Source organism: Lactuca saligna, chromosome 5 (assembly GCF_052625555.1).
Source record: "Lactuca saligna cultivar CGN05327 chromosome 5, ASM5262555v1, whole genome shotgun sequence".
Lineage (NCBI taxonomy): Eukaryota > Viridiplantae > Streptophyta > Magnoliopsida > Asterales > Asteraceae > Lactuca > Lactuca saligna.
The window spans coordinates 188,469,582-188,541,670 of NC_136421.1; the positions used below are offsets into that span (position 1 = coordinate 188,469,582).

The following is a 72,089-nucleotide window of genomic DNA, read 5'->3' on the forward strand; positions in this document are numbered from 1 at the left end:
TGCATTATTTAGGGCCTAAGTAATGACAGAATTTATCAAAAAATTGGTTCAAGAATCTATCACTAAATGATGTTCCACGGAAAGTTGTTACAAACATGTCGGTAGGAAATTTATGGGAAAAGTAAAAAAAAAAAAAGTCAAGAAAATTGCCTAAATGTCTTTTGTAACGGAACTAAGCTAAACATAACCTTTTTATTAGGCAAACTTACATGAAAACTAAAAAGCATTTAACATTTTCACAAAATAAAAAAAAAATAATAAAAAAAAAACTTAGGCAAATTTGACACCAAATTAAAAGCATTCAACATTTCCACAAAATAAAAACAAAAAAACTTACGTGCTTCATAAGCTAGGTCCCATCGGTCCATGAACTTTCAGACGAAATCCGAATGTTTGATCAAGCATTGTAATTTGCTTTTAAGTTTCACAGTTTCTTGCCAATGTGATATCCAAAAAAATTGAAGAAAGTGAGTCTCCATCTGTTGTTAAGCACCATAATTGCGACAATTCCCATAAACCCGGTTGTGAAACCGCATGTTGCACCATAAATCAATATCTTCTCATCACCATCATCGTCTTCATCTTCCTCAGCATTTCTTCCAGTTTCTGGGACTTCATCATGGTTGCAATTGATTGGCAAAGGACTACCACAAAGCTCATTATTGCCAGCATATATGGATGGATCAGTGAGCGTCTGGAGCTGACTTCCTGTTGGAATTCTTCCGAATAAGTTATTGTGTGACAAATTCAGATGGCTAAGAAATGTCAATGCCGACAGACTTTGTGGGATCACCCCTGAAAGTTGGTTTATAGAAAGATCAAGAGACTCCAACGAATTCATATCACCAATTCTATCTGGAATACGACCTGTGAGGTGATTGTTAGACAAGTTAAGACCAAGCAACCCAGAAAGAAGTATCAACTCCTTTGGTATTTCCCCCACCAGTTTATTGCTCGAAAGGTCCATGTTGACAACGTACCTCAATGTGTTTGTATACTCCAGTGTAACTCCTTTCATTACCTGGCTTAAACTGCGCTCGAATGTGCCTGGAGAAAGAATTGTAATGTAGTCTCCTCCGGTGATCATTCCACTTATGTTCTGGAAACAGCAAGGGATGATTCCTGTTAATTTGTTTTCTCCAAGATCCATGATTTGGAGAGTTGATATTTTACACAACTCTACAGGAATTGGACCTGTGAAGCTGTTTTTATGTAGCCTGAGGACAACAAGAACCTTTCTATTGTCACCAATCCATTTTTGTATACCTCCAAAGAATCTGTTTTCACCCAAATCCAACAAAGCTAAATTTGTGCAATTTGCTAGAGTTTTCGGAAGTTCACCTTGGAAACTATTGTTGTTTAGAGCTAACCATTGTAGCGAAGAGCCAAGATTTCCAAGAGAGTTTGGAATGACACCTGAGAGCCGGTTGGAACTTAATATCACAACCTTCAGCTTTTTTAGATTTCCAAAACAATCTAAAAAAGTCCCCAATAGCATATTTCTAGAAAGATCGAGAATAGCTAAATTTGTAACATTACACAGTGACTCTGGAATCAGTCCATTAAAGAGGTTGTTCTTAAGAAGCAACGTATTTGACACACTAACATAACCTTGTGTTAAAGACTCGATTGTTTGGTTAGATGGAAGGTTTGTCAATGGACCATTGAGAAAGTTATGGGAGAGATCCAGAATGGTCATGATTGGGAGCTCGCTAAGCCAATCTGGAAGAGGTCCATAAATGCTAGTATTGGAAAGGACTAGGGTGTCAAGACTTGTTTGTGTTCGAATCCAACGTGGAAATTCTGATTCAATTTTGCATGATCGAAGTTGAAGTGTTCTTAATTGGAAAGGAGGCCTCCAATCGGGCGAAATCTTGAAGCTCAATCTGTAGTTTGAGCTTGCATCAAAGTATTTTAACATAGATGTATTTGGGAAATGGGCTTCAGTGACTACACCAGATAAAGAATTGTTCGATATGTCAAGCAAACTAAGTTTGGAAAGTTTTCGAAAGCTAGGAAATGGCCCTTGTAAAAAGTTATCGCGTATATCTAGATACTCTAGTTTTGAGAGGTTTCCAAGCGATAATGGAAGCCCACACAACTGATTGTAGGGGAAACCCAAATTTTCTACATTAGACAGTCGTCCTATGGAGAATGGAATTGTCCCGTTCAACAGGTTTGAAGATAAATCAAGGTTTTTTAACAACATCAGGTTTCCAATAGAATTAGGAATCGAACCTGATAATTTGTTCCAAGATAGATCTAATTCCTGTAAACTTGTTAAATTTCCTAGAGCTTCCGGGATGTTTCCTGTTAACTGGTTAAATGCAAGATTAACCTCTCTCAAGGCCGATAGCCTTACTAGTGATTTTGGAATCTCTCCACCAAACTCGTTGTCAGTTAGAATCAGCGTCTCCAGAGAAAATCGGGCACATTCGGATCCATTCGTTGATGGCCCCATGAATCCCCCTTTCATAGAATTGAATGAAAGATCCAAACTCTTTAACCGACAGAGCCTCCAGACCCTGGTATCTTGAATAGCCTTAAAATTATTCAGTGCAAGGTTGAGATCGACAACGTTTCTCATGTCTGGGATTGAAGAATTGAGTTCATTGAATGAAAGATCAAGAACTTGTAAAGACGTCATATTTTGTAAAAACAGAGGGAATTCACTATGGAACAAATTGGAACTAAGATCAAGTTTTTGAATGGTGGAAAGGGTAAGATTTGAGTCAAGATGTGTTTGATAGAACTGAGAATTAGAAAGATCACAACCTGATAAGCGTAACTCTAGTAAAGAAGGAATCATATACAACAATACTTTGTTGAAATTTGGAGCTTTAACAATGCTCACTCTGCTCAGATCAAGATACGTGAGTGACAAAAGATCTGAAAACCATGTGAAATCATCCACGACTAGCAGATCCATGTCACCGAGATCAAGCACGCGCAAATTCGACAGATTTCCAATAAAATGAGGAACCAAACCAGAAAATCCCGCAGAATAAAGTATCAGATATCTGAGTTGAGTTAGCGATCCTATGAACTCAGGAATCGGACTGCCACCAAAATACGTCCCACTCAAATCCATGTAACTCAGTTGACTCAACTCAGCTAAACACGAATTCAACTCATTTCCCTTTAACTTCATGTGAGGTCTCGTAAGAAATGACCGATCACCTTCGATGTCAAGCCTTGTGATATGTCCGGTTGCATTATCACAGCCGACCCCTTGCCAGTGGCAGCACTTGTTTCCATGCCAAGATGATAGTCGACCAAAAGGGTCTGATACAATGCTGCCTTTGAAGCGGAGAAGAGCTTTTCTCTCATGTTCAAAGCAACCTGAAGTGAGGTTTGTGTTTGCAAAAGTGAAGAAGAGAAAGAATCGAACAACCCATAACTTCTTCATCATTATTGTTTCTTCACGAAGATACCATTGACAAGGTCATTATGTGTAGATATATGTCTTTTCCATGCACACAGCATGTAATATTCAAAATTTGCTTTTTGGCTAAAGCTTCCACTAAACCTTATCGCGTTAATGAAAAACACATTATCTTTAAAAAAAAGTATACTTTATATCAAGCATACATGATATGTTAGAAATATCTTTTTTTTTTTTTTTTTTTTTTTTTTTTTTTTTTTTTTGTGTGTGTGTGAAATAATTTTAAGAGATCGACTCAAAAACAGTAGCCCTGTCTTAATATTAGTAGTTAGTATTAATAATGTAACCTAATAAATCAAAATCATTTTTGCCCTGTGTCAGGTTTTCTATGCATTGCGATAGGTCATTTTATGTGAATTTTAAATTAAAATAAATTCATGTGTCAATTTATGGTTTTGTTAATTTTCACCAATTCAATTAATTCCACACATTACTGATTTATATATATATATGTAATTTTTATATTATATTAGATTAAATTAAATGTGACACCAAATGCAAAAGAATAGATATCTTCTTTCTTTTTTCTAAGTCCTAAAATTAAGGTAGGTTATAGCTCATTTTACATATCTTGAATGGGTACATAGTATATTTATATTATACTATTATATCGAATTTTGCCATTCTATTTATATCGTTCATTTAATAAACTTTGACGATGACAAGTTACGTTTTAAAAGGAAAAAACTGATTCATTTTACTATAAACATGTTCTAGATTTCATTTTGCAAAATTTTAGGTCTAGGGTTTAATTTAATTTGTTATAGCCTTGTATTAAACTTTCAAGCAATTTTCAAATGGAAAATATAATTTTAAATTTCAAAGAGTCGTTTATGTTTAGCAAAAAATATTGTACATTCTGAACTATATTTCTTGACTTCCTATGTTTTTACGTTTTGGAATTGAAGTAACGATTTATTGTTAATATTAAGTGTGAAACTCATGTGTTTTACGGGTTTATTAAACAAACTTAATATCAACTTGTAAACATTAAATGATTATTAAAGTAATACTTTTACATATATACAAATACTTTATTGAATAAGTACGTAATTGAACTCAAAGTACTAAAAATTAGTATTGACATATTTTAAATCAGTGTTATAAATCACAAATTTCTAAATACTTCTTTGAATACAATATTAGATGTCTTATTGGTAAGGTTACTGTCATTGTCTAAAATTAATATATTTTTATTCGTCTTTGTTTTTAAGTATTAACAATTCAACGTACAACTGCACATAAGTAAACATTTGTTGTCTTAAAATGAATAAATAAGCACAGGGATATCATTGACAATAGTAAGTACGGAATAGTACCATTTAACAAATATACTTATTGGTTATTTTGCAAAAAATACACATAATAAATCAAGGAATAAACTGAACATAAATGTGTAACATAAAATTAGGGATCTAAGTTCAAATAAATGGCATGATAGATACAAAAATAGCATTTGAGATGGTGAATATATCATTAGATCTTCTGTTATCCAAATAACTTTTTCTAATTTTTCTTTTTTCTTTATCATCCTTAGATAATTGACTTATAATATTAACACTATAAATAGATTGAAAACTTAAATGCTCATATCCACATGATATATTTGACTTGACATTTTCTCTATCACCGTGAACATATATAAAATTGTTTGAATATCTTAAATTTTGTTGCCTATAACCTACATCTGTTGTAAAAGAGTAATAATAATGAATAATAAACTACATTGGTAACATGCCATGAAAATTTGATACGATATAAAACAATATTTTTTAATCGAAAATTTACAACAATAAATTTAATTTAACATGTAGTTAAACAATGGGAGAATTTCATACATGAACTTCTTAAACATTAAAATATCATATTTACCCAACTTAATTTCTAAATATCATATTTACCCTTCCTAAAATTTCTAAATATCATATTTACCATTCATAAAATTTCAAAATATCATATATATCCTTTTTAAACATCATAATATCATATATACCCTTTTTAAATATCAAAATATCGTATGTGTACTTTTTAAACATCAAAATATCAATGGTAATATCTAAAATATCCTTCATCTACAACATAATCAACAAAAAAAACTAAACAATCAAAATATACATTCCATAAAGAGGGTTGAAGATGAATATTTTTGTTTGTTAAGAGGACGACATTCCAACAATTTAGAAGTTCATATTTCATTATCATAGAATTAAGGATAATATCGTTAAATTTTTTAATTATTATAGTAATTTTAAGTTATAAAAAATGATTATAAAATATTAAAAACATTATAAAAAAGGATTTCGGTAAATATGATATTTTGAGGGTTTATGAAGGGTAAATATGATATTAAGAAATTAAGCTGGGCAAATATGATATTTTGAGGTTTAAAAGGGGCATATATGAAATTCTCCCTTAAACGGTTACCAATTGCCATGGTAGACATAATGTTCGATTTTTATTATCCACAAGTAATTTTCTTAGTTTTCGTTTGTTTTTAGGGTCGCTAGAATCCATATCATGTTGAAATCTATAAATTAATAATAAATACTGTAATCTAACTATAATGTAAAAGTAATAATTTTTTTTAAAGAATTAATTTACTAAAATATGGATATTACAAAGTAAAATTTAAGGTTTTGTATTTTATTAGGTATTAAAATTTTGAATTTGAAGCTTGAAAACGTAAAATGACGATTCAATGTAATTTATTTATAAATTTTAATTTAAAAAGTATTTAATATTTAGACATTCATATTTAACTTTTGTTTTAATCGATCAATGTATCTTTTATATTTAACTTTTGTTTTAATCAACTCATATAATACATGTGTTTCACACCTAGTTAGTAATAATTAATAATTAACAACTAACAAGACTTATCAACAAATCCTAATAGACATACTAAGTATTAACTATCTCTGATTAGAAAATTTATATAATTAAAAAAATTAAAGATAACCCAAAAAAAATCATACATGTTGTTTATGGCATAGTTATGTGTTTTTTATAAATGTGAACGAGCTAGTTTTGTCTTTTGCATGAATGCGAATGGAATTCATAAGCGCATGTAAGATTTTTTTAGGTTTCTCTTTAGTTTGGTTTGAAAATTCATGTATATAATTTTTCTTTGGTAAAAGTTAATATTGTTGGTATACTACAATATCCTATGGTGCACACACAACCCTAAATACATTGGATCTATGTTTTCACTAATTATATATACAATGATGTTTCTAAAGTATTAAGCCTATAACTAGCATACAAATAAGATATGTATAATAAGACAAGTTTTAGACATACCTCTTGATGTTGTTGATGTTGCTAAGAAGACTTTGGCCCCTTAAGAACTTAGTACCTGCACCTCAAATGGAATCACAACTCACCTAGGACAAATGATGATACTTGAGAGAGAATCCTAGCCTCACCAAACCTCCATATCCTCCAACAATATATTGGTGGTGATTTTGGATATGATGTAACATATTTATATGTGGAATTATAAAGGTCATGGGTATAACCCAAATCCATACCCATGGGTGTTATGATCTATAGTTCATGTGGCCCAACTCTTTATGTGTATATATGTAAACGTGGTCGAACATGGATCATAAGCATAACACATATAAATATAACTAGTTACCGTAATTAGTCCCCATATATTTAATTAGTCCCTTTTGATCACTAAATTAATTAAAAACTAATTATTGATCAATACTAATTGAATCATATGATTTCATATTAATATATTAGAACTTATAATATATTAATAAATCATATATAACCTTCTCTCAAGAGTCCATCCTAACAAATTGTCCTGGTGTTATGCAACCCAAATGGACCATGCTACTCTCGGCTCGAGTACATACCAATATTAGTTATGGGCATAGACATCTCATCCACTAGTCTCCCAGTTGGAAAAGTCTAAAATAATTATTGCAAATATCACGCCAAGATCCCGACTAGTAATCGTATCTCTTAATAGGCACTATCGAACTCTGACCTAGATAATGACGTGTCAATTAGATAAGGGATCATATATTCCTACATTCTAGATATCATATGGATGGAGACATGGATTATAATCATTCTCTTTGTCTATTTGTTGTTTCCCGATTTCCGATTTACGATAAATGACTAATTGAACCAATCAAATCAGTCCAGGCCCAGCGGAGCACTTATATTTGTCATCACTAAATCATTGAGGGGCCCACAGATATCGCTTTCATCCCTCCAAGGGTAAAAGGAACAGAAAAACATCGACCTAAATGTTCTCTTGTACTTTCTCATCAAATTACACACAATGATATGTTTTATCAAAACCAAGTTATTGGTTATGTTTACATATGTCAATGTGCAACCGACGTGCAACTACAACTCAAATGTCTCCATTTGAAGAATATAAGATTTTATCGTCTCATTATCACTCGTGATAAAATCCATGAAGTGATTCAAATGAGCGTGGTTTAATCTAATACTCGAATCTCATTCCAGGAGCACTCATGAAAGTTGCACCAACTTTTGCTATGTATAAACACTTTAGACATCTACAAGCCCAATTCATGACAGTCTTAATTCATACCTATTTCCAACGTAAAATTAACTGTGGAGAGTTTGAATAACCTAGTTATTCGGGAAGTCAAAACATGCAAAGTGAAACACAAGAATAATCGAATCCAATATGGTCTCAAAACTTATGAATATAAATAAAACACCTTTTATTTATCACCATATTGATTACACCTTATTCATTGTATAATGTTTCGAATAATCAACTTAATACTTGAACTGAAACAATAGTCTTGCCATGCTCCAAGCATGCACACTATGTTTATCCAAACAATAGTTATGCCATACTCCAAGAATACACACTATGTTTGTCTATGATCCTTACTTTGTGAAAGAGACCAATTGAACATGATTCCAATGATTCTTATTTCACAATCCCAAATCCTTATCGCAAATGTAAGAATACAATATTCTTTGCCATTTATTGAACTCTGTTAGATTCTTAAACTTATATGCATTGATCCTCTTGTAATGATTATGCACAAAAGTCACAAAGACTTGGTAAAAGACATTTACAAAGTATTCCAATGGAGAGCAATTCCATGTAAACGAAGTCTCAAATTCAAAGTACATTCCTTTGAACATCCTTCTTGCATTAAGTTTTCTAATCTTACACAGATTTAATGAATAACTTCCACCTATGAAACATTTCCATATTCCTATTCTGACTATCACTTCTGAATAAGAGTTACCTCTTTTTAGAATATGTCAATATGGTCCTTTCAAAAAATTTACACCATACTTCCAATTGTCTACGAGCAACCAACCTTTGGTAAACCTCAGATTGTCCTCGACAATTGCTTCACTACAAGAAAAAGACCCTTTTACGACGCGCAAACCACGACACTCATTGTTTTATGTTACGTAAAAGAGAGTGATATTAAAAAAGTGTCATATCTTCAAAAAATTTAAGGATTTAGATCACGCATTATTGCGTGCCCTTAAATTAGTGTCATAAGAAAAAGAAAAAAAAAACACGGAGGGTGTTATATGTTAAATGCGCGTCCTTTGTAAGTGTCGCTTTATAATTTTAACAAACGCATGTTTAGTGGATACGAGCAAAAATGAAATCCCCAAAATTTTGAAAACCCGCCTTGTTCTTTTCTACCTTCTACCTCAAGAAATTTCAAGCCCTATTTTCCCTCTGAGACAGAGATGAAAAGAGAAGAAACATGAAGAATGCCCCTATCATTTTTACAAATTATGATGCTTCTCAAAGCATTTGATAAGAACACCACTCAAATGATTCTAAAAGCTTTTGATAAGCACCCTGCGGGCTTTGCATACCAGAACATCGCATAATCTTCTGTTTATCCGCATGTGTTTCTTCCAACAGGTGTATTTTTCATTCTCTAAACCTCACTCCACATCTCGATTTGTATGACTTAAATTCCTAATTTGAATTCCTAGATTTTGCAGATGCTCGCACACCTTTTTCCAGTCATCCTTCTACCTAGGTGTTGTTTCTTTCATCGTTCCTTCCGATTGGTCTTCTTCTTCATCACCATCTACTGAAAGACTAATTGATTTTGGTGATTATGGCTTCTATGATTCTCTCATCTTCGACTCTCTAATCTCCGATTTCACTCTAAAAACATCGATTGAACTCCTCGTATGATTTCAAGGGTCGTGTGATTTCTAGGGCTCGAAGCAACCTCCTCTATCTTATATTGAAAATCATTTCCCCCTCCCATCACTGACCCTTTTGGAGCGATTTATAGGGTTTGAATCAACATTTACCCTTGTCGATAATCCCAATAATTCACTCATCGCCTTTTGTTATCTTTCGATAATTCTCTTGATGTTCCAGATGAAGCAGCTTGGCTTAATACATATGAAAGATTATCACCGTGCTGGAAATCCATTCATCTATCCTTCTCAGGTAAATCATTTGTCCTTCCTTCTCAGGTATTGACTGTAGGTTTTGTTTAATTTGTTTTCAGTTAACTCATATTGTCATGTTAATCCATATGAAAGCAATGTTCAGGTTATGCATCTGATGTTGAACTATATAATTAAACACATAGAGTGATCATTTATGAAGCTGTTATAAAGAAAATCAGCTTTGAGGACTAGGAATCTCATATTGGACTAAATGATTAATCTCAGATTGAATTAATTGAGCTGTTGGAAACAAATTTAATGCTCGAGGACCTCATGTACATTCATCAACATCTTTCTAGGAGAAAACAAGTGCACATTTAGATGCAGACATTGTAGGGTCCTACACCTTCTGGCACTGCAGGTTTTATAAATTTATGATATTGTAATGATTACTAAGGTCAAATAGGTGATTTTGGTGCCTGAAAAGATACTTGTGTTACTTTCAGGAATGCTCAGATGACCTACTGAGGTGCTTGGGCAAGTACATGTAGCTACAAGGATGCGGCCTACAGAAGCTTTATGGGGTTTAGGAGATGTTATTGGACAATTCTTAAAATGGATTCCGTGAATACCCTATCTATTAATGGAGCCACACGTCCGGTTGGTGATGTGAATGCTTTAGTTGATGAGCTTTTAGTGCTTATTGAACTTCTTGTGGGGGTTACTTTTCCTTCAATGGATGTGGATGAGGGCATGTTTGAGCAGGTATCATTAGATAAAGAGAAGATTGTTGGGCATCTGGATAATCTAAGGACCTCATCTTGTGGAAATGAGGAGACATTTGGAGTTTCCAACAAAAGGGGAACAATGGAGGATAATTCTTCACTGGTTGTTGTTCAAGTACACCAGGATAGTAATGTCTTAAGCCATGGATCAGGGGGAAAATCACCTCATCTCTCTGAGCAATTATCTGCTCGAACTAGTTATGATTATTCTTTATATGCATATGGGGATCATGGGCACTCACCTCCAAAACCTAAACCAAAACCCATGCGAAATGTTTCACCTGAGCTATTGCATTTAATGGATTTTGTTATCATGGGGAAGGCAGAAAGAATGTAGAGCTTGAAGAACATTGTAAGTGGTGTAGAAAGCTTTGGGGATGGGGAAGAGGCAGAAATCATCGCGTTATTAGTGGTTAATTCACTTCTTGCCACAATGGGTGGCATTGAATCTTTTGCGGAAGATGAGGATAATAACCCACCTAGTGTCATGTTGATCTCCAGAGCTGCTGTGGTATCAGGCGAGCTTATTCCTTGGCTTCCATGGTTATTAGATACTGCCGGTTTCATGTCCCCATGAACACATATGGTTCGTGAATTGCTTGCTATTTTGCAAGCTTGTACAAAAAAACAAAGTTATGTGTTGTTCATCAGGTTTGCTAGGTGTCCTTTTGCAGTCAGCTGAGAAGAGTTTTGTTGATGATTCAAGTAAGCAATTGAAATGGGATGGAACTCTATTATGTTCCTATATCCAATACTTAGTTGGATATTCCCTTAGGTGTAACAGATATGAACAAGCAGTTTTCCATAATTACAAGAACAATCAACACTCCATGGGCAAGTCGATTGATGCTTTGTATGGAGAGGGCTTTGGGCAGCAAAGAGTCAAGGGGTCCAATGTCTTCATTTGAGTTTGATGGTGAAATATTTGGTTGACTTGGTCTATGTGAGAGTACTTGGTCTTTCCCTAATGGGTATGCGTGACTTGGATTTATATCGAATCATTTGCAAACACTTTAAACACAACTACTGTTGTTGTAGCCATTGCTGCTGCAACAATAGCTAAATCAGGGAAATCATCAGCTATGTCTGTAGCTGTTGCAACCAGTGCACTAACAGGTGAAGGCATGGCACACATGCCTCAAATTTTCAGTTTCTTATACGCTGATAATCAAGGAATGGAAGAGTATTTTCACGCTTAGTTTTTGGTGGTTGAAAGTGGTAGTGGGAAGGGTAGGAAGGACTCTTTTTATTTTAGTTTCTATGACTAACAACATCGCTTTGAACACTCACATATTTTGTTGGTTCTTTTGAGTTCACATCCACATGCACCAAAGACTTTTAGTGTCGCGCATTACAGGTACCGCTGTTTCCATTTATACCCTTGCCCCTTGAAATTCTATTTTGTATATTTACTTCTCCTTTTGATTTCAGGATCTTCTGATTTTGGGTTGCAGTTATGCTATTTCCATTTATACCCTTGTCCCTGGGGAGTATCCTTATATTCTTATACTCAGTTCTCATCTTCTATATTTATAATTTTATTAACTTTTCTATCTTTCTGTAGTTATATTCTAGTAGTGGTACCTGTAGAAGATTTTCAAGATTCTCAAGAAACTATCTTTGACATGCCACCTGTCTTTAAAACTTCTCATCAGTCTGTTGATCAATCTACTTCTCCACCTTCGTATACTGAGACAAGTTCTTACGAACATGAAGAAGAACAACCACCTTCATATCTTGATTTAATTTAATTTAATTAGATTAATTAGTGTGGATGGGAAATACATTTTAACTTTGGAGAAGATGATCTACATTTCCAGTAGGTAAATCCGTAGAATGATGATGTTTAATTAAATTAATTTAATTTAATTAATCAGGTCTGGCTGCATCTCTCTCCCTTTTGTGAGCATTTTTGGGAGATAAGATATGTTTAGACATATTTAACTCTTTTTATAAACTTTTGTAAACATATTTAACTCTTCTTTTCAGCCAGTTCTTTTCTTTATACATGAGATGATAACTGAATATCTCAAAGTAAGTTGTTAACTTTTTAATCATTATGTAAACATATTAGACTTTTTATAAACTTTTGTATTGTGTATTTTGTAGCGTCTATGTGGGCCCGATCCTACATTTGTTCTGGAATTTTCAATACATCTTCTTGAAAGTTGTCCAAGTCAAACCATTAACCTGTTTTTGGCCGGAAACATCCCTGCAGATTTGGTCAACTCTGACTTAAAACAACATGCTTTCGAAATGCAGGCTATGTATTTGTATGTATTTTCTCTCTCTCTCTCTCTCTCTCTCTCTCTGTGTGTGTGTGTGTGTGTGTGCATATATATATATATATATATATATATATATATATATATATATATATATATATATGTCTTTGTCTCTCATCTTTTTAGTTCAATAAATGAAAAATGCAGTGTGTTATTATTTATTCTAACTGAGGTTTATTATATATCTCCCAAAATACAATGTAGTCATATGGCTTCTAGGTTGTCATATTTGATGGTAATCATAATTGATATTTTGCTTTGTTCATAGCTATAGTCACTGTTTTTGGTTTTCCTTGAGCTTTCCACTATGCACAGAAAAATTGCAAAGTTTCTCATATTCAGATGGTAATCTTTATCATTTGGTATTATTAAGGACTAAGGAGCATCAAATCATCTGAAGATCATCATATACACTGCAATGTGGTGTAACGCATGCTGGAGGGAGTTGGAAGGACGAGCTATTTCTACCACATGTGGCCATCTCTTGTATATATATATATATATATATATATATATATATATATATATATATATATATATATATATATATATATATATATATTGAGTTAGTGACTTAATGAGATGCACTATACATACAAGAACTTCCACTGCAGTGCACAAAATTCAGAACATGTAAAGAAGAGGTAAACTTCTACTTTTAGTTTTGGTTTTTTTATACAGACTTTGTCATGCTTAGTTACATTTGGTAGAGTGTTAGCCACATAATTTAGAGTCATGTGGGAAGATGCTTTAACAAATTATAAATCGCAGCAAACGTTAAGGTTCAATTACATACTCCATCATATCAGGTGTTGTAAATATTAACTGTTTGTATGATGAGGCTAATTTATCTGGTTATATGCATGGGTGTTTAGGTTATGATCATACGCATATATCCCTTCTTTTATTTGTTACAAAAATTGAGATCATATATAATCCCTTTTTATCCATTCATATATATATATATATATATATATATATATATATATATATATATATATATATATATATATGTCCTATTGGGAATCAAAAAAACCGAATATTAATAAACACAACATGAATCTAATTAACAATTATATTTGTTGAGCAGGAAAAGAAGTTAAACGAAGATAAGGAAGAAACATGTGCAGGTTCTCTCTAGCAACATCCTTCCATGCCCTGCAACCTTTCAAAGTTCCTGCATTCAGGTTATTCTCTTAGAAAGGAAATTATCAAAGGAAAATTAAGTCATGGGTTTTTTTTAATGTTGTACATGTTTTGTTTTCTATCATAAATGTTATGTAATATTAGTAATGTGTTACATTTACTTACTATTGGATTGATTATTTGTATTTGACATATTAGTACATTGAATTATCTTTATGGTTTATGGTATTTTATTTTGTATTATGTGACGTTTAACGGATTGTATTTTTTGTAAATGATATTTTATTTTCTATTATGAGACATTAAATAAAAATTTAATTTGAAAATTAATAAATCTATAAATAATATTGTTTTGAAACATATAAAATTATGATACGCATAAATGTGTGTCATCTTCATTTATGACTTGGCCTTTCTTGACGGCGGTTTTAATAATACGCAATCCAAGTCGCAAATGCGCGTCGTAATGTTACGACACGCAAATGCGTGTCGTCTTCCTTTATGACAGGGCCTTCATTGATACGCATTGTGTGTCGTAAATGCACGTCGTAAATCGTGTGTCGTAACTACGCGTCGTAAATGCGCGTCGTCTATAGACGACGCGCAAAAACGTGTTGTCTCTCGTTATGACAGGCGCGTCGTAAATCGCGTGTCAAAACTGTGCGTCGTAAATGTGCGTCGTCTATAGATGACGCGCAAAAACGTGTCGTCTCTCGTTATGACAGGGCCTTTCGTGGCACGCATTTGCGCGTCTTCAGAGCATTTTACGACACGCATTGCGCGTCGTAAAAGGATGTTTTTCTAGTAGTGCTTAATCATTTTAGTCATATCCAATTCTAGAACTTTTCCCTTCCTAATGCGCTAGGCATTTGGAAAATTTAGAAAGGATAAATATTATAGCACATATAATCGATCATATACCCGAAGCATATGGGACACGATTGATGATGTCTCACATAAAGACATGATCCAAGACCAGTCTTTTGATAAAATATATTTTTTTGTTTTCAATGTTTTGATTAATCGACTATGCATAGGGATGTCGTAATAAAAATCGAATTTTGAGAACGCATTATATATAGAATTTCCTTATGTTGAACCATTCCAATGTAAAATTCAAATATATAACCTTGACTAACGATGATTAAAATCTCCATCTAAGCTTTTAGAATTGAAATGATGTATAATTTCCTCTCCCTTAATTATAGCAAAACAAGTTTTCACAATTGAAACTTTTGTTTTCAAAAATTAACTTTGCTAACTTGCAACACTTATCATAGTTGATTATGCTCCCACTAGAATAATAATTACTAACATAACTATTATGCTCCTACTAGCTTTAACATGTACTTAGAAATCAGCTGGACTTCTAGAAATCAATACTTTATTTATTTTCTTACTAAAGTTCAGATTTCTGATACGAGTTGCTTTGATAAGACTTTATCAAGGCTTCTCAAAATCATACACCTTTCCTTAGATAGCTCACATATGTGTCTAAACAATTTTTAGAACTATGAAAATGGATGTCATAATCGTAGTCTCAATTGTTTAGACCTTTGCTATTTCTCACAAATCCATGTTTGTGTGTCGGTTAACCATACATGCTGCACTAATGACTTTGAGAATGCAAATATCACACTTGCTATCAACTTAAACTCTATTTAGCGAAAGAGTTTTGTGACAACCCGAAGTTGTTCCATCGCCGTAACCCGTTCCGCCCGTAAAACCCGTCTTTAGCAATTCGTTCCGATTTCGTTTTTGGGCTAAGTTATTTAAATTTATATGTTTATTATAATCTCATGAGTGTCCAAATCCCTTAGGAACTCATGAAAGTGGCCCTATTCATTAATTTGAAAATTTGTAGATTCGATTGCGCCAGGCTACGACAATTTAATCGAGTGCGACCAAAAGCCCCGTTTAACGTTGGTATTGGGTAGAATTCCACCGTGTCCCAAACCCGAACCACATATAAAGTGAAATGAGCCTCATTTGAAGCCTTTTTCACTCTCTCCCTAACCTCTCTCCTCAAATCCAACTTTTTGATCCAAAATCACTCATTTCAAGCTTCAAATCATCAAGGTAACTACCCTAACTCATAGATTAGCATCCTTAGCCTTCAATTTCGTGTTCAAATCATGGAATAGGACCATAAACATGTGTTTACAACCCTGGAACATCGTTAGGCCGTGAACACATGCAAATGGGGTTTTTGAGCCTTAAAACCCTTCCAAACCACCATTGGAGCTTAGATATGGCTTAAGGACTTATTGGGTTGGACTTAGAACACCTTAAACTCAAATTTTGGGGAGTAAACATGAGTTTACTGCCCAAGAACATTCTTGGGCCATAAACTCCATATCATGGGTAGTAAACTCAATTTAAAGTGTTAAAATGTCATTTAAACACACTAATAGCCTTGGATTAAAGTCTAGAAACAACCACAATTGAATTAGAAGACTTAAACTTGATGAAAACAAATCCCTTAGGAGTTCACGACCGTAAACCCCCCAAGGATGGGTTCCTGGGCCGTAAGCTCCTAAAACATGGTCAAATGATGCCCTAAATTCCATCCAAGGCTTGTAAAATTAGTTTGAATCACATGTGATTGATCTAAGGCCAACAAATCATTAAGAAAAGTAAGGTATAGGATATTACGGCTGTAAACTCCTAGTTTAGGGCCGTAAACTCCCTTTGATGTTTCCTTTGGTGGTTTTATTCCTTTTTATGCCTTAGATTAAATCCTAGCAACATTTCCCAAGTGATATTTGACCCTTAAGCACCTTAAAACCCATCATCCATGAGTTCACGGCCGTGAACTCATGTGGACATGGTCTTAGGGCCGTAAACTCCCTAAGGAGTTTACTCTTGAAGAGAAAACTCATTATCTATGCCCTATACGTCCGTAGATGCTACCTGGGTCACTCCAGACACTTGATTTGAAGCGTTTTCGCATCTTAAAGTGTATAATCATATCTAATTAGTGATTTAAGTCTAATTAGATACATTTGTGTATCATTTATTATTACATAGGAACCTCGGACGTTTTCAAGCCTCGATCCGACATTTAGCATCCTAGTCGACACACTCCTTGTTCGGTGAGGTCATACCCCTACGTCTTTTTTCGTGTTTTCAATGTTTTTAGGGGGGGGGGGATACAAGAAAAATTATAAATGTTTTCAAAACATAAAACTGATGTATTTCTACAAATATCTGGCTAACTTTTAGATATCTTTACCCCTTATGTATTATGTGGAGCATAAGGGATGTTTATTTGAATATAAATACAGGGATTTCAATTACAGTAAAGGAAACAATCAAATCAATCAAATTATTATGGGAATAATTTGGGATCTTTAGTTCTTGTTTTATGAGCACAGATTTATGTAAATTTAATAGATAACTATGTCTGATTCAGTTTGTCTTTGTTTAATTTAGAGTATTATGCCAGATAATTTCATTGTATTAAACTGTTTATACTGTATTATGTTTCAAAATGTTTAGTATGTTTGATAACGTCTGAGAACACCGTGAATAATTTCATACTAGCTTGTGAGATTCGTCATGTTTAAACCCTTTGGGTTATCAGTAAATCCTCCTCGGAAGTGTAACCGGAGTCTCCTGGAGGGAGAGCATGGAATTTGTGAATAGATCTATTCGGGACTGACAATCCCACACTTAAACTACTAGCTATAGTTAGGCAGGCATGCCTGGGGTGACAAGTTCTGGAAATCGTCCGACGCCTGACGAACATCAAGAAGGTCTCGATGTCGCATTAGCATGGTTACCCGACTCACAATACGTATTAATATAAGTTTATTCACGGATTTGATTTTATATCTATTTTCTATCTATAGTTCTTATATCTAGTACGGGATGGTAGTCCCATGGTTTTCAATCTATATCTAGTACGGGATGGTAGTCCCATGGTTTTGAATCTATATCTAGTACGGGATGGTAATCCCATGGTTTTGAATCTATATCTAGTACGGGATGGTAATCCCATGATTTTGAATCTATATCTAGTACGGGATGGTAATCCCATGGTTTTGAATCTATATCTAGTTCGGGATGGTAATCCCATGGTTTTGAATCTATATCTAGTACGGGATGGTAATCCAATGGTTTTGAATCTATATCTAGTACGGGATGGTATTCCCATGGGTTTCAATCTATATCTAGTACGGGATAGTATTCCCATAACTTTCAATCTATAGTTTTGTGTATTATAAACTATTTTATATCTAGTACGGGATGGTATTCCCATGGTTTTCAATCAATATTTTTATGTATTAAAAATATCTATTGTTGTACTGGATGGTAATTCCCAGTGGTTTTCAATATATAGTTTTATGTATTAAACTATACACTGTTGTATATAACGGAAATTCAGAACTTTAAACTAAACTGTCTTTATAAGAAAATATGGGATTTTCTTGGATAACAACTTTTCAGAAAACTAAAGGAAACATGTTCATTTTCAGAAAACAAAACACTTATGAACTCACCAGCTTTATGCTGATGTTCAAACTGCTTGTACTCTCAGGTACGCATTAGACAGGTACCCAGTGATCCTTTTGGCGAAGATGGAGTTCGTAGAAGACACGTCTTTACTTTTGTTCATATGATACATATGTATAACACTTGTAACACTTTACTTTTGAACAGATGTAAATTCTAATATGTAATGTAATGGTTGTTTACTTTGCTTACTATGTACATTGGTTATGATACTTAACATGAAGTCACCCCCGCCTCGGAACGTTTCCACCTTCGGTTTCGGGGTGTGATAGATTGGTATCAGAGCCCTTGTTTACAGTGAACTAAGTATACCAGACCTTACATGGTATAAGACTATAAACACTAAGGAGCCTAAGTGCTCTGAATTAAAAGTATACCTTAAAATATAAGCATTTTCAAAAGTATACAAGTATACCTAACCGTCGAAATCTGTAACTACAAGTAGAACAAAAAATAATTAAATGGGTGTTGTACGCTGTGGTTAAACCTGGGCAGTTATGTAGTCGTGTCTAGGATCAATATAGCCCGGCCAACTATATTCATTTGAGACACAGCCAACATGTGCTTGGGAGTGACTGTGGTGTTCAGCACGCCTAAAACTTACCCTAATACCCCAAACAACGAGCCATCATCACATGGAATCATGAAATACTATGGGAGTATTTCTCGAGCCAATACGTTGTAGAAACCCTCATTCAAACGCTTCTCTTTAATCATTCCTTTAGCGATGATTTATTTGTTGTGATAACTCTATCCTGCTTTATCGCTTATTCAGAATATATATCTGTCATATCTCTTGATTTAATTCAGAGGACTTACCATCCTCTTTTTCCTGATCTTATTGGATCAAGATGCCTCCAAGAAAGAGACCCAACTCAAAGACCAACAACCCTCCGCCACCACCTCCTCCTGAATTTGACCCTGTGAGGTTCCAGGCAGCTGTTATTGCCGCGGTGGCAGCTGCCATGTCTCAAAGGAATTCCGGTGGTTCGGGAGGTGGTACCCAAAACCAAAACCAAGAAGGCAGTCAGGGACACCAAAAAGAGGGTTCCTATAAAGATTTCATGAATGCAAAGCCCACATCCTTTGATGGCACTGGAGGTTTCATTTCCCTCACCCGATGGTTCGAGAAAATCAAATCTAACTTTGAAATTTGTGCCTGTTCAGAATCTGATAAGGTGAAGTTCGCCACCTGCACGTTCATCGAAAAAGCCCTGACTTGGTGGAACGGACGAGTCAAATCCCTAAATTTACCTGTAGCCAATGCCATGGGTTGGGAAGCTATGAAGGAACTTCTGCTGGCTAAGTATTGCCCTCATGGCGAAATGCAGAAATTATAGCACGAACTCTGGAACCTGAATATGAAGGGTTACAAAATTGCCGCTTACACTTCCAGGTTCGATAACTTGGCGCTACTCTGCCCGGGAATTGTTACCCCGGAGAGTAAGAAGATAGAGAGATTCATCTGGGGGCTGACCCAGCCAACAAAAGGAAACGTCTTAGCTGCGAGGCCAGATACATACGATAGCGCCAAATTCTTAGCACAAACCTTAATCGACCATTGTGATGACCTTGAGGAAACAGCTACCACTCCTGAGCCGACAGAGAAGACTGGCGAGAAAAGAAAAATTAGGAAGAAGATGAAAAGTCAGACATCGTAGGAGTCTTCGAAAAGGCAGCAAACTGTGGCAGTTCACGATGCTACTACCCCTACAGTTGTTTCTGTTGTTGGATCCTCAGCTCGAACGCCTACCAGTAGGCATGCTAGAACCCTCCTTAGTTGTGACAAGTGCAACTATCATCACCTCACTTCCAGCCCATGTCGAGAGGTGTTTTGCAACAGTTATGGCAAAAAGGGTCACACTTCGAAGAACTGCAAGACACTAACTCAATCAACCAATCAGGCTTCCGGAGCGGGCATTCGTCAGGCCTGCTATGGTTGCAGAGAAGTGGGGCATTTTCAGCGAAACTGCCCCAAGGCAGCAACGACTGGCAACACCGGAAGAGTTCTAGCAATAGGAGGAGAGGTGAGGCAGTCGCCGATCCCACCGTTGCCACAAGTATATTCCTCTTGGATAAACCTTATGCTTGCAATCCTTTTCAATTCTAGTACTGAAAGATAATCTGTTAGCTATTCATTTGAATATCTTCATAAACATAGTCCTCAACTACTAACCGAACCGTTTACCGTCGAGATGTCTAACAATGAGAAAGAGGACGTTAGTGATATATTCATAGGTTGGACCCTTACTCTCGGCGATCATTCTTTTTCCTATCGATCTTATGCCAGTTTCCATAGAGAGCTTTGATGTTATCATTGGCATTGATTGGTTGAGTTCCAATCATGCGGATATCCTTTATTACGAAAAGCCATCCGTCTCAAGCCTCCCTCTGGTCAGACTCTCACAATCTATGGCGATAAGTTTAGCTCAAATCTTCATATCATTTCCTGCATCAAAGCTTAAAAGGTTTTCCAGAAGGGAGTGCCATAAATTCCTAGCCTATGTGACCATTGAGAAACAGGAAGTTGCATCCCCAAAGTTTACAACTATCCTGGTGTCTATTCCCGAACAGCTTCCAGGAATTCCTCCCGAATGTCGAGTCGAGTTTCGCATCGACCTAATTCCTGGAACTACCCTCATAGCCAAGCCCCCGTGTCGATTAGCGCCAGCAGTAATGCAGGAGTTATCCAGTCAGCTTGATGAGTTGACCATCAAAACCGATATCCTTTTTCCTCGAATAGATGAACTTTTTGATCCACTTCAGAGAACCAGCCACTTCTCAAAGATAAACCTTAGGTCAAGGTACCATCAGCTACAAATCCATGAGAGTGATGTTCCTTAGACAATATGTCGGACTAGATATGGTCACTATAAGCTCGTAGTGATGCCCATCGGTCAAACCATTTTCCTTGGTCATGTAGTAGACGTTGAAGACATACGTGTGGAAACCTCCTAAGATCAAAGCAATAGAGAATTAGTCGGCACCGAATATACCCATAGAAACCCGTCAATTCTTGGGTCTCACTGGCTACTATTGCAGGTTCATCCAGAATTTTTCTTGAATCGCCAAAACCCTAAACATTCTAACACAGAAAGATGTACCCTCTTGTTGGAGCTCTTACTCTGGAAAGACATGCTATGCCTTGGAAAGGATAGAAAACTTAACTCGTGGTACATTAGACCCTTCGAGATCCTCGTTAGGATCAATTCCGTAACCTTCAAACTCCGACTACCTTCAGAACTTAGAAGCATCCATCCGGTATTCCACGTCTTTATTCATAAGAAGTGCCTACCCGACGAAACCCTAGTAATCCCTTTGATGAGATCGAAATCAACGGAAGTCTGAACCTTGTGGAAGAACCAATCCAAATCATAGATCGACAGGTTAAACATACGAAACAAGCTGTATTCCCGATAAGTGAAGGTTTCCCTGGAATGCCGAATTGACCTTGTGCCTGGTGCTGCTCCGATTGCAAAGACTCTGTATCGTCTTGTGCCAGCCAAGATGAAAGAAATGATGATCCAACTGTAGGAATTACTTGACAAAGGCTTTATTCGACCATACCTCTCCCTGGGGTGCTCCAGTATTGTTTGTCAAGAAGAAGGACGGATGGATGCGAATGTGCATTGATTATCGTGAGTTGAATAAGGTGACTATCAAGAACAAGTACCCACTACCTCATATCAACGATTTGTTTGATCAACTTCAGGGTGTTAGCTATTTCTCAAAGATTGATTTGAGATATGGCTATCATCAGTTGAAAGTACAAGAGTAAGATGTACCGAAGACTGCTTTCCATACTCGTTATGGGCATTTCGAATTCCTTGTCATGCCATTCGGTTTGACAAATGCTCATGCTGTATTCATGGATATGATGAATCGAGTATGTCTCCCAATGCTTGATAAGTGTTTCATCGTATTCATTGACGATATTCTAATCTATTCCAAGTCTAAAGCCGATCATGCCATTCATTTTCGTGAAACTTAGAACTTCTTCGAAAGGAGAAACTTTATGCTAAATTCTCAAAATGTGAATTTTGGCTTCGTCAAGTTTAATTTCTCGGCGATGTTATTTCTCGTGACGGTGTATCCGTAGATCTTATCAAAATCGAAGCCATTCAAAATTGGGAAGTGCCCCGTAATGCTCCCGAAATTCGAAGTTTCTTAGGTCTCGCGGGATATTACCATAGATTCATTAAAGAATTTTCTCGTATAGCATACCTCTCACGAGTCTTACTAGGAAGGAAGTGAAGTTCGAATGGGGTGATGCTCAAGAAAAAGCTTTCTCAAATCTAAAAGATCTTTTGACTCATGCTCCAATCTTATCACTCCCAGAAGGTGATGGTGATTTCTCCGTGTATAGTGATTCTTCAAGATTAGGACTCGGTTGTATGTTGATGCGGCGTGGTAAAGTGATAGCCTATGCCTCAAGACAAATGAAAGATTATGAAAAGAATTATCCCACCCATGATCTTGAACTCGATGCAGTGGTATTCGCCCTAAAACTTTGGAGACATTACCTTTTTGGTACGAAATGCCAATTGTTTACCGACCACAAGAGTCTTATGTATATATTCAGTCAGCAAACTCTGAATATGAGACAACAACGAGCCATGGAGCTGATCAAAAACTATGACTGCGAAATCCTGTACCATCCTAGAAAGGCTAATGTGGTTGCATATGCACTTAGCAGGAAGGTTTATCGTAATAGTATGTGTTATACTATTACTCACACTTCGGTGAAGTTCACTATTCTTGATGAACTAGAGAAGTGGCAAGTTGAGGCCTTAATGCCAGAAAATGTGAAGAAGGAAGGAATGGTACATTATGCTGATGTTTTACTTGATGATCCACGAGGATTGAAAGTATTTAAGAATCGGTTATGGATTTCAAAGATTCGTGGATTAAGATAGAAGATTTTAGATGAAGCTCATAAGTCTAAACTGTCAATACATCCTGGTACAAGTAAAATGTAATATGATGTAAGAGCTAATTATTGGTGGCCTGGATTAAAGAGAGACATTGGAAGATATGTATAGGAATGCTTAGTATGCTTACAAGTCAAAACATAACACCAAAATCCTTACTGAACCCTAGAAAGTCTTAGTGTTCCTGTATGGAAGTCGGAAGAGTTGTCCATGGATTTTATTACCAAATTGCTAAAGACTGCGAGACAGCATGATAGCATTTGGGTAATCATCGACCGCTTGACTAAGAGTGCACATTTTCTCTCCATGCATGAAACGGCTCCAATGGAGAAATACACACAAGTATACTTGGATGAAATTGTTGCAAGACATGGTGTGCCACTAAAGATCATTGCCGATCGCGATACCCGCTTCACTTCTCACTTTTGGCGAGTATGCAACATGAACTAGGATCTCGAGTTGCTCTCAGCACCGCTTATCATCCCCAGACAGATGGTCAGACGGAGAGAACAATCTAAACAATAGAAGATATGCTTCGTGCATGTGTCTTGGAGTTCGGTGGTAACTGGGATAAATACTTAACCCTTTTCGAATTTTCGTATAATAACAGTTATCACACTTCAATCAAAATGCCACCATATGAAGCATTATATGGTTGCAAATGCCGTACGTCGTTATGTTGGCGTGATATAGGACAGAAGATCCTTGGAGGCCCTGAAATGATTCAAGACACCACCGATAAGATTCAAATTGTATGAGAAAAAATGAAAGCGGCCCCGGATCGACAGAAGTCCTATACAGAAAATAGAAGACAACCTATAGAATTCCAAGTGGGTGATTTCGTGATGCTGAAGGTATCCCCATGGAAAGGCCTTATGCGATTTGGGAAGAAAGGAAAGTTGAGTCCTAGATTTGTTGGTCCTTTCAAAATCATCCAGAGAATTGGAAATCAAGCATATCGCTTAGAATTGCTTGAAGATTTGGCAGGTATTCATGATGTGTTTCATGTAAGTTATTTGTGCAAATGCTTGAGCATCTACAATAAAACAATTCCATTATCAGAGGTGAAATTGGATAATAAGTTAAGATATGTTGAAGAACATGAAGAAATCATAAATGAAAGAACAACTAAGCTACACAATAAAGAAGTAGAATTGGTGTTTTTCAAGTGGAAACACTATCGAGGCCCAAACTATACTTGGGAGAATAAGAATGAGACAAAAGAAAAATATCCCCATTTATTTTAATCGATGTAATTTTGGGGACGAAATCCTCAAAAGGAGGAGGTATTCGTAATATACACGTTTTTAAATTCGTGTTTTGTAATGAATAAAATTGTGAAATACTATGTGAAATTAATTGTTGAGTTCTAACAGATGGTTTTTACTAGAAATAAAGTAAAACTATGTTTAGAATCACTCAAAAAATATTGGAAGTCTTATGAGATTCCAATTAAAAGCCAAATAGTAAAATTTAGCGAAAATGTAAAATTTGAAATAAGTAAAATTTTATTATTGAAAGTTGTAAATAATCTCTTTAAAAACTTGTAGGCGAAAACCTCGTCGAAATCCGAGTTATAACGAAGAAGTTATGACTAACCGAAGATCCGCGATAAAACCGACATGACACCGAATAACGTAAAACGTAAATTTTTGATAAACTACTTTTTATCCCTAGTAATCTAAATGAAAATCTTAGTATTCATTAAAACGAGAAATTCAATAAAAAGAACGCCAAAATCTGACTTCGTATGATGAAGTTATGATTTTTCGAAGTTTCAACTTAGCAGTAGACAGCTAAAAACTCGAATTTTACATCAAGCGATATTTGACCGATACATCCTAAATGAGAATCGAAGGTCTCATCATTTTTAGTACAACAGTAGAAAGTCTGACGAAAACAGATATCGGATGAAGAAGTTATGAATTTTTAACGGATTTTCCTGTCCCGGTCTGTTAAAAATAATAATATTAAAAATAAATTCAAAATTAGCCGACGAAGTCTAAACGAAAGTTGTAGAATGTAATTTTAGCTACGCGTGCATATAAATAATTTCAGAAACGGAGCTCGTATGCGAAAGTTATGGATTTTAGAAGTTCGGGGCTCAAAATCCAAGAAATCTTGCATGAATAGTGTCAGGCCACGTCACCTCGCACGAAGCAGCAACATCACCGGAGTCGTGGCACGTCCAAAGAGTGACGCATGTCGCACGTGTGTTCGAGCCTCGCTTTGCCACCGCCGCCTCCTCTCGCATACGAGCCACGTGCTCCGTTTTGCTGATGCTACGTTCGAGCCTCGCAGCGGCCTCGTGGCCTCGCCTCGCAGCGCCACCTACTTCGCCCTACTACTGCCGCGTACCCCTTCACTGCTGACTCGCCCTTCCCCCCCTTGCGTGTCTCTCTCCCTTTCTTCCATCTGTCTCGCTGACTCCTCTTCTCGGATCCGACGCTCGCATCCTCGCCCCTATAAAAAGAAGGCATGTGAGATTTTCCGGGTAGTTTTGGAATTTTGCCATTTTTCACCCCGAAATCCATATTTTCAATATTTTGACTTTCCCCGAAGCCCCAGTATCAATTTTAGCACCCGAAACACATCCCGAAGCTCCCGAGAAGCTCGAAAATGTTATCTTTTCAGTTTTGAAGCCCTACCTTCTCAGAGCCCGATTTTCAATTGAGCTCCCGGTTTTCAACATAGAAAGTCATATTTAAAGCCGAAGTGTTGTCCAAATTACTATTTTAACCCCCGGTTAACTTAAGGTGAGTTAAATATATAGGAACAATTGTATGTTATGTGTTATATGTGTTATGTGCTTTTCAGTGTTATTATTCTGAGTTATTTTCCGTCGTCATTTTATTCGCTATGTTTATAGCAAATGTAATACCTTTGACCATGTGATCAGTGAAAGGACTTAGATTCACATTGGTACTGGTACGTAGCCTCTGGCCATGTAGAACATGTCTCCGTAAGAGAATGACTTCTATTCTATGGCATTGGCAAATGGTTAGACAGGACTATAAGCCTTAAATCTAACAAGATGTTAATCAAAAATTGCATGTCTTCTACGCCATTTGGGCCAAAGTTTTATTGATGTATATCAAGCATTGAAAAGTATATCTTTGAATAAAGTCTTTGATTGATATGAACGCTTGTCACATGATTTCACATATGTCTTGTTGTTCCTCTTTGCTTTTGCCACATTGAAGTATATATATGGCATAACGTTGTATTGTATCTATTATTGAACTCACTAAGCGTCACCACTTACCCTATCAATGTTTAACAATTGCAGGTGATAAGTAACTAGTATGATCACATACTGTTGAAAGATTTAGAATAGTTTGTAATAGTACTTTTGTACTTCAGTTGATGTTTGTATAAATTACAGTATCCTGGGTAGTTATGTAATATATATAACACTTGTAATAGTCGGTTTGTGTCCAGTAGTTTGTAATCCCTTTATCAATGTAAAATATTGCTTTTATGAATATGCAAGTAGCATGTTTTGGAGTAATAATATTTTGAAGTATGAAAGTTTGGGTCTTTCAAAAATATGAAAGTTGGAGTCTTTCACTCCACCTCGCTCTCTTGTTCATCCATTGCTAAGTGGTGTTTGTGACTCCATTAGAGGTACATCAATTGAGGCACTAAGCTCTTGAAGGTCAAGATCAAGCAATCAACAAGAAATGTATTCTTCTAACCCAAATATGTTTAGATTTCGATATTATATCGTAGACTTAGGGTTCTTGCTTTGGAAAATTAATTTGCGTATATAACTTGAAAAAAACCTAGATCCGAAGCAATTAGGGTTGCATGTGCACCATAGGAATGTTCTAATGCTCAAAACCCATCAACTTTTGCGCGGGAGCCCAAAGCGGACAGTATTGTGACATGTGTCATAGGGGGATGTTACAAATGGTATTAGAGCTAGGGAACATGTCGATGTGTTTAATGGGGATGTCGAAACCTATAATAAGGGTGAAGGTGTGATACACCTGATCCCACATCGGTTTGGAAGGAGAACGAAACATTTCCTTATAAGGGGGTGTGGATACCTTCCTTCTCACAACGCGTTTTAAAGACTTGAGGACAGCAAATCCCATAAGAACTATGCAGTTAAGTGTGCCCAGACAAGGGCAATTCAGGGATGGTTGACCCACTGAGAAGTTTTCGCATCGGTAGCCCAAAGCAGACTATATTGTGATATATGTTAGAGGGGGATGTTACATATTTCATTCATAAATCTTCAAAAAGCAACTTCAATTCTGATCTCCAAATTTAAAATCGCTTATAAAAAGGTTTGTTGTCGTCAAAATATGATTGTTCATATGTCTCTTCTCTCCAAGGAGGTCGAATATTGCCTTATATGTAGACTTTCCGAACCGACAACCAAGGTTTTAAAAATCGGTCAAGGCGTACGCCTCGAGGCGCGCCTTGAGGTGAGGCGGACGAAAACCAATTCTGAGGCTACTCTTCTTAGGGTGAGAATGAGGCGCACACCTCAGTCTTTTGAGGCGGTGAAAAGCAGTCCGAGGCGGGGCGTTCCGAGGCGAGGCGTAAGAGGCGTTCTGTTTTTTTTTTTGACTTTTTGACCTTAGAAATCACATGATATCTTTACTTGACCTAATTTTTCTCCAGCCGTCACTCCTTATTCTCCCGTTTCTTCTTTCTTTTCTCTTATCGTTTCTTCTTTCTTTTCTCTTCTCGTTTCTTCTTACTCCCCTTGTTAACTGTTTGTCACATCCCAAAACCACGAACGGCGGAAACGTTCAGGGATGGAGGACGTCATGTACAGTATCACAACAGTGTAAAATAGTAAACAAGCAAGAACATCATCCATTTCATTATAAGTAAAGTTTTAATACATATGTGTTCTTTCATTGTAATAAGACACCAAAAATATAATCAAAATAAAAGACGAGACTTTTCTGCTCCGTCTTCTCAAAACCTGGCCACCGTACCTGTCTACTGATGACCTGAAAATACAAGTTATTTTGAAAGAGAGTATCAACTTAAAGCTGGTGAATTCATAAGTATTTAAGTGTCATTGAATTTCTTTGAAAAGCTGTTTTAAAAGTCATGTAAATCTTTAAATGAAAATGTTGAGGTAAGTATGAAAAGCCCTAGAAAATCCCTTATTTTCTATCAGTGTGAGATGTAGTCTTCTACCAAGACCCGAATGTTTCGTTTATGTGAAAGTATCACAAAATAAAGTAAACACGAAAATGTACTACTGTAAGTGTCGTCACTGGGTACTAGGACTAACACAACATCGCGTTAAGCGAAAAATGCAACCTAATGAACATTCGAAGATTGTCCAGAAAGTAATAATGTAAGTGTCATCGCTGGGTACTAGGAGTAACACAACATCACAATAAGCAAAAAGTATAACCTTATGAACAATCGAAGATTGTCCACTTGTCCTCTATAGCAGCAGCAGGTGGGTGGAGGGGTTAGCCCCGGTTATCGATCTTCCTAATATAAATAGTAACCTTAGACCTCCATAGATGGTCATCGACCACTGGTGCTAATCAGTGGGGTTCAGAATGGTAAGTCCCGCCGAGATATCCGATTGAACCGGGATAGGAATGATAATTTACACGAAAGTACTAATAAATCATCCTCGTAGTTCTAAGTACAAGTATCCAGGTAAGTGAATACAGGATAATGCATCTACGTAATAGTGTTCATATATGGTATTCATGTATGTGTGTTCATGTGTCAGGTAAGTATATGTAAACATGTTCATGTATCAGGTAAGCATATGTATATGTACTCATGTATCAGGTAATGTACTGGTATAGATTCATGAATGAACTGACTCTTGTGTGATTCCTTGTAATAGGAATAATCTTTGATAACTTCAAATTATCCTTATGATAATTTACTGAAATGTAATTGGTTGATCAAGTAGGTTTATACACTCTTACTACTCAAGGGTGTGGGAATCTAAATGAAAGATGTAAACTATAACATCAGTACATATATACAATATAAGTGTACATGCATAGTTTAGTTCAAGAATGTAAAAATGGTTTTGTAAGGCATCCAAGGGTTTTTGAACAAACAATAAAGTGACTTGATGTCATTTTAATAAACATTTCAAAAGTAATACATTTGATAACAAGGTATTTTAAAGATAGAAAACCATATCATGCATCACATTTTGTAGTATGTGAAATCTGTTGAATGAAAACACAGTTATAAAATACATATAGATGATTTAATAACATGTTGTTTTCTACTTGTATCCCCCCCCCCCAATTAAAGCATTTAAAATCATTTAAAAAATTGATTAGGGGTATGAACTCACCTGTAGATGGTGATTTGGATGAATTGGACGGTGTAGGATTGTTAGGTGTCAAGTGAGGACTTGTACACACACTACGATCGTAATGAACATATAATCACACATATATGCACTCAATTAGTCTTAAATTACTAATTGATAATGTTAAAACATCCTAGAACATAATAAACACTTTATATAAGTGTTTTAAGCCCTAAGGATTTCATCTAAGCCATTATGGGACAAGGCACTTGTGTTTAGGGTTCCAAGGGAACCCATATATGTGTTTACTCTTCAAATACTAACACACATGGAGTTTACGGTTGTAAACTCTTGAGTTTACGGCCGTAAACTCCCAACCATGGGGGTATTGTGTGTTTTGAAGTTCCAAATGATTCCTAGAATTATTCCAACTTGGTGGTTAAATTCTTGGAAGGGTTTAAGACCTAGAAACACTCCTTTGAGGAGTTTACAGCCTTAACACCATTTCCCTTAGAGTTTACGGCTGTAAACTCTTAAGGATGGGTGTTTTGGATGATTTCAAGTCTCATGCACAAGTGGTATAGGTTCTAGGCTTTTATTCCAAGCATATGAAGACCCTTGACACACTTTGGTGCCCCTTTAATGAGCTTACGGCCCATGAACCATGTCATGGCCGTAAACTCACTTTGTAAGGTGATTTTGTTGTGTTTAAGGCCCTTGATTTATTGGGAACAAATCTAGGTAAAAGTCTAAGGCCTTAGGTGCCTTAAAAGCACCATTTTGAGCATGAATTTGGAGTTTACGGCCTAAGATATTCTTGGGCCATGAACTCCTAAACTTGGGTGGTTCTTGCTTGATTTCATGTCGCTAATACACTTCTATATAAGTCCAAGGCAGTAGTATACCACGGGGGACAGTTTAGGCTCGGTTTTGGGAGTTTACCGCCCAAGAACACCTTGGGGAGTAAACTCCTAAATCTAGTGATTTAGCCTTCTAAATCATGTTATGAACACATATAAAGCTTTCTAACATTACTAGAAAGAGTTATTCACGTTTTGGTATAAAAACCCGAAGATCCGTGAGAGAGAAAATGGCTTTTCTCTAGTCGGAAATGCGAATAATGAATGAATTTGGTTCAGAATTCTATTTATAATCCTGAGATATTTTTGGCAGAAACTATTGTTATTCCTGAAATGATCTCTAATATAATAGAGTGTTGGAATAATAGTGTTGCACAAAACCCTAGTGCACCCACTCTCCTGATATTTCCTGAAGTGTAAACCCTTAATCACTCAAACTTACACGAAAAAGTCTAAAAATTAACTATGACTGCTATAACTTCTATTGAAGTGATATAGTTTGTACAGAATGGAAATTTCGGGTTGTCACACTGTTGTTACCCAAATCGAACATGGTCATCAACTTGTGAGTTAAAATTGAAATTGTTCCCCACTTCTGCATCAAAATCCGAAGGTACTGAGTTGAAATTGAAGTTAGACTTCTTGAAGGTTGCTTGACTCTTGACTGCTTCAAATCAAAGGTTAGAAAAAAATTGGAAATTGTATCCACTTTACTGTGTTTTCATGAGTTTGTATCTTCTTTTCTTTTGGCAATTACACTCTCCTTTTGGTAATTACACAACTCGAATTAGGCAACATAGTGTTATCAGTTTGGTAGTTTCTCCCTGTAATGCTTTTGTACACTCACTTTATTGCAGAATATTTATTAAGTTTTGGACTTAAAATGGCGTTTAAAGGAGCACGAAATGATCCAACTTGGGATCATAGTGAAGAGGTACAAGTACCTGGAGAGGGTGCCAAAAAAGGTTACAAATATCTCAAGTGTAACTATTGTAGCAAGGTCATCAAAGGGGGGTAAAACGAATGAAGTAACATCTTGCTAGATCACGAAAAGATGTTGCACCTTGTTTAAACGTGCCCGACATAGTAAAGAAAGAAATGAAACAATATCTAAAAGCATATGAAGATCAGAAATTCACTAAGCAACGTAATTTTGAGGAAAATGTGGGTTGTGGATCATACCATATGAGCAATAGCAATAATAATGTTATAGGTGCAAATTCTAGTCCTAGTGTTAGCACTAAGGGGGTTAGAGGCCCGATAGACCATTATATGGCGATTCCACTTGATGATGACCAAGGGACAGTAGCGGTTGAGAAGATGACACCAACGAAAGCTAAAGAACACCGCAATAGAGTTTGCTTGGATATTGGGCGATGCTTTTATGAGAATGGGATGCCATTTAATATTGCATCGAGTCCAACTTTTGTAAATATGGTGCGTTTAATTGGTGATTATGGTCGTGACTTAAAACCTCCTTCAGCACGCGAGTTGGGCACTTGGATTTTAAAAGAAGAAGTCAAGACAACCACTACATTTGTTGATGACATAAAAGCTACATGGAAGCAAACAGGAGTTTCATTGTTATCAGATGGCTGGTCCGATATTAGAAACAGAAGTTTGATTAACTTTCTTGTGAACAATCAATATGGGACAGTCTTTTTGAAAACTGTTGACATGTCAAATTGTATAAAAAATGCACAAAAGTTGTTCGAGCTACTTGATGGTGTTATTGAGGAAATCGGTGAAGATATTGTCATTCAAGTGATCACAGATAATGCAAGCGCATAAAAAGCTGCTGGTACTTTGTTGATGGAGAATTGAAAACATTTATATTGGACTCCGTATGCTGCTCATTGCATAGATTTGATGCTTGAGAAGATTGGAGGGTTGCCACAAAACAAAAATGCTTTACTTAAGGCGAAAAAAGTAAGCAATTTTATTCATAACCATCAATGGGTTTTGAGCTTAGCAAGACAGTTTGCAAAGAAAGATCTTCTTCGCCCTGCTGCTACCCGATTTGCCACTGCATTTTTGACACTAGAAAGCATGTACAAGTTGAAACAACCATTACAACAGATGTTTGTTTCAACTGAGTGGTCAAATTGTGCTTGGGTTAAGAAGTCGGATGGAATAGCTGTCAAGAAGATTGTCATGGATGAAGTTTATTTTTGGCCAAGTGTGGTTTATTCTATGAAAACCACAAAGCCTCTGGTTCATGTTTTGAGACTTGTTGATGGTGAAAAAGAACCGGCAATGGCTTATATTTATGGTGCTATGGATGAATGCAAGGAAAAGATTGCCAAAAATTTTGATGGGGATGTGGGCTCTTATAAGGAAATATGGGACATTATTGATGAAAAATGGGAGAATCAAATGCACCGTGACTTGCATGCAACAACTTATTTCTTGAACCCGCGCTATAGGTGGAGTCCCGATGTTTCCCGACATCCCGAGATAAAAATGGGTTTGTATAGGTGCATCGAAAGACTCTTAGATCAAGAAACTAATGAAAAGGTTGATTCACAGCTCGATGAGTTTATGTACAAGAGAGGGTTGTTTGGATATAATGCGGCTTTAACATCATACCTTAAACGGCCTCCGGGTATAAACTAGAAGTCTAATTATATATACATTTTTCAATTATTATTAAATATTATACTAATATGAATTTGGTTTTTTGTTTATTTATGTAGTTGAATGGTGGGATAACTTTGGAAAGACTGTGCCTGAGCTCATGATGTTTGCAAGAAAAATATTGGGTCTAACTTGTTCCGCTTCAGCTTGCGAAAGGAATTGGAGTACATTTAATCAAGTACACACAAAGAGAAGGAACCCGTTGACTACGAGTAAAATGAATAGCTTGTTGTACATTAGGTACAACAAGAAGTTGAAGAGAAAAGTTTGTCTCAAAGAAGAAGCTAGGAGAGGATGATGATCCCTTAATTGTTGAGGAATTGCCATCTGATGATGAATGGTTAGCCGACCCAAGTATTGAAGATGATGAGAATAGTGAAGAAGTTGGAACCGATGAAGATGATGAGCTCGATGGTCAACTAAATCTGGTTGATGAACAAGTGCATGTTATAGTTCAAAAAGTAGGAACGGTGTTCAACTAAATCTGGTTGATGAAGATGATGAGCTCGATGGTCAAACGGAAGATGATGATGACCTTCGTTTATGTTGATTTGGTTTGATTTGAAAACTATTATGCGCTTGTTTTTACTAATTAGGCATGATTTGAAGACTATTATGAATTTTAGTATCTTTTTATTTTTAGGATGGTGACATTAAGTAAGACTTTTATGTTTGAAATTGGACTTTAGTATGTTTTTTATGATTAATACAATATATTATTATTATTATTTTATTCCGCCTCGAGGCTTACGCCTCGTTTTGCCTCGAGGCTTACGCCTCGTGAAGCGAGGGGTAAACGCCTTGAGGCCCGATTCCGTATTTTAAAACCTTGCCGACAACAAACGTCTTGTGTAGGTATGTTGGACGTGTCATGTTTTAGTATCAATCCACATTTCAGTTGACGTCTCCATTTCTTACGTCAGGGGTGGATTTAGGGGGGTTCCAGGGTGGCACCGACAAACCCTAAATTTTCCGGCCGCAGTGGAAAAGTTTTCAAAATTTTTAAATTTTTTTATTTTTTCTTCTATCGAGCAACCCCTAATTTTCCCGTGCAACCCCTACTATGAAATCCTGCGTCCGCCCCTGTCTTACGTACACGATGCACGTATTGGTTGACGCGCCACATTCTTCGTTTTTGGTCCATATCTTCTTTTTGGTCCTTATATGCTTCTTCTAGCTTCCTAATATGCTCCAGTATGGGTTTAATTATCTACAAAATTTCATTTGAAAGCATATTAAGTATCATTTATTTTCCAATATATCAAATCATAGATCAAAATGCTATGATATTGCGTAAAATATCAACCTTGTTAAGGGCGTTGTTAAGTACACAATTTGCATGATAAACAGCAACATGTTTGTTTGAAATGTGTATTACGATCAAATTTTAAAATTTTAGTATGCCAATCGAGTTTAGTGTTTGTTAGTTGGCCTCAAGGTAAATTATAGTTAACAAGTTACTATATTTGCAAGCGGTAAAAAACTATATATAGTTGCTCCAAAAAAATAAAAAAGTAATCTTAACATGTGCTTGCTTTGGTTGTAGGGTTAGTTGGTCAAAAGAAGTGATGAAACAGTGTGCAAATGTGCTGAACAGCTGAAGATTATATGTTTGTTTGGAATGTGTATTATTATTGAATTTGAAAATTTTAGTATGCGAATCGAGTTTAGTGTTTGTTAGTTGGCCTAAAGGTAAATTGTAGCTAACAAGTTACTATAATTGTAAGCGGTTAAAAACTATATAGGTTGTCCAAAAACTCAAAAAGTAATCTTAACATGTGCTTGCTTTGGTTTTAGGGTTAAGTGGGTCACAAGAAGTGATGACACCGTGTACTTCAAATCACGTTAAAGTTTTGAGTCAAGTTTTTATGACAAGTATGTTAAATTTAATGTTGCCACACTAGATTCGACCCAAAAAAAATTTATTATTATAAAAGTACAAGGGTGGTGTCAATTCACAATTTGACATTGAATGAAGAGACAAACAGAGCAAAATCATATGCTATGAAGGTTTAAAATACATAAAGCACATGTAGTGGTGGGTAAACCGAATTTTTAAATATTCTATTCTATTGTGTTATTAAATTATTATAAATGATAGGAAAAATTAATTAAAAAAAAATTAAAAGATGAGGGGGGCAGAGTGCGCTTTCTGAAACTTGTTTTCAAAGAGAGATCTCCCCTCGTGCGGCTCACACGCTGATCATTCTGTTTGTTCCTTTCCCTTTTTATTTCTATTCCTCGTGCGCCCTGTGGCCGTGTCTTCTTCTTTGACCTACAAGGCTATAACCGACTCTCCGTTCTATATCTTGAGGTCCTTTGACTTTCTTTATTTGGTATTATGGACGTTTATGTGTGAAACTTTTTAAACTTTTACCTTATTGTATTTTTTGGATGTTAATTTCAACATCTTTAGGGTTGTGATTTTCTCGTTTTAGGTTGTGTTTGGTGTGCTACAACTAGCTTATTTTTCGAGCTGTTTTATGTTGTCGTGTTTTGTAAGCCAAAAAATAACTTATAAGTTATCTTAAAAACCTACTTAGACTAGTTTTTTATGAGTTTTTTTTTTTTGTTTTTTTTTTTGTTTTGTTTTGTTTTTTTTTTTTTTTTTTTTTATAATTTTGAAACACACCCATTAATTAATTATACAAACACATACTCTTACATGTCATTTTATTTAATTTTATAAATTTCAGTTAGCATTTCAGCTAATTTTACCAAACATTATTTTTTATTAGTTAGATTCTCAGCTATCAGCTAACTTTTTATTTAACAGCTAGTTTTCCAGCTTACAACTAGTTTTTAAGCTAATACGCCAAACATAACTTTGAACTAACTTTTTAAGAGTTTTTAAAATTTTTTCCAAATATACCCATTAATTAATTATAAAAACATATTTTTTTTAAATGCCATTTTATGTTATTTCATATTTTTCAACTAATTTTTTGCTAGTTTTACAAAATATTAGTTTTTATCAGCTAGTTTTTCAGCTATCAGTTAACTTTTTATTTAACAGTTAGCTTCCCAGCTATCAGCTAGCTTCCCAGCTATCAGCTAGCTTTTCAGCTAATAGCTAGTACGCCAAACATAGCTTTATACCTCATCAAGAACATCATCTAGGAACCATTTTAAGCCATTTATTTTCTGAACTTCTGTTCTATCGCTAAAAACAAAAAAGAGATATAATGATCCTTTTGGAAACCTTAACATCAAAACCTTAACACTACACCTAGGAGTTAGATTATTTTCACTAAAAATCTAACACTATACCTAAAAGACATATTAGATAATTTTTTTTACTAAAAAACTAACATTGATAGCAAATATTTTTTTTCACTCTAAACGCTAACATTTATATAAAAGTCGGTTACAATGATTTTCTTTTCCACTCAAAAAATCTATCAGTCATTCAAAAACATCTAGCACTGTTGGATTATTTATGAATTAAGGGGAAGAATATTGGATTAATTGATATTTTATTTTAGGAAACATTCTTTTTATGTAGTTTTTGTGTTAGATTAGTAGTCTAATTTTATTAGTATAAATAAGGGACCATGTTTAGTTTAATCTTAAATAAGTTTGAAGTCTTGTTGTAATATATTCTTGTATTCCAAGTAATTTTTCTTTTGATTTTCTCTGTTTTCTTTACTTCTTTTTTGTCCGGTGTTTGATCAGTGACTTCAAGCTAGCACTCACAAAACAACATCAGATTGTTTTGATGTTTTTTTAATGCACTTACATATGGTCTCGGAGCAGAGAGCTTGTGAAGACGTAGAAGGCCGGTTTGAGAGTCGGTTACAAGAAAATGTGTTGTCATTCGCTGTAGGACACATACAACTGGTACTAGGTTCGGTATAAAGGGGCATGAGTCGTTATTTAAGCTCACGTTTAAGCATCTCAATAGCACCCATGATTTATCTTGACTAGCCTTATTCTAATAATAGCAAGAGACTAACCTCAGGTGCGTGATAAACGGACATGAAGACATGAAAGCTGGTGGCTTTGAGTTGTTTCATTTTTGCAGGTGACAGAAGATGGTAATTGACGATTTACCAATTTTCCACCATGAAAAACGAAAAAGAAATTTATGTTTTAAATCTATTGAGAATTCCTAGATCCTTTGAGATTCATTGAACTTTTCAATGGCATGTTTAAATATCGATATGCCCCTCGATTTGTGACTGGGATGCCGAGAATCACAAAACAGGGTGTGAATAACCATGCAAACTTACATGGTGCCCCCAATGTTACAGTCACCTATTCGATGTGCCGGTTAACCATACACGCTCCTACAAACTATGACAAACATTGAGTCACCCTTTGCTACCTTTGCTTAGAACCACATAGTGTGCCGGTTAACCACACGAGCTCCACTAACGTCTTCACAAGGGCACAAAGTGTAATTTCATGGAATTGCATCAATTCACCTTTGCCTAAAGAAAATAAGATTGAGAATTTGTAAAAAACATTTTGTTACTTTATACTTCATTATACTTTTAATGGAAAAGGTTTTCCCTATCCTACCCGTTCGGCTAATGACCCTCCACCAATCAAGGAAGCGGTGGGTGAGAGTGGACACCCATTAAACGACCATTTTATAGGCCATAACCTTATACCGCCCTTATAGATCGGCTTCGTGAATGAGGCCTACTAACGGTAAGACTAGCATTTAAGTTTTACATATATAATATTAGACTTTTAATGTTATACATAGTATAAGGGTGTATTTTACACTTTTAAAATACTAGGTGGTTTAATTTTAGTACACTTTTAATTTAATTAAATATAAACCATATCATTATGGATTTATTAACTCTCTTTTAATTATACACTTAATTAATTTAATAAAACCATAAGGGTGTATTTTGAACTTTTCAAAATTAGGGTTTTAGAATTTAGACTTTTTCAAAATTAAACCTTTTAATCAAACAATTTAAATTCCAAAACTTGAGGGCAAGTTTTTGAAACTTTTCAAAACATAAGCAAGAACATTCTAGATCAAATTACAAATAATAATAATTAACTAATTAATTAGTAATTATCTAAGTATGACCTAATTCAATTTCTTGCAAGATAATCTATCAAATAATTCAAATAAATCAAGTTTATCATATAAGGAAATGATTATCTAATTAATTTGACAATTATATTTTACTTTGGTAAAGATATCTTTTAAATTAAACAATTAATTTAACCTAATCCCTTAAATCCCATAGAATTCAAAATGATGGGATGGAATATTCAAAATCTTTAATTACCAAATTTAAACATTTAAGGGATAATTACAAGATATGGCAATATCTAAGTCCCTAAAATTTAGGATCCAATAATGGGTAAAGAGGCAATTTCGAAATTCTAGGGTTAGACAACCCTAAAATCGAAATCTTAGGGCCAAAGAAAAAGGTTTAGGAAATCTTACCAAAAATTTTGAAAATGAAGCCTCCAGGGTTTATTAGCCATAAACCCTAATATGTCAAGTTCATAGATTTGAATAACGCTAATTGAAAACAAAAACTAATGGCTTTCATACCACTAATGGGTTTTGTACAAACAATCCTATGTGGGCATGAAACCCTAGAGTTGGATCAATGTTTTCACTATTAGTTATACAACTTTATGAACACAAAAAGAAACCTAGCATGCTAGTACTATTTTCTAAATCCACATAAAAGAATAGAATACATACCTTTTGTTGTTATATAGAAATAACAACTAGTTCCTTGAATCTCCTTAGCTCTTGAAAGCATGTACCACAAGTGTAGTACCTCAAATTGCTCACAAACACACTAGGTGAAAGGATGAATATGGGAGAGAGGAGAGAAGGGTATCTTACCCTAGATTTCGTCCCTTTTAGTGTTCCCCAAGGGTTGGAAGAAACCATAGTGCTTTAGGGTGCTATTTATACTTAAGGTTAACTAGGGTTTCAAGGTGTAAACCCTAATCCCTTAGCTTAGGACCTAAGCAAGTCCATGGACTCCTTTCCTTAAGCCCTTGGACGAAAACTTCTAGATCCTTCTAGGATTTTCGTTCATGCATTAATAAAGGTGATCCAATGGCTCAAAGCTTCAACTATTGAATAATTACAAAATATCCCCTACACTTTCAGTCAGTTCCTTTAATCCCAAAATTAATTCTAAATTAATTTATGATTAAATACTAATTAATAATATAATTCCAAATTAATATATTATTCATATAATATATTAACAAATCATATACAATTGAAACCAATCATGGATCTGATACCACTGATGGGTTTTATGCAAAAGAACAACCCTATGTGCTCATACAAACCCTAATGCTTGGATCTAGGTTTCTCTATTGTACATGCTTTGAATCCAATACTCGCAACCCTAGATCTATCATATATATATTTCAAAATTAACATAATAAGAATAGATCTAAGTGTTTACCACTTTCAAATAGCTTGAAATCCTTGTAGTCTTCTTAATCTTGAGCTTAGAGTCACAATTGTAACTCCTCTAATGGTTCACAAACCCCACAAAAAAGAAGGCAATATGAAAGAGGTTGAGAGATGCTAAAATCAGCCCTAGGGTTCTCTTGGAATCAAGTGTAGTGGTTTTTCATAACATAGGGGTGTTATTTATACTTGTAGGCTGCTAGGGTTTCAATCTAAACCCTAATGGATAACTTAGTCACCAAGCAGCCCAAGGAACCTTCTGGAATAGGGCCTTGGACGAAAATATGATGGATCCCCATCGTAATTTCGTTCCCCCTTAAGTCCATTAGGTTTCCTTAGCCTAAAACTTAACTATCATACATTTGACTGTTTATACCCCTTTATTTAATTAATCTCTTTTAGTCACCAAATTAATTCTTAATTAATTTATGACCAATACTAATTAAATAAATATGATTTCTCCTTTAATATATTATTATTATAATATATTAATAAATGATAATATTCTCTCTCTCTTTAAATTACCTTGTCAAGTTGCTTTGGTGAAGGCAACCCAAAAGGACCATGCACAACCGGGTCAAGTACATACCAAATATAGTTACGAGCTTAGACACTAATCCAACAAAAACAACAAAGACTCCAATGTCTTCACCAACATTTATCTTGGTTGATCCAACTGGCGTTGATGTAAAGGCAACCCTGTATTGAGTGATGATAGGATCACTGTTCCATCCTATTTTTAGTCACCCTGCATTGTGTTCTACTGCATATTATGTGCTTGATATCAAGCATATACTAAGGAATCTCATAGTCTCATTTTAAAAAGATCTTTCGTTACTTTAAAACATACACCCAATCTTGGCTTATGATATCCTCGGGATTCTGAGTTCAATATAGCGGGTTACTCTGGTTTTGATAATGGTGGATGTGGTATTTATCGAAAAAGCACTTTAGGAGGGGCTGAAATGTTGGGTGATAGACTGGTGATTTGGTCCATCGAGAAGAAGATTTTAGTGGATTTTTCTACCGCTGAAGCTGAATATGTAGCCACTAGAAGATTTTGTGCTCATATTATCTAGATTTAGAATCAGCTCTTGGACTATGTGTTGGATTAATGTCTAAGTCCATAACTATATTTGGTATGTACTTGACCCGACCCAGCATGGTCCATTTGGGTTGCACTTCACCGACACAATTTATATGGATAATCTTTTGAGAATAGTATGTTTATGATTAATATTAATATATTATAAGTTCTAATATATTACTACGGAATCATATTATTTAATTAGTATTGATCAAGAATTAATTTATAATTAATTAAGTGATCAAAAGGAACTAATTAAATATGGACTCTTATATATATGGAATGGGCCAAGTTCATTTAGGTTGGGCTAAGCTTTCATGGATAGTCCATGGAGTGTTTAACCCATGGATCCTAGGAAATGAAAGGTCATGGGTATTAGGGTTTAACCCTAATCCTCCACACTATATAAAGATGTCCTTGGTTGGTGAAATTGGCACTAGTGTGGTACACTAAAAAGGGCTAGCCAATTTCACTAGAGAGAACCAAGTATCCATATTCTCTAAAGTCTTCCAAGGTGTTTTGGTGATTTGTGATTCCACTTGAGGCTTCCATACTATTGGGGCTAAGCTCTTAAAGCTTGAAGACATCAAGCTACATCAAAAGGTATGTCATCTAACTAGTACTTTGTAGTATAAGTGCTTCATAAAATGCTAGTTAGGATTAAAGCCTTGGAAAGTTCTTATTTGCATGTATTATAGAGAAAACATAGATCCAAGGTTTATAGGGTTGCATGTACACCATAGGAGTGTTAGAATGCTCATAACAGAGCCATGGGTTGTTTTCTATTATATTTGATGCAAATGTATTTTTTTTTTCAAGTTGAAGGAAAAAAAAAGAAAAAAAAAACATGAAGTTTGTCAAATTTTAAGATAATTTCTTGTTTTTGTGAAAAACTAATTATTTGTAAAATTTGAATCATTTGCTATATGAGTTGAATTTGGTCAAATTTAGTAAAAGTTAAAATGATATGATTATTTTATTAGTTTTAAAAGGTTGATCTAAAGAGTTTTTTGAAACCTCCATAAGTTATGGATATGAAAAGGTTTTAAAAAATTGATACAAAGTTTTTTATGGAGTTACAAAACTTGGTCTTAATGTTTTAAAGAATTCCATAACTTGTTCTTAAGTTATGGAACATGAAGAGTTTTTTTGTGTTATCTTGTTTTATGAGTTAATTTAGATTGATGAAAACTATTATTTGTCAGTCGGTTTTAATCCAAATTAATCTAAAAGAAGTTCATAAAATGTGTTTATGTAACTTAAAAGTCACATTTATGAATCTTAAAACTCATAAGGTTGGCAATGGTTACAAAAAATGAAGAGTCTTGTCCTTAAGTTATGGAGGTTCAAGAGTCACTTCATTAAGTAAAAAATATGTAACCTTAATTAATTCCATAAGTTACAAAATAAAGAAAAAGTTACATTCTTTAAACAATTTAAAGTCTTCCATAACTTGTCCTCAAGTTATGGAACTTGAAGAGTTTTTTAATTAAAACTACTTTAAACACATAAGTTATGGAATTAATTAGTTTTGAATAGTTTCAAAACTTGCCCGTAAGTTTTGGAATTTGAAAAGTTTTCTCTTATGAATACTTTAATTCCAAGTTAGCCCTTAGAATTTTAAAAGTTAAAATTCAACCGCTTATACTTTATAATATTATAAGTTAATAATATATATGTATAAGAGTAAAGTCAGTCTTACCGTTAGTACGCCTCATTCACGAAGCCGGTCTATAAGGTGGGTATAAGGTTGTTGCCTATAAAATGGCAACTTAATGGGTGTCCACTCTCACCCACCGCTTGCTTGACTGGTGGAGGGTCGTTAGCCGAACGGGTTTGACAGGACTAAAGTTCTCCCTTCATTAAAAGTATTAATGATAAATACTAATTAACTAAACTCTTAATAATTCCCAATCTTAGTTACTTAGGAAAATGTGAATAAGGTGCTAATCCATGAAATTACACTTTACACTTTGTCTAAGTCGTTAGTGGAGCGTGTGTGGTTAACTGGCACACTAACTTGGACTTAACAAGGTAGGTAAAGGGTGACTTAATATTTATCATAGTATCGATGGAGCGTGTGTAGTTAACCGGAACATCGATTGAGGGGTAAACACTTAAGGGTACCAAGTAATTTGCATGGTTACTTCACACCTTGTTTTGTGCTCATCGGCATCCCAGTCACAAAACCTGAAGGGCACACTCGAGATTGAAACATGCCATTGAACAGTTCAATGAATCTCAAAGATCTAGGAGTTTCAAATCCAATTAAAACCTAATAATACATTTCGTTTATCTTGGTGGAAATTGGTGAATCGTCATTCACCTACCTTCAAATATTTTATAGCTTGGATTATGGCATACCTCTTCTAAGTTATAAAATATTTTGTTGGGTCCTAGCCTTAATATTTCATATTGGGTGTCATATTAAGGACTATAAATCAACTATCTTGAATATCTCCCATAACATGTCTGGTTTAGACATTTATGATCTTCCCAAATCTCTTGAAACAAGCTTTCCTAAATGAAGATGATGTCCCTTGGAAATCATACTTCTTTCACCTCCTCCGATTATTCTCCATAACCCACAAGTTCTTGAAAAGTTTAAGGTCTCTCAAGCCCTATTGGCAAGGCAAGGTCTAGGTGTGGTCACATCTTGGAGATGTAGTCACATATTGACAAGCCAGGAGAGTTGGGTGTCAAAGTCTTGAGAAAGTTGGTGGTTCAACTACTTCCTAAGTCACATAGTGAGTTCTTTTGGAACACCTATGAAACAGACTATGACAAGACCCTTAATGATCTTATCTATTTGCTAAGATCAATGTCCTAAAACTTTATGGACATTGACAATGATGACATTGGATATCTAGTAAAGCTCTCTCTTCCCAGTGGAAAGGGAGCGGCCATAGTCAACTCGGTTGACCAAATGGCAAAGAGAAAAGCTAAGTTTGTGATAATCCCGTGTACCATTATCAAAGGGTCCATATGTTTATATTGCCAAAGAAAGGATCATTAGTTGCGAAGCTTCCAAATTTACCTAAGGATGTCAAAGTCAATAAGTTTGACTTTACTTCAGGTAAAGTCCACTATCTAACTCTGGTAAGTTTCTATTCTGAGATTCTTATTACATGATGTGATTGGGTCACATGTTGATGTTTTAAGAATCAAAGAAAAGTGAAGGAACTTAAAGAAAGAATATGCTGAATCTGATCGCATAGATGGATTTGGTATGTACTTGACCCGACCCGGCATGGTCCATTTGGGTTGCACTTCACCGACACAATTTATATGGATAATCTTTTGAGAATAGTATGTTTATGATTAATATTAATATATTATAAGTTCTAATATATTACTACGGAATCATATTATTTAATTAGTATTGATCAAGAATTAATTTATAATTAATTCAAAAGGAACTAATTAAATATGGACTCTTATATATATGGAATGGGCCAAGTTCATTTAGGTTGGGCTAAGCTTTCATGGATAGTCCATGGAGTGTTTAACCCATGGATCCTAGGAAATGAAAGGTCATGGGTATTAGGGTTTAACCCTAATCCTCCACACTATATAAAGATGTCCTTGGTTGGTGAAATTGGCACTAGTGCGGTACACTAAAAAGGGCTAGCCAATTTCACTAGGGAGAACCAAGTATCCATATTCTCTAAAGTCTTCCAAGGTGTTTTGGTGATTTGTGATTCCACTTGAGGCTTCCACACTATTGGGGCTAAGCTCTTAAAGCTTGAAGACATCAAGCTACATCAAAAGGTATGTCATCTAACTAGTACTTTGTAGTATAAGTGCTTCATAATATGCTAGTTAGGATTAAAGCCTTGGAAAGTTCTTATTTGCATGTATTATAGAGAAAACATAGATCCAAGGTTTATAGGGTTGCATGTACACCATAGGAGTGTTAGAATGCACAAAACCCAACACTATGGTCTCAGCTTCTTAAAGGCTCGCGTTAGCTATGACAACACTAGTGCAGTTCAGATGATACAAAATCCAGTGCGGCTTTCTGTTGGGTTTTAAGTACTATAACACTCCTATAGTGCACATACAACCCTAGATGCTTTGGATCTACGTTTTCTCTAATTATACATTCAATTTGATTTTCCAAAGAATATACCCTAACTAGCATGCAATTGGAGAAATACAACATAAAAACTAGTTAGAAGAATACCTATTATTTGTAGCTTGTAGTTCTTGGCCTTTCAAAAGATTAATAATTCAAATGTGATTCCTCTAATGTGTCACAAACACGAAAAGAAAGAGGAGGCTTACGAGAGAGAGGTTAGAGAGCACAAAAATCGGCTATGGCTTCACTATCTCATAGAGTAGTTAATTTTGGCAAGCTAGGATTTCAATTTATAGTGTGGAAACCTTAGGGTTTCATACATAAACCCTAATGTAAGCTAAGCCTTTAGGTATTCCAATGATCCATATGATAGGCCCTTTTGACTAAATTTCCATGGAATTTCAACTAGAATTAGCCCATCCCTAATCAACAACAACCATTAGTCCAAACTATTAATATCATTGATTTACCTAATCAGTCCCTATAAATTTAATCAGTATCTTTTGATCACAAAATTAATTCCCGATCAATACTAATTAAATAATATTATTTCTGAATTAATACATTATTCATATAATATATTAATAAATAAAAAAAAACCTCTTTCTGAAAAGTCCATCCTATCAAATTGCTTTGGTGAAGGCAACCCAAAAGGACCATGCTACTATCAGGTCAAGTACATATCAATTATAGTTATGGGCTTGGACACCTAATCCAACAGTCTCCCACTTGGATAAGTCTAATAACTATAACTACCAATGCAAATTCAAAATCTAATTAGCAATCGTAGCTATCAAAAGCTGTTGTCGAACTCTGACCTAGTCAGTGACGTGTCCTTTAGATAATGGATCTTATAATCCTTTGTTCTTCAAGATATCATGCGGAGAAATACATGTAACATAGTCATACATATTGTCCATAAGTTTTTTGCTTGATTTCTGATTTGTTTGGCATAAAAGTTAATTGAACACATCAATTGAGTCTTGACCGGTCCCGACAAATAAGTCAAAACAAAATCATCAACGGCCCAAAATATTGCTTTTAGTCCTCCTAGGATAAAAGGAACAGATAAACTTCGACTTATATGCTTGTACTAATTACTTGTTAAATTGTACACAATATCATATTTTATAACATCAAGTTATTGATGCTTTTTCATACTATAAATGAACAACAAACTCATAATCAACAACTCATATATCTTATTTGGAAGACCATATGATATTATCGTCTCACAATAACTCGTGATAAATTTCATGAACTGATTCATCTGAGCGTGGGTTTAATCCAATACTCTTATTTTAGGAGCACTCATGAATGTTGTAGAAATTTTTTTCTATGTCTAAACACATTAGAAATTCTACAACCCAGTTCATGACAGTCTTGCCTCAATAGCTACTTCTAAAGTATGATTGACTGTGGATAGTTTGAATAATCTTTTTATTTTTGGAAGTCAGAACATGCAAAATAAAACAATAGTAATCAATTGACATAAGATAGTAACTTTACTTGTAAATAAAAATCGTTTTATTCAATCATCAAATGTGAAATACGTTTTAGCTATAAGAAGTTTCTAAATATCTATCAAATCATTAAAACTAACACCGTCCTTTCGCCCGATGCTACTAGCGTACTGCAAGTGCTTACCCCTACTCTGTCCCTTCGTAAGGGGAACTGTTGGGTTCTCCTCTGACGATACCCTCTTTAGTACGAGGAGTCCCTCTTCTACTCCATGTCTTACGAAGTGATATTTTCTGTCGACGTGCCTGGATCTACCATGATCCATTGGTTCCTTGGTTAAGGCGAGTACACGTAATAGCATGCTGTTATGTACTCTGATAGGCTCTTTTGCAACTGGTACAACCCAAGGTTTCCGATGAAGTTCTTCAGCCATATTGCCTCCTTTGATGCTTCGGTTGCTGCTATGTACTCTGATCCACATGTTAAATCAATTATAGTCTCCTGTTTAGAACTTTTCCAAGTTATTGCTTGTGACAACCTTAAATTTATTCCATCACCGTAACTCGTTTCCGTTAATAGAACTCGTTCTTATTAAACTTTTCCATTAACATTTGGGATCAGGAAAATTAAATTAGAACTTTTATTATGACTTCATAAGGGTCGGAACAAATTAGAAACACATGAAACACCCTCAATATTCCCTTAAAAAGTTTTAGTTGCAATCAAGTCAAATTACGACCACTTAATCGGGTACGACCATAAGCCCCGTTTAACGTCGGTATCGGGTAGATTTCCACCTAGCCACAAACTCAAACCCTATATAAGGGTTGAGTGGTCACCAACTTAGACTTTTTACCACTCTAGTCTCTATCTCTCTGTCTCTCTCTCTCTTTACTCTCTCTCTACAAGGCCCGATTCTTCTAAAAATCCGCAAGTTTTCGCGCACCCTAGATTGTTCTAACGCTCAATACATGTCCATATATCTTGAAAATCATCCAAGAAGGTCAAGAATAAGGAGTTTACGGGTCAAGAACCCTCTTAGGCCGTAAACCCCTAAAAGGGTGCCAAAATGCCCCCAAATCCCTTCCTTAGGCTTAGAGGCTACCTTAGAACTTACCCTTAAGGTGTTTTAGACATTAAACATTAAGTTTGGAGGCTTGAAAGAGAGTTTATGGCCTATGAACACTCTTAGGTCGTAAACTCTCTCAAATGATGCAAATTGAGCCATAAACCCCCTATTTAGCCTTGGACCTTCACTTAGAAACTTGTAGGAGTGAGCTAAGGACATCAAAAACGAAGAATAAGAGGTATCCAAGGGTTTACGGTTGTAAACCATGGGGTTCACGACCATAAACTCCCAAGGAGTCGTTCTAGGACCGCAAACTCCAAGGGAGTGCCCGTTTTGAACCCTAAACACCACTTAAGCCTTGGAATTGACCTTAGAACCCTTCCTAGTGATACAAGAGACCTTAAGGCACACAAATACACTCCTCCCGTGATTTTACGGCCTTAAACTCATGGGGGAAATGGTCCCTCAACCGCAAACTCACCTAAGGTGCCTATTTGAGGAGTAAACTCCATAGTGAGGCCTTACACTCCTTCCTTGCAACCCAATAGCCTCCTAGCACCTAACCAAAGAGTTTTTATTCGCATTAGGATGTCATTACATGTTTATTTAGTGTTTTCATCACTAACTATATGTATACATATGTCTTCATATGTTACTAGGGTCATAAAGTGTGTTCAAGTCTTCACTTGACACCAAGCACTCATCGGACACTTCCCCCGATCCACTCGCTACAGGTGAGTTCATACCCCTTAATTAACCTTTCAAATGTTTTTAAATGTTTTAGGGGGGGGGGGGAATACAAGTTAAATACAACAAGTTATAGTATCCAATCATATGTGATTTATAACTTGCAATTAAAAAGGATTTTCTATACTTTTAACTACTTGTCAACAAAACTGTTTTAAATAATTATCAAACGCATTTTCTATGTTAAATTGTTATTAAACTATGTTCAAATTGTTTTTAAACTACTTTTCTTTTAAACTATATCTACACCAATATATTTATATAAGTAAGACTTGAAGGACTTAGGACCGATAGCTCGCCTTACTTCCTGTTCTTGTTTGATTCTGGTCTTAGGGTATACTGTTATCCGCCCGAGTGTCCTTGAATTCTTAGTTATATATCATATATATTTGTGTTAGATATGAAAGTCTTCACCTTATTCAATACCTTTGTAAATCAAAGACATGCAATCCCACATTCTATTTAACTATAATAGGTATAGTTAAGACTACTGCTCATTACCTCTATCACTATGATACTCACTATAATTAATACTATTACAAGTTAACGCATGTTGAAGAGAACACTCTATATACTATACTAAAAGTTCACTATACTATGATACATTAGAATACACTAATCCAGAATGTCACACACTATCCCTCTATACGGCACTCTACTGCGTGAATACCATGTAACTAGAGCTTCCCGGAAGGAAAGCAACACTACATGTACAGATCTATACAAGACAGACACTATTATATCCTGACTGCTAACTACAGTTCGAGCCGACTAGGCCCAGGGGTGACAAAATATCGCTACACTACGTATGACCAGGAAGGTCATCAGACTCTCTATTGTTACTCAGTTTGGTTACATGAGAGGTCATATCCATATACAAATTAACACGCTAATAAGTAAAGGCTAAGCTAACTTCCCGAAGTAAATAAATATATATTGTTAATTGAGGTTGTAACACTACTACAGCCAGTCGGCAATATCGTTCCTCATCCACTTGAATGAAATCTATTAGCTTATTTACATAACTAAAGTTTCTATGGGAATACTTTTACACACTCGAAGGATCAAACTTACAAATGCTCAAATCTGGAAAATATAGGATTTTCTAGGGATTTGCACTATTCTCAAATATTAAATCGTAGCTTTTATATTACATGAGTGTAAACACATTTATACAAGCAAGGACACTAAATTCTTATGAACTCACCGGCTTTATGCTGATACTCATTTTCAAAAAAACTTGTATTCTCAGGTCAAAAATAGATAGAACTGGTGCAACTTTTAAGAAGATGGAGCATAGATAAGACCCATCTTTTATTTTTGTTTATACTTTCGGTGTCTATCAAACTATACAGAGCACGCTTGTATATACAATTACTGTATTAACGCAATGGTTGTTGTCGCTTGTTTTTACTATTATGCAATTGTTATGATACTGTACATGACGTCCTCCACCCCCGAACGTATTCCGCCATTCTCGGTTTTTGGGTGTGACAGATTGGTATTAGAGCATTGTTTATAGTGAATCAAGTATATATCAACCCATAAAAGATATACGAACTGTAAACACTTCGGGACTAAAATGCTCTGACCAAGAATATATACTTTTAAATACTAAAATATTTAATTAAGTATATATATATATGTATATATATATATGTATATATATATATATATATATATACATTCATAAATACAAAGGGTCAATATCATACTAGAATAGAACAACAATATTAAGATTGTTGAGCAGCACAATTAGGCTTAGAGACATATAGTCACATCTGGGTGGTGTAGCATGATAAACTACATTTTCCTAGAAGTGACTAGCATGTGCCTAAGAGTGATTGTGAAGTTGCAACAAGTCTAAAAACTTACCAACACTACAACAAGAAAGTTAGAACAAGAATACTATAGGAGTATTCTGCATTCTACTAACTACATATGTAATAACTAAAAGGGTCGTTACTAGTAGGGCAATAGTTGCTAAGTGGATATACCACAGTTACATGTGACTAGGGCGCTATAGACTTAGAATCTGTGACCATTGCTTCATTTCCTGTTCTTGTTTGATTGGGGATCTAGAGTTAGGTTCGCTTATTCGAAGGACTATCTTGCTTCGGTTACATGTAATTGGTATGCATATTGAAAGTATTGGGTCGACTAATAACGATCATCTTATAAGTATCCTAGATTATTACGAATATTATCCTTTCTTTCCCCGTTCTCGCGTAGATAGCATGGCTGGCTTCCACCTTCCCGTTGATCTGTATTATCCAAACCAAGGCAATGGAGGATGGCTCGATGAGGAGCCAGAAGATGATCACCCGATCCCTTTGGATGATCACTGTGCTGAAGGTTTTTCGGATAGCCTTTGGATGATCATCGTGCTGAAGGTTTTTTGGATGATCCCCATCCGACATTTCAAGATCCCACCCCTATGTGGACAATCACCTTGAACCGATGGAGCGACAAGCAGGGTCAACCTTTACCTTTCAACGGAGACTGAAGCTTCTACAACATAAGCGAGGGAGGTGCAGCGGACCGAGTCTTGCCCATCATGGTCCGTAGGATTGCCGGGAACACCGAAAAGGTCAAGCAGCCGTTGGCAGAGTCGTAAAAATTGATGCCAACTCCAGCCTTAACACTGTCCGTATCCACCAACTGGAAGAAGCCATGAATAGAACTAGGGGGACCAATGAGGCTCTGCAGCAAAAGCTAGCTGCATCCCGAGCTAAAGTTAGGGAACTCCGAGCACGTCAGAGGGTTCAGGAGAGACATCTTCAGGAAGTTTTACACCAACTGGCTGATTTTAGGGTACGCCCAATGAGTACCCATCGCCAGTAGAAGATATCTACTTATCTTTCCCTTTTGTTTAAGGAATATCGTTTCTCTTTCTATGCTCAGTAGAGAACTTGTCTATAAACGTTCCTAACTTTGAAAATACTCTAATTAGGCCTCTAGGCTGCCAACATTTTCCCTTATGGTTGGATGTAATACCTACTGTTAGGTCTCTTTTCCCCAATTCATTTTACATCATTAATACCAGTAATATTGGCAGCTACACACTCTGTGAGGAAGTCTGAAGCTTTGCATTTCCCTACTCTATTGCTATGATTCTATCTAATAACTGAACTATGTTAGTTTGGTCTGTGAAACTCTCACAACTTACTTACAATCGATTCTCACTATTATCTTCATCTTTATAAATTTCCAGTAAAAGATGCCTCCCCGCAAGCATCCGAACAGAGGCAGACCTGCAACTCAGACTCCACCTCCACCACCACCTCCTCCACAGTTCGATCCTGTGATGTTTCAAACAACTGTAACTACAGCTGTAACAGCCGATATGGCTCAAATGACCTTTTGTGATGCCAGCGGAGCTGGAATGGGCATCAATACCAGACATGGTGAAATTCCCTCACGTACATAGGGGTGTACTTATAAAGATTTCATGAACTGCAAGCCGACATTTTTCAATGGGACCGGAGGAATCCTTGCTTTGTCCTAATGGATTGAAAGGACTGAAGTTGTCTTTGAAATGTGTTCATGCCCAGAATAAACCAAAATAAAGTTCGCTGCAACCACTTTCATCGAAAGGGCCTTGACATTGTGGAATGGCCATGTCAAATCACTCTCCTTGTTAACAACCAACACCATGGGCTAGGATACACTGAAGTACCTACTAAAGAATGACTACTACCCTAGGGGTGAAGTTCAGAAACTTGAAGAAGAACTTTGTGCTGGAATAGTGTCTAGGGCTTCAACTATATTAGGCAAGTATTTGACCCGGTTGTGCATGGTCCTTTTGGGTTGCCTTCACCATAGCAACTTGACAGGATGATTTACAATGAGAGAAGAAATATTATTGGAATAATATAAGGAATAGAAATATTGTTATTTGATTAATATAAGTCATAATTAATTAGGAATTAACTTGGTGACTTAAGGAGATTAATTAAATAGAAGGGTATAAACTGTCAACTGTATGATCGTTGTACTTTGGGCTATAATCCCTTAAGGATAAAGGGGGACGGTTTTGAGGGCTTTGGATAGACCTTGAAATCATCCAAGGCTTATCATTAGGGTATTGGATTGCTTAGGGCCTAAGTTATCCAATTAGGGTTTAAGGGTGAAACCCTAGGAGCCTTACAAGTATAAATAGACCCAAGGGCTTGAGGAAATCGGCACTCTTGCCTTTGGAAGAACCCTGGCCGATTTCTAGCTCCCTTCTCTCTCTCTATCTCTCTCTCAAATCATCCACTTGCTAGTTGGTGTTTGTAAGCCATTAGAGGAGTGACAATTGTGACTCTAAGATCCAAGGACAAGAAGATTCAAGCAAGCAACTTAAGGTAATCTTCTAGATCTGTTTTTCTTATGTTATTACCTAGATCTATGTATGAAAAGTCTTGGATTCAAAGAATGTTCAATTAGAGAAACCTAGATCCAAGGATTAGGGTTTGTATGTGTACATAGGAATGTTCATATGGCTAAAACCCATCAGTGGTATCAGAGCCTAGATTGGTTTCTATTGAATTGATGCATTGGTTGCTTGTTTGATGCTTGCAAAATTTGAATTTTATAACCCTGCCTGATGAACTCGGCGAGTTCCATAGTGGACTCGGCGAGCAGGCCTCAACTCGACGAGTCCATTGTGGTACTCGGCGAGTTCGAGCGTCAGAAAGAGCAAATTTCGGGATTTCTTGTTGTTTACCCTTTGGAAACTTACCTTAATCATGTTAGGTCAATATAAATCCGATTTTGAGATATATTTGAGTATATTCTTGACCTAATTGAACATATTTATGAATTAATTAAATATTAATTTCCTTATGTGATAATTGATTAATTATTTTAATTAAATTGGTAAATTGTTTTGCAAGAAATAATTAAATAAATCAAATATGGATACTTATGTGATTAAATGTTAATTTAGATTATTTGTTATTTGATTCCCTATGTTTTGAAAAGTTTAAAGCTTTCCCTCAAGTTTTGAAATTTATGTTTTGTGATTAAAAGTTGAATTTAGACAATTTAAATTTCAAACCGTAGAATTTTACAAGTATAAAATTCAACCCTATACTAATATAATATTACGAGATTAATACATATATATATATATATATATATATATATATATATATATATATATATAATTAAAATACTAGTCTTACCGTTAGTAGGCCTCATTCACGAAGCTGGTCTATAAGGTGGGTATAAGGTTGCTGCCTATAAAATGGCACATAATGGGTGTACACTTACACCCACCACTTGCTTGATCGGTGGAGGGTCGTTAGCCGAACGGGTAGGATAGGGCAACCTCATCTCCTCATTAAAAGTATAATATGAAATCCAAAGTAACTACATGTTTTTCAAAATTCCCAATCCTAGTTACTTTAGGAAAACTGAATTGATGCAATCCCTTGAAATTACACTTTGCACCCTTGTTAAGATGTTAGTGGAGCGTGTGTGGTTTACCGGCACACTAATTGGTTCTAAGCAAAGGTGCCAAAGGGTGATTCATTGTTAATCATAGTTCGATGGATCGTGTGTGGTTTACCGCCACATCGAATAGGTGATTGTTACAATGAAGGCACCGTGTGAATTTGCATGGTAATTCACACCCACTTTGTGATCCTCGGTATCCCAGTCACAAACGAGAGGGGCATATCGAGATTTAAACACGCCATTGAAAAGTTTTAATGAATCTCATCCAAACCTAGGAATTCTCAATACATTTAGAACTTAAAGTTATGTTTTCATGATGGAGAACTAGTGAATCGTCATTCACTTACCTTCAAACTGTTTGCATGTTAGATTACAACATCCTTTTTCTAATATGTAAATATTGTTGTTGGATCCTAACCCTAATTTTCTTATTGGGTGATTATTAGGGATTCAAATTCTAATCTATCTTTGTCCTTTCTATTTGTAGATGTCGAACGCAAACAATGTTGCTGCTAGCTTGTTCACATTGATGAGCCTTTGCCAAAAGGTGACTTTTGATGGGACGAACTTTAGCGAATGGATAAGATACATTCACACGATTGCTCGCCACGAGGACAAGGAGTATGTCCTCGATGAGAAGCTCGAGAAGATCAATCCAGAAATCGCTACTCCGGCTGAAATCACTGCTTTTGAAACCCATGAGCCTGATGCAACGAAGGTTCATTGCATCATGATAGCCACTATGAACTTCAAATTCCAAAAGTCCTACGAGGACATGTATCCGTACGAAATGTACCAAGACTTGTTGGAGAGATACCACCAAAACACGAGGCTGGAACGTTACGAGATCTTCACTAACATGATCTCCACCAAAATGGGTCATGGTGAATCTCTAACCGTGCACCTGCAAAAGATGCAAAGGTATCTCGATCGTCTTTGCAAGTTGAATGTTGACTTTGGGGAAGACTTAGCAATCGACATGGTGCTTCACACCTTGCCTCCGTATTACAACCAATTTAGGATGACCTACCACATGAACAAAGAAGAGGTCACCTTAAGTAAGCTCCAAGGTCTCCTTAGGGTTGTTGAGAGCAACCTCAAGGACAAGTCTGTTGCACTCACTCCCAATCCACCCGCTGCTCCTGTTTTGGCTATTGGGCAAGGAAGAGGAAAGAATAGGAAGGCTCAGTCTAAGAGCCACCGCAAGGGAAAGTCCTGAGATGGTTCCTCCTCAAGTGGGACCAAAGTTGATCCCGCTAAGCCTAACCCTAACCCAAAGGAGGCAGAGTGCCACCATTGCCACAAAATAGGGCATTGGAAGAGAAGTTGCCCAGAGTACCTGCAAGCTATCAAGGAAGGAAAGATTAATCCATCTTTCACAGGTATTTATACAATTAAATCTAATGATTCATCTCATGCTATTTCTTGGGTCCTCGATACCGGTTGTGGTTACCACATTTGTTCTGAATTGCAGGGACTAAGAAGAAATAGTGTAGTGGAGCATGGAAGAATAAATCTAATCATGGGGAACAGAAGATCGTCGCCTGTGACCAAGATTGGAGTGTATTCTCTAGTGCTTAGGAATGGTTTATGTTTAGATTTGAACAATTATTTCTATTCGCCAGAAATCGCAAGAAACATCATTTCATTTCACGGTTTGTTTAGACAAGGATTTAGATTTTCTTTTAATAATGAGAATGGTTCTATTTTTACTTATCTAAATGGTGTCTTATATTTTGAAGCAATGCCAAGTAATGGAATTTATGAAACTGTCATGATTATTGATAATCTAGGAAATCATGTTTTATGAATGGATTCTTCAAATAGTATGGATAGAGCATCCTTGTGGCACTGTCGTCTTGGACATATCAACAAGAAGCGCATGGCCCAACTCCAAAAGGATGGAGTGTTGGAGTCATTCGACCTTAGGGAAGATGACACATGCGAGTCTTGTTTACTTGGAAAGATGACCAAGTCACCCTTCACCAGTACATGTGAAAGGGGTGAGGGTCTATTGGACCTCATACATACCGATGTATGTGGACTGTTTAGATCAACCACAAAGGATGGGAACCGCTTCTATGTGACTTTTACCGATGACTATAGTAGATATGGGTATATCTACTTAATCAAGCAAAAGTTAGAAACGTTTGAAAAGTTCAAAGAATTCAAGAATGAAGTGGAGAATCAATTGGGCAGGAAAATCAAGATGCTTCGATCCGATCGAGGAGGAGAGTACCTAAGTCTTGAATTCCAAGACTATCTAAAAGAGTGTGGAATAGTTTCATAATTGACATCACCTAGGACACCACAATTGAATGTTGTGGCAGAAAGGCGTAATCGAACATTGTTAGACATGGTCTGCTCTATGATGAGTCGTGCTTCACTACCTATCTCGTTCTGGGGGTATGCCTTAGAGACTGCCGCCCATATCCTTAACTGAGTCCCTACAAAGAAGGTTGCCAAAACACCTCACGAGATGATGACAGGGAAAGCTCCCTCGTTAGCACATATCAAGGTCTGGGGTTGCGAGGCTTTCGTAAGACGAGATACTCACGACAAGCTCGAACCTTGTATTGAGCAATGTATTTTCATCGGCTACCCGCAAAAATACTTTGGATATCTCTTCTATAGACCTAAGGACAATGTTGTCTTTGTTGCGAGGAGAGGCGTTTTTTGAGAGCGAGAACTCATAAGCCAATGAGACAGTGGGAGGCAAATCGAGCTTGAAGAGATTCAAGAGTGCATAGATGAAGGAAGCTCTACCACTGGCACTCAACCCGAGGAGGAAACTCCGGTTGAACCGATTGATGAGTTCTTACCTCTTAGATGTTCCGAAAGAGTTAGAGTTCAACCCCACTTTTATGGTTTTCATGTTACTACCGAAGGGGACACGTATATTAGTGATGACACACTAATAAATATAGATGAACCTAATAACTATAAGGAAGCCATGGTAGGCTCGGAGTCTGCAAAATGGAAAGAGGCAATGGACAACGAGATCCAGTCCATGTATGACAACCAAGTTTGGAATTTGGTTGATTATGTGCCCGGACGTAAGACCGTTGGGTGCAAATGGATCTTCAAGAAGAAGGCCGACGTAGATGAGAATGCACACACATATAAGGTGCGATTGTTTGCGAGGGGCTTTACTCAAACTTCCGGAGTTGACTATGATGAGACCTTTGTCACACCCCAAAACCGGACCGGCGGAAACGTTCTGGGGTGGATGACGTCATGTCAAGTATCGCAACACATGCATTATAGTAGTCAAAGTACAACAACCATCACATTAATAGAAATAGTTTTACATGGTTTACATTACAATACATCAAAGTAATACAAGTAGTTATATAGGTGTAGCTTAGCACTAAGCTATCTTCATTAACAGCTTTGAGAATGTACCTGTCTAATGCTGGCCTGAGAATAAAAGTTATTTGAAAAGAGAGTATCAACATTTTACAAATGCTAGTGAGTTCATTAGTAATTAGTGTCATTTTTATTCAAATAACTTTAATAAAAGTGGTAGTTTTAGAGTATCCATTATATTAGATTCCTTTCAAGAAAATCCTATATTTTCTTTAATAAAAGCAGTCTTCTACCAACACTGGACGAAGTTATGTGGTAAAAAGTAGTTTTCCATTAATCGCTATCATTATCAAAATACATAATTTGATTATTAAATAATGCAAGAGAAATTAGGGAAAATAACATATGCCTCAGCAGTGAAGACTGCTGACTAAGGCAAAAGGAATCATAGACTCCAGGAGAGTATCAAACGAACGACACGCCTAGCTCAGCCTAACAAGAGAGACACACCCCAGATGGTACGAAATGAAAGGTACAGCTAGTAAGGTCTAAAAACAGAGAATACAGACCCCATATAGTATCAAATGAAAGATACAGCTAGTATGGTCTAAAACGAAGAATACGCCAAACGAGGACCACAGTTCACTTGGGAGCGCGAGAATCAAATGAAACTCAAATATCCTCATCTCTTTGCTTAGATATATTGTAATAACTTAGCTACTTGAATTCTAAATTTCGGGACGAAATTTCCTCTAACGGGGGGATGATGTGACAACCTGAAATTTATTCTATCACCGTAACCCGTTTCCGTTAATAGAAGTCATTCTTATTAAACTTTTCTGTTAACATTTGGGATCAGGCAAATTAAGTTAGAACTTTTATTATGACTTCATAAGGGTCGGAACAAATTAGAAACATGTGAAACACCGTCAATATTCCCTTAAAAAGTTTTAGTTACAATCAAGTCGAATTACGACCATTTAATCGGGTATGACCATAAGCCCCGTTTAACATCGGTATCAGGTAGATTTCCACCTCGCCACAAACTTAAACCCTATATAAGGGTTGAGTGGTGACAAACTTAAACTTTTTACCACTCTAGTCACACACACACACACTCTCTCTCTCTCTACTCTCTCTCTTCAAGGCCCGATTCTTCCAAAAATCTGTAAGTTTTTGCCCCCAAACTGTAAGTTCTCTTACCCTAGATTGTTCTAAAGCTCATTACATGTCCATATAGCTTGAAAATCATCCAAGGTCAAGAACAAGGAATTTATGGCCCAAGAACCCTCTTAGGCCGTAAACCCCTAAAAGGGTACCAAAATGCCGCCAAATCCCTTCTTTAGGCTTAGAGGCTACGTTAGAACTTACCCTTGAAGTCTTTTAGACATTAAACATTAAGTTTTGAGGCTTGAAAGGGAGTTTACAACCTAGGAACACTCTTACACCGTGAACTCCCTAAAATGATGCAAATTGAGCCCTAAACCCCCTATTTAGCCTTGGAGCTTCACTAGGAAACTTGGAGGAGTGAGCTAAGGACCTCAAAAATGAAGAATAGGAGGTGTCCAAGGGTTTACGACCATAAACCATGGAGTTCACGACCGTAAACTCCCAAGGAGTCGTCCTCGGACCGCAAACTCCAAGGGACTGCCCCTTTTCTCAAGTCTTGGAATTGACCTTAGAACCCTTCGTAGTGATACAAGAGACCTTAAGGCACACAAATACACTGCTCCCATGAGTTTACGACCATAAACTCATGGGGGAAATGGTCCCTCAACCATAAACTCACATAAGGTGAGTATTTGAGGAGTAAACTCCATAGTGAGGCCTTACACTCCTTCCTTGAAACCCAATAGCCTCCTAGCACCTAACCAAAGACTTTTTATCCGCATTAGGATGTCATTACATGTTTAATTAGTGTTTTAATCACTAATTATATGTAAACATATGTCTTCATATGTTACTAGGGTCATAAAGTGTGTTCAATTCCTCACTTGACACTAAGCACTCATTCGACACTTCCCCTTATCCACTCGCTACATGTGAGTTCATACCCCTTAATTAACCTTTCAAATGTTTTTAAATGTTTTAGGGGGGAGGATACAAGTTAAATACAACAAGTTATAGTATCCAATCATATGTTATTTATAACTTGCAATCAAAAAGGATTTTCTATACTTCTAGCTACTTGTTAACAAAACTATTTTAAATAAATATGAAATGCATTTTCTATGTTAAATTTTTATTAAAATATCATCAAACTATTGTTAAGCTACTTTTCTCTTAAACTGTATCTACACTAATATATTTATATAAGTAAGACTTGAAGGACTTATGACCGATAGCTCACATTACTTCCTGTTCTTGTTTGATTGTGGTGTTAGGGTATACTATTATCCGTCTGACTGTCGTTGAATTCTTAGTTATATATCATATATATTTGTGTTAGATATGAAAGTCCTCACCTGATTCAATACCTTTGTAAATCAAAGGAATTCAATCCCACACTCTATTTAACTATAATAGGTATAGTTAAGACTACTGCTCATTACCTCTATCACTATGATACTCACTATAATTAATACTATTACAAGTTAACGCATGTTAAAGAGAACACTCTATATACTATACTAAAAGTTCACTATACTATGATACATTAGAATACACTAATCCAGAATGTCACACACTATCCCTCTATACGGCACTCTACTGCGTGAATACCATGTAACTAGAGCTTCCCGGAAGGAAAGCAACACTACATGTACAGATCTATACAAGACAGACACTATTATATCCTGACTGCTAACTACAGTTCGAGCCGACTAGGCCCAGGGGTGACAAAATATCGCTACACTACGTATGACCAGGAAGGTCATCAGACTCTCTATTGTTACTCAGTTTGGTTACATGAGAGGTCATATCCATATACAAATTAACACGCTAATAAGTAAAGGCTAAGCTAACTTCTCGAAGTAAATAAATATATATCATTAATTGAGTTTGTAACACTACTACAGCCAGCCGGCAATATCTTTCATCATCCACTTGAATGAAATCTATTACCTTATTTATATAACTAAAGTTTCTATGGGAATACTTTTACACACTCGGAGGATCAAACTTACAAATGCTCAAAACTGTAAAATATAGGATTTTCTAGGGATTTTTACTATTCTCAAACATTAAATCATAGCTTTTATATTACATGATTGTAAACACTTTTATACAAGCAACGACACAAAATTCTTATGAACTCACCAGCTTTGTGCTGATACTCAATTTCAAAATAGCTTGTATTCTCAGGTCAAAAATAAACAGGTACTGGTGCAGCTTTTGAGAAGATGGAGAATATACAAGACCCATCTTTTATTTTTGTTTATACTTTTGGTGTCTATCAAACTGTACAGAACACGCTTGTATTTACAATTACTATATTAACGCAATGGTTGTTGTCGCTTGTTTTTACTATTATGCAATTGTTATAATACTATACATGACGTCCTCTACCCCAGAACGTATTCCACCATTCTTTGTTTTGGGGTGTGACATTGCTCCTCTATTCAGGGTAAACACCCAGTCCGACTAAGAGCAGAAATTATTTGGGTCGGTCTAAAAGATGGTGTCACTATACCCTGTCACTCTCAAGTCATCACTCTCACCGAGTGTAATGAACTAATCCTCAGTCCTCCGTAGGTACTTAAGAATGTTCTTTACTGCAGTCCAGTGAGATTTACCAGGATTCCCTTGATATTATTGATGACCATGCTCAAAGAAAAAGCCACATTAGGATGAGTACACGTAATAGCATACATGATCGAGCTAACTGCCGAAGCCTATGGTACTTGTCTCAACTCCACTATCTCAGTATCTGTACTCGGACTCTGAGTCTTACTCAGTTTGGTATTGCTCTGGATAGGCAGTTCACCTTTCTTGGAATTCTCCATACTAAAACATTTCAACACCTTGTCCTAGTAGGTATTTTAACTAAGTCCTATTAGTCTTTTACTCATGTTCCTCAATATCCTTATCCCTAGAATGTAAGCAGCTTCTCGGAGGTCCTTCATAGAGAAACACTTTCCAAGCCACAACTTAACCTCCTGCAAGGTTGCAATGTCATTTCCTATAAGAAGTATGTCACCTACATACAACACCAGAAATCTAACTACACTCCCACTAGCGTTGAAATACATACACGACTCATCCTTGCTACTCATAAATCCAAACTCATTGACTTTCTCATCGAAAGAAAGATTCCATCCACAACATGCTTGTTTCAATCGATAAATGGATTTCTCAAGCTTACAAACTCTATTAGGGTAATTTGCATTGACAAAACCCTCTGAATAACCCATGTAAATATCTTCAACCAACTTTGCATTTAGGAAATTAGTTTTTAAATCCTTTTTCAAAATTTTATAAACATGAAATGAAGCTATGACTAGCATAACCCTTATAGATTTAATATTTGCTACTGGTGAGAACGTGTCATCATAGTCAATTCCATGAGTTTGAGTAAAGCCCCTCACAACCAATCGCACCTTATATGAGTGTACTTTCCCATACATCTCATTTGCACTCGACCGTCTTACGACCTGGTACCTTGTCAACCAAGTTCCAAACTTGATTGTCAAACATGGACTGAATCTCGCTATCCATCACTTCTTTCCATTTTGGAGACTCGGGGCCTGCCATGGCTTCCTTGTAGTTAGATGGCTCATCCAAATTTACTAGTGTGCTATCATTGAGAAACGTACCACGTGTTGGAATAGTGTCTAAGGCTGCAACTATATTAGGCAAGTATTTGATCCGGTTGTGCATGGTCCTTTTGGGTTGCCTTCACCATAGCAACTTGATGGGTGATTTGTTAAGAGAGAGTAAATATTATAAGGAATAATATATGGTTATTTGATTAATATAAGTCATAGATTAATTGGAATTAATTTGGTGACTTAAAGAGATTAATTAAATAAGAGGGTATAAACTGTCAATTGTTTGATAGTTACACTTTAGACTATAAATCCTTATCCTAGATAGAATGGACGATTTCTAGGGCTTGGATAAGCCAAAATCGTCCATAGGGTTATCTATGGAATGGATTTGGATAGCTTAAAGAGAAGATTATCCAATAAGGGTTTAGGTTGTAACCCTTAAGGAGTCTACAAATATAAATAGACCCTAGGGGTGAGGGAATTCGACACACCATCTAAAGTAGAGATACTCTGGCCGAATTCCTCCCCTCTCCTCTCTCCTAAATCATCTTGCTTGCTATTGGTGTTTGTAAGCCATTAGAGGAGTGACATTTGTGACTCTAGAAGCTCCAAGAAAACAAGATCAACAAGGAAGTCAAAGGTATGATTCTAGATCTGTTTCAATGTTGTTATTTAACCTAATTAGCCATTAGAAGTCGTGGATTCAAAGCATGTTTAATTAGAAAGCCTAGATCCAAGCATTAGGGTTTTGCATGCGCACATAGGAAAGTTCTTATGGCTAAAACCCATCAGTGGTATCAGAGCCTAGCTTGGTTTTCTTTAAATTGTTTCTTGATTAACTGAAACAAACCTGCAAAATTCGATTTTGGGTTTATGAGTCATGTACTCGGCGAGTTCCAAAGTGGACTCGGCGAGTAGGCCTGTACTTGGCGAGTCCGAGCGTCTGGATTAGGCAAAACCGGGATTTTTTCATGTTTATCTTATGGAAACTTACCTTAATCATATTAGATCAACCCTAATCCGATTTTTGATATATATGACTATTATCTTGATCTAATTAAAGATATTTATCATCTACTAAAATATTTAATTTCCTTATGTGATAAATGATTAATTATTTTGATAATTATCTTAAAAGAAATCTTGGATAAATCAAATAAAGATAATTAGGATATTAATTGTTAATTGGAATTATTTGTTATTTGATCCTTCATGTTTTAAATGTTTAAAACCTACCCTAAAGTTTTGAAATTTATATTTTTGATTAAAATTTTTAATTTAGACAACTTAAATTTCAAACCCTAGATTTTAAAAGGTTTATAAATACAACCCTATACTAATATGATATTACTAGAATAATATATATATGTATAACTAAATGCTAGTCTTACTGTTAGTAGGCCTCATTCACGAAGCCGATCTATAAGGTGGGTATAAGGTTGCGGCCTATAAAATGGCGCTTAATGGGTGTAGACTCACACCCACCGCTTGCTTGATTGGTGGAGGGTCGTTAGCCGAACGGGTAGGATAGGGCAATCTCATCCTCTCATTAAAAGTATAATAAGAAATACAAAGTAACTACACGTTTTAAAAATTTCCCAATCTTAGTTACTTTAGGAAAAGTGAATTGATGCAATCCCATGAAATTACACTTTGCACCTTGCTAAGAAGTTAGTGGAGCGTGTGTGGTTTACCGGCACACTAATTGGTTCTAAGCGAAGGTGGCAAAGGGTGATTCATTGTTTATCATAGTTCGATGGAGCGTGTGTGGTTTACCGGCACATCGAACAGGTGATCGTTACAATGAAGGCACCATGTGATTTTGCATGGTAATTCACACCCGCTTTGTGATCCTCGGCATGCCAGTCACAAACGAGAGGGGCATATCGAGATTTAAACATGCCATTGAATAGTTCAATGAATCTCATCCGAACCTAGGAATTCTCAAAAACACTTAGGACTAATAGTTTAAGTTTTGTAATGGAGAATTAGTGAATCGTCATTCACTTACCTTCAATTTATTTGCATGTTAGATTATGGCATCCCTTTTCTAGTATGAAAATGTTATTGTTGGATCCTAGCCCTAATTTTTCTTATTGGGTGATAATTAGGGATTCTTATTCTAATCTATCTTTGTCCTTTTCTAATTGAAGATGTCGAACGCAAACAACGCTGCTGCTAGTTCTTTCACGTTGATGAGCCTTTGCCAAAAGGTCACCTTCGATGGAACGAACTTTAGCGAATGGATAAGATACATTCGCACCATTGCTCGCTATGAGGATAAAGAGTATGTCCTCGATGAGAAGCTCGAGAAAATCAACCCCGAAGTTGCTACTCCCGAAGAAATCACCGCCTTTAAAACTCATGAGCGAGATGCAACAAAGGTACATTGCATCATGATCGCCACCATGAACTCCGAATTCCAAAAGTCCTACGAGGACATGTATCCATACGGGATGCATCAAGACTTGTTGGAGAGATACCACCAAAATGCGAGACAAGAGCGCTATGAGATTTTCACTAACATGATCTCCGCTAAGATGGGTCATGGAGAATCTCTTACCGTGCACCTGCAAAAGATGCAAAGGTATGTCGACCGCCTTCGCAAGTTAAATGTTGACTTCGGTGAAGACTTGGTGATCGATATGGTGCTTCACTCTTTGCCTCCAATGTACAACCAATTTAGGATGACCTACCACATGAACAAAGAAGAGATCACCCTAAGCAAACTCCAAGGTCTCTTGAGGGTCGCTGAGAGCAACTTCAAGGACAAGTCTGTTGTACCTACTCCCAATCCGTCCGCTGCTCCTGTCTTGGCTATTGGTCAAGGGAAGGGAAAGAAGAGGAAAGCTTCATCGAATAACTATCGCAAGGTGAAAGCCCGAGATGGTGCCTCTTCTAGTGGGACCAAAGTTGATCCCGCTAAGCCCTGCTCCAACCCAAAGGAGGCAGAATGCCACCACTGCCACAAGATAGGACATTGGAAGAGAAGCTGCCCGGATTACCTGCATGCGATCAAAGAAGGAAAGATCAAGCCATCTTTCGCAGGTATATACACAATCAAATCTAACGATTCTAATCATGCTATTTCTTGGGTTCTTGATACCGGTTGTGGTTATCACATTTGTTCTAATGTGCAGGGACTAAGAAGAAGTAGGGATGTAGAGCAAGGAAGGATCAATCTAATCATGGGGAACAGAAGATCGTCGCCTGTGACCAAGATTGGAGTGTATTCTTTAGTGCTTAGGAATAGTTTGGTTTTAGATTTGAACAATTGTTGCTATTCGCCAGAAATGGCTAGAAACATCATTTCATTTCATGGTTTATATAGACAAGGATTTAGATTTTCTTTTAATAATGAGAATGGTTCTATTTTGGCTTATCTAAATGGTGTCTTTTACTTTGAAGCTATACCATGTAATGGAATATATGAAACTGTTATGATTGTTGATAACTTAGGAAATGATGTTTTGAATATTGATTCTTCCACTAGTATGGATAAAGCATCCTTGTGGCATTGTCGTCTTGGACATGTCAACAAGAAACGCATAGCACAACTCCAAAAGGATGGAGTGTTGGAGTCATTCGACCTTAGGGAAGATGACACATGCGAGTCTTGTTTACTTGGAAAGATGACTAAGTCACCCTTCACGAGTACTTGTGAAAGGGGTGAGGGGCTATTGGACCTAATACATACCGATGTATGTGGACCCTTTAGATCAACCACGAAGGATGGGAACCGCTTCTATGTGACTTTTACAGATGACCATAGTAGATATGGGTATATCTACTTAATCAAGCAAAATTCAGACACCTTTGAAAAGTTCAAAGAGTTCAAGAATGAAGTGGAGAATCAATTGGGCAGGAAAATCAAGATGCTTCGATCTGATCGAGGAGGAGAGTACCTAAGTCTTGAATTCCACGATTATCTCAAAGAGTGTGGAATAGTTTCGCAATTGACGCCTCCTAGGACACCGCAGTTGAATGGTGTGGCAGAAAGGCGTAATCGAACCTTATTGGATATGGTTCGCTCTATGATGAGTCGTGCTTCACTACCTATCTTCTTTTGGGGGTATGCCTTAGAGACTGCCGCCCATATCCTTAACCGAGTCCCTACTAAGAAGGTTGCCAAAACACCTCACGAGATGTGGACAGGGAAAGCTCCCTCGTTGGCACATATCAAGGTTTGGGGTTGCGAGGCTTTCGTAAGACGAGATACTCACGACAAGCTTGAACCTCGAAGTGAGCGATGTATTTTCATCGGCTACCCGAAAATATCCTTTGGATATCTCTTCTATAGACCGAAAGACAATGTTATCTTTGTTGCGAGGAGAGGAGTTTTCCGAGAGCGAGAACTCATAAGCCAAGGAGACAGTGGGAGGCAAATCGAACTTGAAGAGATTCAAGAATTTATAGATGAAGGAACCTCTACCGCTGGCATTCAACCCGAGGAGGAAACTCCGGTTGAACCGATTGACGAATCCTTACCTCTCAGACGTTCCGATAGATTTAGAGTTCAACCCCAGTTTTATGGTTTTCATATTACTACCGAAGGGGACACGTATATTAGTGATGGTACACTAGTAAATCTTGATGAACCTAATAGCTATAAGGAAGCCATGGCAGGCCCGGAGTCTGCGAAATGGAAAGAGGCAATGGATAGCGAGATCCAATCCATGTACGATAACCAAGTTTGGAATTTGGTTGATTATGTGCCCGAACGTAAGACCGTTGGGTGCAAATGAATCTTCAAAAAGAAGACCGACGTGGATGGGAACGTACACACATATAAGGTGCGATTGGTCGCGAAGGGCTTTACTCAAACTCCCGGAGTTGACTATGATGAGACCTTCTCACCAGTTGTGAAGATTAAATCTATTAGAGTGATGCTAGCAATTGCCGCATTTCATGATTATGAGATTTGGAAAATGGATGTCAAGACCGCTTTCCTTAACGGAAAGTTGGCTGAGGATGTTTACATGGCTCAGCCAGAGGGGTTTGTGGATCCGAAGCATCCGAATAGAGTGTGTAAGCTTGAGAAGTCCATTTATGGACTTAAGCAAGCATCTCGCAGATGGAATCTTTGCTTCGATGAGAAAGTCAAAGAGTTTGGATTTGTACGAAGCGAAGACGAATCTTGTGTATATGTCAAAGCCAGTGGGAGTATAGTAAGCTTTCTCGTTCTATATGTCGATGACATATTACTCATAGGGAACGACATCCCGACTCTGCAGGAGGTTAAGTCCTGGCTCGGGAAGTGTTTCGCTATGAAGGACCTCGGAGAGGCTTCTTACATTTTGGGAATAAGGATAGTAAGAGAAAGAAGTAAGAGACTAATTGGACTTAGTCAGAACACTTACTTAGAGAAAGTACTAAAACGTTTTAGTATGGAAAACTCAAAGAAGGGAGAACTACCGATACAAAGAAATGCCAAGTTGAGTAAGACTCAAAGTCCGAGTACTGAAGCTGAGATAGCAAAAATGAGCCAAGTACCATATGCTTCCGCAGTTGGCTCAATCATGTACGCTATAACTTGTACTCGCCCTGATGTAGCCTTCGCTTTGAGCATGGTTAGCAGATACCAAGGGAACCCTGGCAAAGCACATTGGATTGCGGTGAAGAACATCCTTAAGTACCTTCGGAGGACGAAAGAATGGTTCTTAGTCCTTGGAAGGAGTGATGACTTGAAGGTGCGAGGGTATAGTGACGCCAGCTTTCAGACCGACAGGGACAACTATCGTTCGCAGTCGGGCTGGGTCTTTACCCTAAATGGAGGAGCAGTGACATGGAAAAGTTCCAAGCAGGAAACCGTAGCTGATTCAACGTGCAAATCAGAGTACATCGCAGCGAGCGAAGCGTCAAAGGAGGCAATATGGCTAAAGAACTCCATTGGTGATCTTGGAGTTGTGCAGGCCATAAAGGAGCCCATGGAGATTTTCTGTGATAACGAAGGTGCGGTTGCCTTGACCAAGGAACCGAGGGATCATGGTAGATCTCGACATATCGACAGAAAATATCACTTCATTAGACATCGTGTAGAAGAAGGACAACTCGTAGTGAAGAGGATATCATCAGAAGATAACCCAGCAGATCCGCTTACGAAGGGACTGAGTAGGGTTAAGCACTTGCAGCATGCTAGGAGCATTGGGCTAAAGGATGATATTAGTATAGATTAGATAGTATTAGAAACGTATAATAGATAAATGTAATTAACATTTGATGATTAAATAAAGGAGTTTTATTTATGAGTAAAGTTACTGTCACATGTTAATTGTTTAACTATTGTTTCACTTTGCATGTTTTGACTTCCAGAATAATTGAGTTTATTAGGAATAATCGAATTATTCAAATGGTCCACAATCGTTCATATGTTGGGAGTAGATATGAATGAAGATTGTCATGAATTGGTGTGTAGAATGTCTAAATGGTGTTAGACATAACAAGGGTTGCTGCAACGTTCATGAGTGCTTATGAACTGGTTTTGAGCATTGGAATAAACCCGCGTTTGCTGGAATCACCTTATGGAATACGATATAAAAGGTGATCGCAAGACGATAATATCATATAGTCTTAAAACCAAGATATATGGTTTATTATTTGTTAATTGATTGTACATTGATAATGCGAAAACGCATCAGTAACTCGGTGTTATAAAACGCATTATTGTGTATAGTTGGTTAATGAATAAGTAAATGCATATAAGTCGAAGTTTATCTGTAAATTTTATCCTAAGAGGGTAGAAGAGATATCTTGGCCACTCGATGATTTGATTTGACTTATGTGTCGGGCCCGGTCAGAACTGAATTGATGTGTTTGATTAAGTTCTATGTCAAATAAATCGGAGATCGAGAAATCAAATACTTGACTAACCATTCCATAGGATTGTCGGCATGATATCTAACAAAGGACTGTAAGATCCCTTATCTAAAGGACAAGATTGATTAGATCAGAGTTGACAACGTCTTTGAGAGCTACGATTGCAAACCGAATTGTACTTGTATAGTTACTAGACTTATCCAAGTGGGAGACTGTTGGAATAGTGTCTAAGGCTGCAACTATATTAGGCAAGTATTTGATCCGGTTGTGCATGGTCCTTTTGGGTTGCCTTCACCATAGCAACTTGATGGGTGATTTGTTAAGAGAGAGTAAATATTATAAGGAATAATATATGGTTATTTGATTAATATAAGTCATAGATTAATTGGAATTAATTTGGTGACTTAAAGAGATTAATTAAATAAGAGGGTATAAACTGTCAATTGTTTGATAGTTACACTTTAGACTATAAATCCTTATCCTAGATAGAATGGACGATTTCAAGGGCTTGGATAAGCCAAAATCGTCCATAGGGTTATCTATGGAATGGATTTGGATAGCCTAAGGAGAAGATTATCCAATTAGGGTTTAGGTTGTAACCCTTAAGGAGTCTACAAGTATAAATAGACCCTAGGGGTGAGGGAATTCGACACACCATCTAAAGTAGAGATACTCTGGCCGAATTCCTCCCCTCTCCTCTCTCCTAAATCATCTTGCTTGCTATTGGTGTTTGTAAGCCATTAGAGGAGTGAAATTTGTAACTCTAGAAGCTCCAAGACAACAAGATCAACAAGGAACTCAAAGGTATGATTCTAGATCTGTTTCAATGTTGTTATTTAACCTAATTAGCCATTAGAAGTCTTGGATTCAAAGCATGTTTAATTAGAAAGCCTAGATCCAAGCATTAGGGTTTTGCATGCGCACATAGGAAAGTTCTTATGGCTAAAACCCATCACCACGTTCCGTAGTAATATCAAAACCATAATACTTTGGTGCCACACTAGCTTGAGAGGAATGTCGGAGAGGTAAGGACTCATTAACTGGTTCAACAGGAGTTCCCTCCTCGGGTTGAGCACAAGTGTTTGAGGTTCCTTCATCACCTAACTCTTGAAGATCTTCAAGGTCAATTTGCCTCCCACTATCCTCTTGGCATATTAGTTCTCTTTCACGGAAGAAACCTCTTCTCGGAACGAAGACAACTTGTCACTCAATCTATAGAAGAGATATCCAAAGGACTTCTGTGGGTTGTCGACGAAAATACAAGGCTCACTATGAGCTTCGAGCTTGTCGTGAGTCTCTCATCTTACAAAAGCATCACAACCCCAAACCTTGATATTTGCTAATGAGGGAAACTTCCCTGTGTGGTGTTTTGGCAACCTTCTTAGTTGGGACTAGATTAAGGATATGGTTAGCAGTCTCTAAGGCATACCCCTAGAATGTGATAGGTAACGAAGCTCGACTCATCATGGAACGAACCATATCCAACAAGGTTCGATTAAGACACTTAGCCACACCATAAGTTGTGGTGTCCTAGGTCACGTCAATTGTGTAATAATTCCACATTGCTTAAGATAATCGTAGAACTCGATACTAAGATACTCTCCACATTTATCGGATTGGAGCATCTTTATCTTCCTGCCCAACTAATTCTTCACTTCTTGTTTAAACTCTTTGAACTTTTCAATGTTTTCTTACTTTTTCTTGATTAAGTAGACATACCCATATTTGTTGTAATCATTGGTAAAAGTTACATAGAAGCAGTTAGCATCCCTTGTTGTGGATCTGAAGGGCCGACACACATCGGTGTATATGAGATCCAACAAACCCTCACCTTTTTCACAAGTACCAGTGAAAGGTGACTTGGTCATCTTTCCAAAGAAATAAGATTTGAATGTGTCATCCATATTTAAGTCAAATGACACCAACACTCTAGCATTTTGAAGTTGGGCTATGTGCTTCTTGTTAACATGCCCAAGTCGACAATGCCACAAGTATGCTTTGTCGAAACCATTGGACGAATCAATATGAATTACATTATTTCCTAGGTTGTCTACAACCATCACAATTTCATATATACCATTACATGTAAATGATTCAAAATAAAAGAAACCATTATAAAAAGCATTAATAGAACCAATTTCATTATTAAATGAAAATCTAGAACCTTGTTTATACAAACCATGAAAGGAAAGAATGTTTCTCGCCATATCTGACGAGTAGCAACAATTATTCCAATATAGTTCTAACCCACTACTAAGCAATAAAGAATAAACTCCAATGTTAGTGACAGTAACAGTTTCTTATTCCTCGTTATCAGGTTCATCTTCCTGTACTCCACATCCCTACTTCTTTTTAGTCCCTGTAAATCAAAACAAATGTAAAAACCACATCCTGTATCAATGACCCGAGAATTAGCATGTGATGAGTTATTAGAAAAAATAGTATATGTACCTATGAAGGTGCGCTTTATCTTCTCATCCTTGATATCCTACAAGTATTTGGGACAACTTCATTTCCAATGCCATTTTTCATGAAAATGGAAGCACTCTGTTTCCTTTGGATTGGAAGAGGAAGCAGTAGAACCACATTTGAACCCACTAGAAGAGGATCCATCACAAGACTTTCCCTTGTGATTATTTTAAGGAGCTTTCCTTTTTTCCCTTTACCATGTCCAATTTTGATGACTGTGACACCAGTAGTAGTATGAGTAGGAATAACATGTTTTCCTTTCAAACTATTTTCAACAGTTCTTAGTAGGCCTTGAAGATTGATTAGAGTGACCTCCTCCTTATTCATATGATAAGTGATTCTAAACTGATCATAACAGGGAGGCAAAGCATGTAGAATCACGTTTGGACCCACTAGAATAGGATCCATCACGAGACTCTCCCTTGTGATTCTCTTACGAATCTTTCCTTTTCTTCCCTTTTCCCATGTCCAATTTCCAGGTCTAGGACAACAGCAGTAGTATGTGTAGGAACAACATATTTGCCTTTTAAACTACTTTAAGTAGTTCTCAGTACGCCTTGAAGTTTGCTTAGAGTGACCTCCACCTTGTTCATATGATAAGTGATTCTAAACTGATCATAACAGGGAGGCAAAGAGTGTAAAATAATGTTAATGGCCAACTCTTCATCGAAGTTAACATTCAACTTCAGCAAGTTGTCCACAATCCTTTGCATCTTTTGCAAGTGGGCCGTGACAGACTCTCCATCCTTCACTTTTGTTGTTATCATAGAGGAAATGACTTCATTACTTTTCTATCGGGCACTTTGATGATACCTTTCCATCAAGTCTTGGTGCACCTCGAAAGGATAGTAGTCCTCATAGGACTTTTGAAGTTTAATTGTCAAAGTGGCAAGCATGATACACGACACCTTTATCTTGTCCTTCTCATGAGGTCTATATTCAGTGATTTCTCTAGGAGTAGCAGTTGTTTCTGTTGGATTAATGTCTAAGTCCATAACTATATTTGGTATGTACTTGACCCGACCTGGCATGGTCCATTTGGGTTGCACTTCACCGACACAATTTATATGGATAATCTTTTGAGAATAGTATGTTTATGATTACATATTAATATATTATAAGTTCTAATATATTATTATGGAATCATATTATTTAATTAGTATTGATCAAGAATTAATTTATAATTAATTAAGTGATCAAAAGGAACTAA

General features: G+C 36.4%; 2 protein-coding genes and 1 pseudogene across 2 annotated transcripts; 2 read left to right on the forward strand and 1 right to left on the reverse strand.

Annotated features, from left to right (window-relative positions):
* Positions 1-173: 173 nt before the first annotated feature.
* On the reverse strand, positions 174-3,419 carry LOC144998569 (uncharacterized). The gene has a single exon (XM_078958314.1). It carries the CDS (start codon positions 3,410-3,412, stop codon positions 425-427), a length of 2,988 nt encoding a protein of 995 aa, XP_078814440.1. The 5' UTR covers positions 3,413-3,419; the 3' UTR covers positions 174-424.
* A 7,031-nt stretch (positions 3,420-10,450) lies between these two features.
* On the forward strand, positions 10,451-12,371 carry LOC145046054 (BEACH domain-containing protein C2-like; annotated as a pseudogene).
* Positions 12,372-32,497: 20,126 nt separating this feature from the next.
* Positions 32,498-33,747, forward strand: LOC145046055 (uncharacterized). The gene is made up of 3 exons (XM_078994342.1): positions 32,498-33,233; positions 33,325-33,443; positions 33,547-33,747. Exons 1-3 carry the CDS (start codon positions 32,498-32,500, stop codon positions 33,745-33,747), a joined length of 1,056 nt encoding a protein of 351 aa, XP_078850468.1.
* The last annotated feature ends 38,342 nt before the right edge of the window (positions 33,748-72,089 follow it).

Coding starts and splice junctions, on each gene's coding strand:
- LOC144998569 (XM_078958314.1), bottom strand. CDS start 3,412: ATGATGAAGAAGTTATGGGTTGTTCGATTCTTTCTCTTCTTCACTTTT.
- LOC145046055 (XM_078994342.1), top strand. CDS start 32,498: ATGCTTGAGAAGATTGGAGGGTTGCCACAAAACAAAAATGCTTTACTT. Junction 33,234..33,324: donor ATACCTTAAACGGCCTCCGG/GTATAAACTAGA, acceptor TTATTTATGTAG/TTGAATGGTGGGATAACTTT. Junction 33,444..33,546: donor ATTGGAGTACATTTAATCAA/GTACACACAAAG, acceptor GTCTCAAAGAAG/AAGCTAGGAGAGGATGATGA.